This window comes from Chlorocebus sabaeus, chromosome 13, assembly GCF_047675955.1.
Source record: "Chlorocebus sabaeus isolate Y175 chromosome 13, mChlSab1.0.hap1, whole genome shotgun sequence".
In the NCBI taxonomy this organism is placed as follows: domain Eukaryota; kingdom Metazoa; phylum Chordata; class Mammalia; order Primates; family Cercopithecidae; genus Chlorocebus; species Chlorocebus sabaeus.
This window is the reverse complement of record NC_132916.1, coordinates 98874727-98946815: the sequence shown is the minus strand read 5'-3', so window position 1 is coordinate 98946815 and position 72089 is coordinate 98874727. Positions and strand designations below refer to the sequence as shown.

Genomic DNA, 72089 nt, shown 5'->3' with positions numbered 1-72089 from the left:
GACTATGCTCTCAGTATTTTTACCTCTAGCTACTGATTTAATGTTCTAGTAGTCTAAAAGTTTTTAGTTGCTGACCTCCTCTTGCTTTAAACAGGCCTTCCACAGGCAAACACAGGCTCAGATCCCAAATCCAGTGTACTTTTGATGACTCTGGGCACAAAAGTACTCAAAGTGTCAGTCTCCTCAGCTAGATTATATTTTCATTTCTCTGTCTAGTACTGCTGTTTCCCACTGAGTGTTGGTGAACACCTACACCTTCTTGTCTTGTTTATTTACGTTTGTTTTCTTGTTTATTTCATTTTTTGAGACAGGGTCTCGCCCTGTCACTCAGGCTGGAATGCAGTGGCACCATCTCAGCTCACTGCAATCTCCACCTCCTGGGCTCAAGGGACTCTCCTGCTTCAGCCTCTGGAATAGCTGGGACTACAGGAGCACACCATGACACCTGGCTAACTTTTGTATTTTTTGTGAGGTAGGGTTTTGCCATGTTGCCCAGACTGGTCTCAAACTCCTGCATTCAGGTGATCTTCCAGTCTTGGCCTCCCAAAGTGCTACAATTACAGGCATGATCCAGCATGCCTGGCCCACCTACACCATTTTAATGTTAATTCTATCTCTAGAACCCCTTTTTTTCCCCAGTGAGTATGGCTCTTTACACCCTGCTAATTGCTGGCCAGATATCTGCTCTTCATATACTAATGGCCTGGAAATATTAAACTACCATTGTACCTTCAAGTATATCCCCTCATTCTGTCTTGTTTTAATCCACTTGGAATTTCCCTAATCAGCTGTTGTCAACAGGTCTAAGTCCACACTGATGTCACCTACTTTATTACCATGTGTTAATGTAGCTATTGTCCCTCAGGAACAGTCCTGCTGCTGGGTTGGTTTTCCTTTACCTGTCCTGGTCCTGGGTCTTCTTCCTTCTCTCTTTATTGTTGGTTGTGCTGAGGCCCCAGGATACCTTAATCAAAGCCCATCAAAACTTTGGCAATGACTATCAAAACAGAAGTACAAAAGTGCTTAAGTAAGTGGGGACTACCTGCGCTGAAGTTGTTAATGAAAATTTGGTGTGTTGTCTCTCTGAGTCCCAGAACATGGAGGGCATGAGGAGTGGAGTCATGCCTACTCTTCCCTGACTCAGGAAAAGGGAAGCTTTGGGTTATGGGGAAGAGGGCTAAAGTCTGGTGGTGATGGGAGTACTACTTTAGATTCCCCCTTTTGTTCTCAAGTGAGATATTCCTCTTCTGAGTGTGCTGTGAAACCTCACACTGTTCTTTGTTATACAGGGGCCACCAGGGATCAGCCATAAATAGAGAGTGGTGCCACATGATGTTAGTTCACCATCTGCTTGTTTCCTTCCTTCTTTCATGCCAAGAAAGAAGCCATGAAAATAGCTTATGTCAATCGCTCGTGCTAGTTCACTTGATTATACACAATTTGAATTAGATATAAATATAATAGCAGTAAGCGTAATCTAATTTCAACATCTAATTGCTTGCAGCAATATTGTGCTTTTAACATACTATCCCAACATGTACATGTAACACTCTATTTTCAGCTAATCTCAATGCCATCAATTGGATGCTCAAGATTTTCAGTGTTGCCTGAGGCTCTGCTTCCCACTTCTTACTCCTGCTGTACCTGGTCTTGCATTTCACTGTTACCATAAAATTTGTGGAATGCGATGTCATTATTCCCACTCACTTCCCCCATTCTCCAAGAGTTCTTCTCTCCACCCTTTCTTACTTATTGGTTTTCCCAATAGATTTTTTTATTAACTCTTTGATGATTTCTGGAGGAAGCTCATGTTCTTTCTTTTTTCTTTTGTTATTGTCATTTCCCTGGGATCCTGTCTCCACAGGCAACTCATCACATTCTCTAACAGAAGGCACTGATGGAGAATGTAGCACTGGAACTTGGACTCCAAAGTTAGATAAGATTTCTGCAAATGAAGTTTAAAATGAAGACATTCTAGATGAAAGAAGTGGCAGAAGTACTGTGTTTACTAGCAAAACAGTCTCTTACTAAGAGGCACATTTTTTATTGTGGTAAAAACCACATAAACCTAAGACACCTTATTGAAAAAGTTTTAAATGTACGGTACAGTGCAGTGTTGTTAAGTATAAGCCACAATATCGTACACTAGATATCTAGAACTTTTCATCTTGTATGACTGGATCTCTATATCTATATCCATTGAACAGTACCCAATTTCTGCTTCTCCTCAGCCCCTGGCAACCACCATTTTACTTTCTGTTTCTATGAGTTTGACTACATTAGATACCTCATATAAATGGAATCATGCAGTATTTGTCTTTCTGTAACTGGCTTATTTGACTTAACATAATGTCCTTAAGGTTCACAAATGTAGCATATGATAGGATTAGCTTTGTATAGCTGAATAATATTCCCTTTTATGTATACATAACATTTTCTTTATTCATCAGTGGACATTTAGGTTACTCTGGATAAGAGCTGCTCTGCCTAAATCCTATTCAAAATTATTGTATACTAAATTGTCATTTTTATAGGTCAAAGCATTCAAATATCCAGTAATTTAATATGACTCAATATATTATATTTACAGCAACTCAAATGACGAAAAATTAGTATGAACTTAAAAGTGAAGTGCAAACCTAAAGCACATTGTTCTCTGGCAAAGTTGATATTGCTTCCTCATTAGGTCAACAATCTTTTAGCAAGCAAAGGCAGTAGTTCCCAAACTTTACTGCATATTAGATTTATCAAAGGGGTTTTATAAAACCAATGCAAGGTTTGCACCCCAGAAAAAGTAAATCAGAATGCTTGGAAATGGGTATTTTTTAGTGTTCCGGGCTAATCCCAAAATGCATTAGTGTTTGCAAACCATGTGACAAGGGAGTTTCTTTCTTTAAGGCATTCTTTATATTCTGTTCATGGATGTAGGATGAATAGTCATGTCATCACATAGGATTATCTTATCATAAATTACATTATTCTTTGATTTCACTGTTCTAGAAGGTGAATAGCTGGACATTTATTCACTTATTGTCAGAGAGGATGTATTCAGAAGACATATTCGCAATTTGGCTCTGCGTCATCTTTTCCTGCCTGTGTAGCCCCTCACTTTCGTCCTGGGAAACAAGAACACCTGTAATAATAGTAGATAATATGTTTTGAGTCCATGCTATATAATGCACCCAAATTAACCACTTTATATTCACAAATACTATGACATAGATATGATTATTGTACTCATTTTACAGATAAGACTGGTCAAAGAGTCAAGGGGCAATTAAGGTGGCAAAGCAATGATTATGACATGGCAATATGGCCTTAGAGCATGAACTGGTAACCACTATACTGTCCTGTCTTTCCATCGAATGAAGATTTCTCCTCCTTCTCTTTCTTTTTCCCTCTTCCTCCTTCTCCTTTTCTTCCTCCACTTTCTCCTCCTCCTACTTTCTGGCCCCCACCTAGCACAACATAAGATCTGCAACTGATGTCAACATCATATAACCTTAGAAAGTTTCCAAATCCAACCTTCTAATTACCACTCATTGGCGTACATCATGGCATGAATTTCCTTAACCCAACAGATCATAATATTCATATTCGTCTTTTATAAATTAATTACACTTTTGCATTATTATACAATCATTTTAAGAAGCATTCAATATAGCATGTTAGAACAAGGTCCTAGTACTTTTCCTTACTTCATTTGACCATTTGTGTTGACACAATGACTTCAAATCACAAGTCACAGGGCTCCTACAATTATGACTTCTCCACAGTAAATTGTTTTTTACAGTACAGTTCATTCTTCATCTTCTCATTTATGTTTCCACAGTCTGGAATCCTTTTCATATTCTTACAAAAACACACGTTTTCCAAACTTTGTTCTACATGTCAACACAGAAGAGGTGAAAGACCAGACTGCAAAGCAATAAGACAAGGCATTTATTGGGATTTTAGGAATTGCAATTTGGGAGACACAGATTTGGCCAAAGGTCAAATTGAGTTCCAAATAGAGGGAAGGGTGTAAGGATTTATAAAAGAATGTTGAGGGTGATTACATAAGTTGTTTTGAAATAATTATTATTAATGGAGGTGTCCGTCTTAGTACATGACTCCACAGTTCACTGGTTGTCACTGTTCAGAAGTTGTAGCACTGGTGGAATTCAGCTGTTTTCTAGGATATTGTCGTCATTGCAGTTTGGCTAAGTTTGAAAGGTTCAAGGCAAGTTCCTATTTTTCTCAGGTTTTTTTTTTTTGGTTGATATGATTTGGCTCTGTGTCCCACCAAAATCTCATCTTGTAGCTCCCATAATTCCCATGTGTTGTGAGAGGGACCCCGTGGGAGATGATTGTATCATGAAGATCTGTCTTTTCCATGCTGTTCTCATGAAAGTGAATGGGTTTCACAAGATGTGATGGTTTAAAAATGGGAGTTTCTCTGCACAAGCTCCTTTGTTTATTGCCTGCCACCATCCACATAAGGTGTTATTTGCTCCTCCTGCCTTCTGCCATGATTGTGAGGCTTCCCCAGCCACATGGCACTGTGAGTCCAATTAAACCTCTTTCTTTCATAAATTGCCCCGTCTTGGGTATGTCTTTACCAGTAGCATGAAAATGGACTAATACACAGGTCATGCAGGTAGTTCTTTTTCACATGGCTTCCTGAGTCCATTTTAGAGTTCTGGACCAAAGTGATGTCATTTTGTATATCACATCTCATGTACAAAACACTATTTGGCAAGATTGTAAAGAAGGTTCCATGAAAAAGAGAACTCCATGGCTGTGGTTGGCCTCCCTAAAACGGCCACATCTTTACCTCCCAGAATCTGTGAATATGTTCTTACATGACTATAGGGACTTTGCATATGTGATTAAAAGATGGGTAAGATTAATGCAGATTATTTGCGTGGGCCCAGTGCAATTTACTAGGGTCCTTATAAGAGAGAAACAAAAGGATCTGGGTAAGAGGTATGACAATGGAAGCAGAGGGACAGGAAAGAGATTGGAAGATCCTGCTGGCTTGAAGATGGAGGATGAAGTCATGCTTCGAGCAATGCAGAAAGCCTGTGGAAGATAGAAAAGCCTTCTAGATTTTTCCCTAGAACCTCCAGAGGGAATGTAGCCTTGACATGAAAAGAGTCCTCTTTTTCATGGAACCTTTTTTACAATCTTTCCAAATAGTGTTTTGTATATGAGACAACCCTTTTCAGACTTTGGAACTGTAAAAGAATAAATCTGTATTGCTTCAAGCCACTAAGTCTGCAGTAATTTGTTATAGCAGCCATGGGGAACTAATGCACTGGCCAAATAAATTTCAGAAATGCTACATGCTTTCTTCTCTTTTAGAAAATGTACAGTGTATATTAGCATAAAAATAATGCTTAATACTAAAATACTTAATAGAATTGCAATAATTTTCCCCTAGGAAGGGAGCTTTCATGGACAGAGAGCTTTGGTTGTGAATGACCTTAATTACTTGGCTATATTTTTGTTTGTAACCTACTCCACACTCAATAAATCCAAGGTGTTGTAAACTAGACTGAGTTATGAACAGTATCTTGACCATTGTTCTGGAAGGATACAGACTTACTTCATGACTCCTTTATTCAGTTGATGCATTTTAGTTACTGTATCTTCTCTGTGTTTTCTGCTCATACAGTATGGTAGCCCTGTAGATAATAGGTTTATGCTTGTATCAGTAATTGTTTGGAATGGCTGCTGGTTTACAGATTAATGTTTTTTGCTAACAAGCTTGAGTAATATTTCATTTTATGACAGCATTTTAAAATAATAATGCATCTTTTTAAAAATCACTATGTTCCTAGAAATATTTTATAATGAACTGTATATTTTAGGATAAAACATGTTCTGATTCATCAATTATTAGAAACATTGAGATTTTTTTTCAGTGCATTATCAATGTAGTTTAGAATAACTGGCCTTTTTTCTTTTTGCATGGGTTTGGCACACGTTGATTAGAGAGAAAACCAACATAAAGGTCAAGTGACTTTTAATTAAATTAACTAACTGATTATTTTTTAAGTGATGGGGATCCGCTCAAGTGATCCTTGCACTTCGGCCTCTTGAGTGTCTGTTTCTACCCAAATTCAGTGACACAAACCTGTCAGGTGGCTTTTTAAATTTTTTTTTGGAATAAATTTCTGGGTAGATAAGTATACATACCAGAAATTTAAGTGTATATTAGCATAATAATGTCAGTAATTAATGCCAAAACATCTAATAGAATTGCAATAATTTTCCCCCAGGAAAGCTGTTTATGAGGACAAAGAGCTTTGGTTTGAATGAACTTAATTATTTGTAAAATTACAAGTATGGTAAAATGACTTTTCTATAGTCATTATAGGGACATTGTAGTATACTGTGCTATATAGCAGAATAGTACAATAAATAGCATCTTTACTTACATTTGCAGTAAAATTTTTGAAATATCTGAAATCATGCTATGCTATTTTAGCAAAAGCAAAAAAAGTAAAAATATAGAAAAATATAACACAAAAGTAAAATCTACCAATAATTAAATAAGGACAGTATAGTATACTGTACTATCCCTAAAATATATAGTAAAATGACTTGTATAGTACAATATATTTTGAGTTATTAAAATTCATTTTTCCTAATTTGTTGTTGGCTTCCCTTAAGGGACATACTAGAATTAAATTTGTTTCTCTGGCATTCCAAATGTGTCTCACATTGAAGTATCACATTATAGAACTGGAGATAGCACAAAAATAAAGGGGATTTCAATAATCTAGAGCAAGTAAGTGCTTATCCTATTTATTTTTAAAAATATTAAATTTCTAATTTAAGCCAGGCATGCAACTAAGTGCTTCCTAGAAATAAATTTTGTCCCTGCTTTCAGTGTGCTTACAATTTTTCAAAATCTCCATTTTTTCCATCTCCTTGACTTACATATAAAACTCAGAGATTTGTGTTAATAAATTTTCACTATTAAAATGGTGGATGGGTACACTATGGAATTTTTAGTCTTAAAGGGCTCAGGTGCCCAGGATGATTCTCTTGATCCAGGTCAAGGTTCTAACAGTGATATTAAGTGTGCATTTTGAGATGGATCACCTGACTTTCTCATGTGAAAAACAGAGATAGTAACTACTACCTGTCTGAGAATTTCATGGAAATGTGATGAGAAAAAATATGTGATTCATGATAAACCTTGACTACTGTAAATAGTTGTCTCAGGGAATGGCTTGACTGATGGAAGCTCTAATTTATCAATAGCAGTAATTCTCTAAGTGTGATCATTGAACCAGCAATGTCCATATGTCCTAGAACCTCGTTAGAAATGCAAATTATTTTCCCTCAACCAAGACTTGCTGAATTAGAACCACTAGGCTTTAATGAGCCCTCCAGGTGATTCTGATACAAGATGAAGTATGAGAAGCACAGCTCTAATAGATTGCTAAATGTACTAGTCTCTGCTCTGAGCTCAGAAGATGCTCTGTTAATGATTCTCAACCCTGAAATCTTCAACAGGAGTCTTCATCTTCAAAAGTATCTATGGAGGCATTGTCACCTGCCAAGAAGTCTACATTTTCATTTTTGATGCTCGAGTTATTTTCTAGTTGTTTTTAGCACTTAGTTGAGAAAAAGTCCTTATTTAATTATTGGTAGATTTTATTTTTGTGTTATATTTTTCTACATTTTTACTTTTTTTGCTCTTGCTAAAATAGCATAGCATCATCTTAAAGACTTCAAAAATTTTACTGCAAGTGAAGTAAAGTTGCTATTTATTGTACTATTCTGCTACTATTTTACACATAGTATCTTATTTAATCATTATTAGTTTATTTTACATGTGACTCAAATAAATTATATAGTCAGTAAATAGTATACTTAGAATCCAAAAATGGAGTTATTTAATTCCAGGGTAAGAGATTTCATCATTTCGTCATGCTGCCTTCCAAACGGAACGACCTATGGCACTCCTCCCAGTATCCAAAACCAACCTTTATTTTTTATCTTAAACTTTGAACCTAAAGTTTCAAGACTATTTTGTAAATAAAGGGTTGAAATAATTGTTCTGATCCAGAATTTTATGAGATATGCTTTGTGATAGTAAAGCTAGAACTTTGGCTAGGAGGAAAAACTTCCCAATTCTTTTTAAGGCAATTTCTCAGGCAAATACGTTTCTTGCACCAAATCTTTAGAAGGGAGCTTACAAAATATAACTGTAAACTAAACACATTTACAAATAAATATTCAAAATTCCAAAATTTAAAAATAACTAGAATCAAATTATTTTTGTTTTATTATTTTTTTAAACAAAAATACCCTTTTATTATGAATATTTGCAAACATATATAAAAGTAGAGAGAATAGAATAATGAACCCTAAGTTACACATGACCCAGCTTCAACAATATCAAAATATGGCCAATTTTGTTTCTTCTGTACTCCCTCATTTTCTGTGGATCTCCCCTATTATTTTAAAGCAAATCCCAATTATCATATAATTTCCATCTGTAAATATTTCCAAATAGAGACAATAACTCTATTTTTAAAAACAGAACCATAATACCATTATCATATCTTTAAAAATTAACAGTAATTTATTAATGTCATCTAATATCCAGCCAATGTCCAAATTTCCCTATTGTCTATACATAGCCATTTTCCCCCCAGTTGATATGTTTGAATCAGAATCAAAACCAAATCTGTATACCTTAATTTGTTGGTAGGTCTTTTAAGTCTCTTTTAATTTCTAAATTTCTGCTCCCTCCATTCTTCTTGCAACTTGATTATTATAGAAAATAAGTCCTTTATTTTGTAGAATTTCCCAGATTCTGGCTTTGGCTGATTGCATTCCTGTGGCATCATTTAGCATGTTCTTTTCTTTTCTTCTTTTAAACTGATAGTTGGGTCTAGAAACTCGATTAGATTAAGTTGGTTATTTGACAAGACTACTTCAAAGGCAGCACTGTGAGCTTCCTATTGTTAATATATCATATCATAATGCATATACTGTCTGGTTATCTGTTTTTTGTGTGTGTTGTAAGATTGATCTGTGAGTTCAAGTGATAGTATCGTCACCCATTTATTATAAAGTTGTAAGACTGTGGAGAATATGTTTCCACAGTTAGGGCTTTCTGAATAAATTTTACAAAAATGTGTTTCTTGGCCTGAGAGCAAGCTTAGAAGGCAATTTATGACTGATCAGATAATGAAAATATTCCAAAGAGATTGACCTAACTCTGGCAGTAAGAGGCTCAGGGCCTTGTAGACATCTCTGAGTTGTCAAAATGGAGACACTAGGCTCATCTTTTTCCTCAGAGGTTTACTTTCATACCAAAGGGTTAGGGTAAGGATCCTTCCATCTGCTCTCCAAGGATACTTAGAAGGCGAGGAGGGAGAGTGATGTCTTCGCTTTTTAGAAACAAAAGGAATCCATTTTGTTGTATGTCACTTATAGAGTGACCCACCACTTGTGTAGGACATTTATTCCATCTGGCACTCACGTGGCACTCTGAAGGCATGCTGGGTGTGAGGACCAATGCTGCAGTGTAACTTCACGTGTTGATCTTTTTGTGAGTGTAAAAAGAAATCTGCCTCTGATCTTAAAACCTTGTGTGTGTATTCAGAAAACATTAATAAAAACAAATATTAACCTAACAATCGCAAAGGAAACAATCAACAGATTGAAAAGGCAACCTATGGAATGGGAGAAACTATTTCCAAATGATATGTCTGATAAGAGGTTAACATCTAAAATATATGAGAAACTGCAAATAACTCAATAGCAAAAAAAAAAAAAAAAATTCCAAAAATGGGCTAAAAACCTAAACAAATATTTCCTATAAGAAGACATGCAAATGGTCAACAGTTATGTAGAAAAGGTGTTCAGTATCACTAATAATCAGGGAAATGCAAATCAAAACCATGGAGATATCACCTCACACCTGTCAGAATGCCCACTATCAAAAAGATAAAGTATCGGTAAAGCTGTAGAGGAAAGGGAACCCTTGTAAGCTGTTGGTGGGTTTGTAAACTGGTGAAGTTGCCATGGAAAACACTATGGAAGTTCCTAAAAAAGCCAAAAATACCATACTACCATATGGATCCAACAATCCCACTTCTGGGTATATATCCAAAGGAAATTATTATTATTATTTATTTTTTATTTCCATAGGTTTTTTGGGGGAACAGGTGGATTTAGTTACATGAGTAACTTCTTTAGTGATGATTTGTGAGATTTTGGTGCACCCATCACCCGAGCAGCATACCCTGAATCCAATTTGTAGTCTTTTATCCCTCATGCCCTTCCCACACTTTCCCCTTGAGTCCCCAAAGTCCATTATGTTGCTTTACGACTTTGCATCCTCATAGCTTAGCTCCCACTTATGAGTGAGAACATACAATGTTTGGTTTTCCATTCCTGAGTTACTTTACAGTAGAAATCAACAAGAGGAATTTCAGTAACTATACAAACACATGGAAATGAAACAATATACTTCTAAATGACCAGGAGTCAATGAAGAAATTAAGAGGGAAATTGGAAAAATTATTGAAACAAATGAAAATGGAGACACAATATACCAAAACCTACGGAATACAGCAAAAGAAATACTAAGAGAAAAGTTTATCACCTACAACAAAAAAAGTAGAAAAACTTCAGATAAACAACCAAATGATGCATCTTAAAGAACTAGAAAAGCAAAAGCAAAACAAACCTCAAATTGATAAAGGACATAATAAAAATCAGAGCAGAAAGAAATAAAACGTAAACAACAACGACAAAAAAAAAAAAACCCACAAAAAAATCAATGAAATAAACAGTTGTTTTTAAAAAATCAACAAATTTGACAAACCTTTAGCTGGACTAACAAGAGAAAAGGCCCAAATGAATAACATTAGAGTTGAAAAAGGAGACATTATAACTTATAACATAGAAATTCAAAGGATTATTAGAGACTACTATAAGAAATTTTATGCCAGTAAATTGGAAAACCTACAAGAAATGGATAAATTCCTAGACAAATACAATCTGTGAAGATTGAGCCATGAAGAAATTCAAAACCTGAATAGACCAATAACAAGTAATAAGCTAAACCCGATGGCTTCATTGCTAAATTTTACCAAATAATTACAGACTAATACCAATCCTACTCAAACTATTCTGAAAAATAGAGGAGGAGAGAATACAAACTTATTCTATGAGGTCATTATTGCCCTCATACCAAAACCAAAGACATATATAATAAAGAAAACTAAGACCAATATCCCTGATAAATGTTTATGAAAATTCTCAAGAAAATACTAGAAAACCAAATTCAACAACACATTTAAAAGATAATTCATCCTGGCCAAGAGGGATTAATCTCAGGGATTTGGAGAAAAGGAAAACCTTGTACACTGTTGGTGGGAATTTAAATTAGTACAGACACTATGAAAAGTGGTATGGTGGTTCCTCAGAAAACTGAAAATAAAGTTACTACATGATCCAGCAAGCCCACTGCTGGGTATATAGCTAAACAAAAGGCAATCTGTACTCCTATTTTTATCACAGCACTATTCACAATGGCAAAATTTTGAAGCAACGTAAGTATCCATCAACAGATGAATGGATAAAGAAAATGTGATACATTACTCAATGGAGTACGATTCAGCCATAAAAAAAAAGATCCTGACATTTGTAACAACCTATCCTTTGCAACAACATGTATGGAACTGGAGCATATAACGTTAAGTGAAATAAGCTAGGCACAGAAAGACAAGCTTCACATGTTTTCACACATTTGTGGAAACTTAAAACAATTGAACTGAAGGAGTCAGAGAGTAGAATAATGGCTACCAGAGGTTGGTACAGGTAGTGAAGAGTAGAGGAAGTGGTGATGGTTAAAGGGTACAAAAATATAGTTAGACTGAATGAATAAAATCTAGTATTTGATAGCACAACAGGGTGACTACAGTACAGTATTTGATAGCACAATAGTAATTTATTTCACATTTAAAAATAACTAAAAGAGTATAATTGGAAAGTTTGTATCACAAATAATAAATGCTTGAGGTGATGAATATTTCATTTACCATGATTATTACATATTGCACACCTGTATCAAAATATCTCATATACCCTATTCATATACCCACCATGTACCCATAAAAGTTAAAAATAAAAAATGATTAAAAAAACCAGAATGGGGATACTTGCAGGATACTTACGAAGAATCAAAGAATAAGATTTAGAAATCAAAAATGTAATAGTCAAAATAAAATATTATAAACAAGAGTTGAAATATATAGCCTGGGAAATCTTCCAAGAAGAGGTAAGAAAAGAAAAGATAAAAAAGGCAAGAAAATATTAACTTAAAGTATAAAATTTGATGAGCAACAACTAACAGAAATTACAAAAAAGTAGTTAAAAGAAAATAAAGAGTAGGTAATTATCAGCAACATAATATAATAAAAATGTCCAAAGCTAAGGCACGCATGCCTCTTAATTTACAGAGCCAATGTATGTCCAGCTTGGTGAAAGAAGAAAGATACTCCCTGAGGCATGTCAGCAAAAAAAAAAGTCAGAATCCTGAGTGCAGCACTGGCTACATAATTGTCAGGCTTAGTGCAAACTGAAAATAAAGGTCCCTTATTCAAAAACCAGGCAAAAAGTGTCATGAAAGTAACTAAAATATCAAACAGTATTCTTTATTCTGCAGTGTCTCTCAACCTATTGTGATACATTTTATTTGCTATTAATGGTGCACTCCCTTGAGCGTGATGATACTGACAGCATGATTGTAGGCCCTCAGAGGGCTGGGGACTCCCTCGCTTGATTGAGTGAGCTCCCTGTCCTCCCAGCTACCAAATTCAGGTTCTGTGCTCCAGCCAGGGATGGATATGTCAAGCCAGGCAATTCCCTGCCTAACAAACTTTTACCCCAACCCACTACAGATGGGCAAACCCAAAGTATTGCAACTCTGCACTGCAAAGTGCTTGCTACCCAGATACCTAATGTCTGTGTCCCTTAGCCCATACCCAGGCCCCACTGTGGGTAGGGGGCTGCAAGGATCACTGGACAGAGTCCAGGGAGAGGAGAAAGCTGGGTAGGGCTTGGTGTGCCAGGGGTCTGGGGAATGAACAGCTGAAGGAATACAGTGAGATGGCAGGAGGTGCTACCATGTGTGAGCACTTAACACATGTTCCCTTTTTCCATCAGTCTTCTTGTAACACACGCATTCAGAAACAATTATTAACAATCTTGTGACATTAAACCAAGCTTGGCACCCTTCAGAACATAGGACCCTGTGTAACTGCACTGTTTACATGCACATGCAGTTGGCCCTGCCTGTGTGTAAAGATTTTAAAATCTTCCATGGTTCACATAAAAAGGACTAAGAATATAATTAATATTTAACTTCAATAATAATAATAGATGCTACAAGGAAATAAAGCATTTTTTCAAACTTTTCAGTGAAAATAATTTTAATTTAGAATTTAATGATAAGACAAATTATCAATCAAGTGTGAAGATTGTCTTAGTTATTTTTCTGCTGCTCTAACAGACTGCCACAGACGGAATAATTTATAAACAATAGAAGTTTATTTGACTCATGATTCTGGAGGCCCAAGAGCATGGTGCTGGAATCTTGTGAGGGCCTTCATGCTGCCTTATCTCATGGCAGAAGGTTGAAGGGCAAGAAAGCAAGAGGGGGCAGAACTCATTTTTTTTGTTGTTGTTGTTATAAGCCCACTTTCTAGGTAACTAACCCTCTCCCATGATAATGACATTCATCCATTCTTGAAAGCAGGGCCCTCATGACCCTTTTACCTTGTATTAGGCTCCACTTCCTAACACTGTTGCACTGGGGATTAAGTTTCCAACACATGAACTTCAGGGGTGAGTAAAAAAAAAGTCAGTTTTTCCTGCTATACACTCAAAACACATATCTGACACCAGATGTCTGGGATTTTCTCCCTACTGGCAAGGAAGCAGTTAGTTCTGCAGTGGGTACCAGTTGGGTGTCCTCTAATTCAATTCAATTCTGATGCTTTGTGCCTGAAGACAGCATTATATCCCCCTGGTTGAAAGTTCAGTTTCACAGAGCCCGGCTTCCAATGCTGATTGCACAGCTCAGGTTCTATGTGCTGATCCACTGGCTATAAATTGGGGTTCTAACAACCCCCTTTATGGGTTTGATTAATTTGCTGGAGCAGCTCACGGAAGTCAGGGAAACACTTTACTTACATTTACTGGCTTATTATAAATGATATTACAAATGATGCAGATGAAGAGATGCATAGGGCAAGAGATGTGAGAAATGATGTGGAGCCACCCTTCCTAAATCTCTACATGTTCAGCTATCTGGAAGCTCTCTGAACCCAGTCCTTTTGTTTTTTTATGGAGGCTTCATTACATAGGCATGACTAATGAAATCATTGGCCATTAGTTATTGGTGATCAATTCAACCTTCAGTACCTGTCTCCTCCTTAGAGGTTGTGGTGGAGCTGAAAATAACAACTCTGCAATCATGTCTGGTCTTTTTGGAGACCAGGTCCCATCCTAAAGCTATTGGGGGATGCCAGGCATCAGTCAACTCATTAGCATACACAAAGATATTTATTACTTTAGAGATTTCAGGGATTTTAGGAGGTGTAGGACAAGAAATAAAATAAAGATCAAATAAATATTTTACATTATCAGAGAAGGGCACATTCAAACCACAGCAAAAGTAGCAAAAAAAATGTGAAGTGTGCAAGACAGAAAATTTTTCCTGTTCACCCTTCGTATGAAGGTTTAGAGAGTATGCTTCAGCAACACAAGCAGATGAAGCAGGAAAGAGACTGATATAGAACTAGGAAACAGAAATTCCAATTAAAGAAAGCAGTAAAAAGAGGTTGAAGGGTAACATCATTATCAGGCTGTATTAGTCCATTCTCACGCTGCTATAAGGACTGGGTAATTTATAAAATTACCACCTGTAACTGGGTAATTTATAAAGGAAAGAGTTTTAATTGACTTACGGTTCTGCAGTGCTGCGTAGGCCTCAGAAAACTTACAATCATGGTGGAAGGGAAGCAAACACATCCTTCTCCTCATGGTGGCAGTAAGGGGAAGAATGAGTGCCCCTTGAAGGGAGAAGCCTCTTATAAAATTATCAGATCTCATGAGAACTAACTCACTATCACAAGAATAGGATGGGGGAAACTGCCCCCATGATTCAGTTATCTCCACCTGTTCCCTCCCACGACATATAGGAATTATGGGAACTACAATTCAAGATAAGATTTGGGTGGGGACACAGCCAAACCATATCATTCTGACCCTGGCCCCTCCCAAATCTCATGTCCTCACAATTCAAAACACAGTCGTGCCCTGCCAACAGTCCCCCAAAGTCTTAACTCATTCCAGCACTAACTCAAAAGTCCAATTCCTAAGTCTTATTGAGACAAGGCAAGTTCCTTCTGCCTAAAAGCCTATAAAATCAAAAGCAAGTTAGTTACTCCCTAGATACAGGGTATAGGCATTAGGTAAATACACCCATTCCAAATGGGAGAAATTGGCCAAAATAAAGGAGTTATAGGCCCCATACAGGTCTGAAATCCAGCAGGACAGTCAAATCTTAAAGCTCCAAAATGATCTCCTTTTGACTCCATGACTCACATCCAGATCACGTTGATGCAAGAGGTGGGCTCCCGTGGCCTTGCGCAGCTCCGCCCCTGTGATTTTGCAAAGTACAGCTGCACTCCTGGTACCAATGTACTGTATTAGTCCATTCTCACACTGCTATACGGGCATGCTCAAGACTGGGTAATTTATAAAGGAAAGAGATTTAATTGACTCACATTTCCACAGGGCTGGGGCGGACCCAGGAAACTTGCAATCATGGTGGAAGAGGAGGAAAATATGTCTTTCTTCTCATGGCAGCAGGAAGGGGAAGAATGTGTGCCCAGCGAAGGGGAAAGCCCTTTATAAAACCATCAGATCTCGTGAGAACTCACTCTCTTGAGAACAGGATGGGGAAACCATCCCCATGATTCAATTATCTCTACCTGGTCCATACCACACCATGGGATTATGGGAACTACAATTCAAGATGAGATTTGGGTGGGAACACAGCCAAAGCATATTGGAGGCCAAAGAGCTTCTAGTCCAGATTAGAGCAGAAGGACAGAGGGCCCCGGTAAGAAATGCTCCAGGGAAAAAGTTGAGCTGATGTTACATAATGTTACGTGATCATTTTGGATATAAATGTTAACAGATATGTAACTGATAGGGTGGAGTGTGTGGGAAAAAATTGCTAGATATTATGCCAGGTAAAGTGTCTTTGTAATATGTAGTTAGGTATTTTTAAATTAATGTATAAAGTAATTATTCTCTATTGTATTTCTGGTGACTAAAATTTCAAGTCTCCCCATCCCACATCCTTTTGCTTCTAGGTTGGGCTATATGAATCAAAAAAATATGTCACTTTTGGGCCTAGATGATTAAAAGGCAGGTATGCCTTTCCTACCTTCTTCTTTTTCCCTTCCTGTCTGAATTCAGAGGTCACAAACCCAAGGGAATGATGAAGTTATCAAATAGAAGAAATTATATGTGGAAAAGTCATCTGCCAGCTAATAACCTCTTCATTGTACTGTTAAATAAAAGAAAAATGAACTGCTGTTGTCATCAGCTATTACTGTGCTCTGTTGTTACAGCAGCTATCTTAGTTAATACCAAATGCAGTTTAGAGATTTTGTGTTAAATTGGGTTTGGTCTGTGATAAGGCTTGGCTCCGTATCCCCACCCAAATATCTTGAATTGTAATCCCCACATGTCAAGGGAGGGACCTGGTGGGAGGTGATTGGATCACGGGGGCAGACTCCGCCTCACTACTCTTTAATATATAGAGAGGAAAGCCTCTCAATTTTCATGTGAAAATAAACATTTGGATAAACATTTCTAAAGTATTTGATGATAAAAATAATAAACCCAGATCGAAACATTATGAAAAGATTGGAAGCATCTTGAATTCTACTTTGGGGTGTCTCAGTGGGGATTTGATAGAATTTTTATGAAAGCCGAGCATTCTCAGGAGCCAGAGGAGCAGGTGGAAAGGAATTGGGAATCCCGACTAGTGATGCAATAGCCATATTAATTTAAATGTGGATGACTGTCTCTTAAACTTTAAAATGTGGATATATTATTGCAAATATTTAAAAATTGATCGATAAATCCATCTCTGAGATTCTCCCCTCGCAAGCTTTAATTCTTGAATATCTTTCATGTCATGCTCTCTAGAAAAGTGTCAGAATATTATCCCCTACTGAGGTGACTTTGGGTATATGCTAGGGTTCAGTTTTATACTACATTTAGGTTACTAACAAAGTCTTAGTCAAATATACATGTGTGAAACATACTGTAAATGGCTAGAGTAAAAGCACTCAAATATTTTAAGCAAGTGTAATTATTTTACATTTTGAGGATGCTTTATATTATTGAAAAAAGAAGGAATTTCTTGCAGCAATATGTTCACATTTTTAATTACCTAATATTGGATAATAGAATGTATCTTGTTTTTATGCCTCTGGCAAACCTTCCCTCATAATCTATTTTATGTTGTAGGACAATGACAAGACATGTTATGTGAGAGATAGAGTACAAGGTACACTTAAATGAATAGCTTATCATGGATGTTACAGTCAAGATGTAGCTACAGAAACAAAAGTGGAGTTATAGATAGCACACTAGGAAAGTGAAAATTCTCATGAAGAACTCTTACTACTTTTTCTAAAATATTAAAATAACAATATCTTTCAGACATTTATATTATTTAGTATCTAGTTTGTTTTGAACCTATGCCAAGATTTTTAGAGACATAATCTGCCTTATTTCTTGTTCTTTGCAACGTTTGACACTCTATTGTTCCTGAGAAGTAATGTTAGGTTTTATTTTTATTGCCTTATTTGTTCCTTTGGAAGTATAACTCACTTTCTTATGGCATATTGGATATTGAAACAACACTAAGAATGTACCTTACAAAATTTTATAATTTTTTTCTAAATCTAAAAGCAATTTAATACTAAGTCTACATCTTCACATATTGTACAGGTACACATTGTTATCATTTTCTCAGATTTTTCTGTTCATTCTGCTTTGGAAAAATCTCGTTGGTTCATTAATTTTAAAATCCTTGACCATTATGTCATTAGTAGGATAAAATTAGTAGAATAAAAAACTTACTGTCACATTTTAAAAACAAAACACAAGTATATCTGTGATAATATCAAAAGAAACAAATGTAAGATCTGGGACATCTAATGTGTCAATATGAAAATTATTAGAAATGGAGGCAGTAAAATATGTGTGACAGGGCAGACTAGTCAGGACTTTTTGTTGCTTTTAGATGACGGAAATCCAGCTTGATCAGTCTAGGGAAGACAGTTAATTTATTTACTTACCTAATTAACACTTGAAGGAGGCAGGGATGCAGCTGGTCCTCAGGAAAGCCACACCAGTGACTCCAACTCTGGCAAGCCTCTCTTTCCATCTTGCTTGTCAAACTCTTTATTCATACCAACTACTTTATCTCAGATGAGTTCCTTCTATGAGGATGGAAGAAAGTCTGCTGATAGCTCTCAACTTCTTCACCAGAAAGTGATGGATTAAGATGAAGTGTCACTATTCTCAAATTAAAAAGAAAAATTCTAAGGAAGCTTCCATACAGATTCAACTTGAATCAGGTACACTTTCCCAAACCACTTATATCTGACCCTAGGTATGGGTAAAATGATGTAACTCAGCATGGAATAGGAGCTTACTCCTGGGCCACCAAACAAGGATCAATGGATCTTCTATTGCAAACACAAATGTATAGTAGGGGAAAAGACATTTTTTCTGAGAAAGGGGGTTGAAGTCATGGCTAGGGAGCTACAGTTATGTCTAGGAAAAAACCCTTCAAAAAAATGAAGAACAAAGCAAGATGATAATGTAAAAATATTTATACTAACACCAAAAATATATGTCTTTTGGAAACAGGTATTCCTTAAGATTATAGAAGATATTAAATATTTGAATTTGTGGGAAAATAAGTCCATAGCAGATCATGACATATTTATCAAAAATTTTAAAATGTTTCCATTTTATTATTCAGACATGTGTATAGGTGTATATTTCTGTTTCAGAAAGATTTAGTGACAATAGATTTTTTGAGAAAGGGAACCAAGTTGATGTTACATTAAAAAAATAAGAACAACCTCATGTTTAAAGCACTCTGCAAATGTTACAGAATATTTTAAGATCTTATCTGAATTATTTCTGTCAGTAAATGAAGGAAGCATGTACTTCAAATTCTCCCTGACATTTCATTTCTTTCATCAAACATATCTTCATACATGTGCCCTAACATATATTAAACATTGGCAAATAGAAACTTGCAGTCACAAACTCATTTTGATTTTTTATGGTTATATTTTCAAAATGTTTGTATACAAGAACATCACTATACACTGCTGAGATAAATGCATGCAAGAAAAAAATACATAAAAATACTTAAAATCTTAACATAAACTGGAAGAAGATGGATTTGTATAGGATAAGGAGGTCACTATATTAGGTAATACTCTATGAGTGCCTGAGACTGCATTATTGAGTGGTTAAAACTGATGGTTTTATCTTTGTTCTACGTGAATGAGATATAAATTATGAATGTCATTGATGTTTATGCTATCTAAGCAGCTGCTGTCTTGTCTTGTGTTGGTTCTTAGCTCTGTATTTTGAGAGGTCTCATAGAACTGGAGCAATTCTCTAAATCTGCTTTCCATGGGGCTGTGCTTCGCTGAGACGGTTTGGTGCTTTTATATGAGCTTTATATGCCTGATGGCAGTAAGCTGAAGAATCTTTGGATGTGATCTGGACAATCTTGCTATCAACATTGGGCTGAATAGTTGATGTGAGGTCAGTTTTCCTTCAGTATGACTGAGGGTTCATGCCACTTTGGTGAATCCAGACCATGTATTTTAGGGTAAAGGCCTAAGGTGTGGTTCGAAGTGCTCTCGCCTAGCATGCAGTTTATACATCCAAGGAGGGTGAAGCTTTATTTTGTAATATTGAACCAAGAGGAATGCCTTGATTTGGCAAGCCATTGGTTATGGTCACTCCTTATACTAAGAAGAAAAAGTTTAGCCTTCTTTCTGGTAAAAGCCAGAATGTCCTACAGACATTCAAAATCTGAATAGCTGAAGAAGACAAGGCCAGAAAGTAACACAATATTAAGACGGTGATGATATTCTGTTGTATTTTACTTTTCAGAATATGGTAGGACCTTATGTGACTGAAGCTATGTCTCTTGATGAAACTAACATGCAAAAGACATTGGGTACATTTTTCATTATACCTTGCCAATCAAATTTCCCACCCTGATTTTTTTTTTTGGTTAAAAATTCATTAATCAAAGTATATCATATTTCTCAGAAGGTGAATATTTTACATTTCTGAGCTTAAAGCCAATAGAAAGCTGGCACTAATAACTTAAAAGTCAGTCAACTCCTTATGTCAGTGACTATTCAGATATTAAAGTCACATAATATATAGAGGACTTTGAATAACTCTTTTTCTTCAGCAGGAATACTGGTCCCATAGAGAATCTTCATTTATAACTAGTATCTCAAATCTTGCAGTTGTAAAAATATTACCTGTCCAATTTTAAAATCAGGCCAGATTTATAGTTGCTCCAGTAGCAAGGCTGGATTTTTCTGGCATAAAAAATTTTATCAAATAATTGTTCCATATCTTTTACAAAAATTATTACACTAGTTAACATTAGAATTTCTTAGGCATGCTTGAGGTTATGTTTAGTCACATTTAACCTAATTTGGGAAGGCAGTTCTACATTTAAATACATTCTATACAACATAAAAAAATCCCACATTAGATTATATAAGATTTGAGATGTCTATAACCCAATACTGATCTAAATTCTCAAGCAAGAATATACTAAATATACACTTAATTGCTTGTAATTATTTGAGCATATTGAAAACATAAAAAAATTGTGAATGTCCACGAACACTTGGAAAAATTTCTGTATACATGTATGTATGAAAATACATATATTTTCACATTTAAGTGGGCCTATATGTCTAGAAAATCTTTATGAAAAAGGAGGACATATACATTGGTTACATAGAAAATAGGTGCGTACTAGCTAGATACGTAAGTCCACTGTGAATTCTGCATAGGCCGAAGTAACCACAGAGCACATTATATGTATCATGTACTTAAGCATTATTAATTTTTAAAACTTTCTTGGAAAACGTTTGGGCAATAAAACTAAAAGTTAATAACTTCTAAAATTATGCATTATTAAGATGTCCATTTCTTGCTACATCATAGTAGCTTTTATCAAATCAACTATCACAGTCAGACAACAAGAAAGGCTAGATTAAAAAACAAAGAAAGAAAACCAGGACCTGAAAAGCCAAGGCCACAGAGAGAGCGTAGACTGACCTTCTCTACTGTGCTTTCCCCTCTGTGTGTTTCCTGAGTGTGTCAGAGAGTCCAAGCAGAAAGTAGAGACTGAGCGGTTTGAAAAGTCTCCTGGGAAAAATTATAATCAAGGGATAAAAAAGTCAGCTAGGCCAAGGCCCTGGAAAAAGGGTACCACAGAGAAGTGAACTCAACATTGTATAGACATTTGGTGCTGCAGGTCGGTTGTCTGGGTGGCCTTGGAGTGACCTAGTTCTCTCCCTTTTCTTGCTTGGAGTTCTCAGGAACAGCTGTAGATTGTGACGGGAATGCAACATCTTGAGTTAGGGAGGAACTACTCTGGTACAGCCTTGGCTTTACTCCTCTTTTCCCTGGAAACCAGAGGTCTTTCAGAGCTTTGCCCAGTGAGTTATGTGCCCCTGACGTATGTAATCCAGGGTGGGCTGCCTGTTGGTCTTCCTCAGCTGCAATGCAAGTGGAGCAGTGCCCCTGACGTATGTAATCCAGGTGAGCTGCCTGTTGGTCTTCCTCAGCTGCAATGCACCTGACGTATGTAATCCAGGTGGGCTGCCTGTTGGTCTTCCTCAGCTGCAATGCACCTGACGTATGTAATCCAGGTGGGCTGCCTGTTGGTCTTCCTCAGCTGCAATGCACCTGACGTATGTAATCCGGGTGGGCTGCCTGTTGGTCTTCCTCAGCTGCAATGTACCTGACGTATGTAATCCGGGTGGGCTGCCTGTTGGTCTTCCTCAGCTGCAATGCACCTGACGTATGTAATCCGGGTGGGCTGCCTGTTGGTCTTCCTCAGCTGCAATGCACCTGACGTATGTAATCCGGGTGGGCTGCCTGTTGGTCTTCCTCAGCTGCAATGCACCTGACGTATGTAATCCGGGTGGGCTGCCTGTTGGTCTTCCTCAGCTGCAATGCACCTGACGTATGTAATCCGGGTGGGCTGCCTGTTGGTCTTCCTCAGCTGCAATGCACCTGACGTATGTAATCCGGGTGGGCTGCCTGTTGGTCTTCCTCAGCTGCAATGCACCTGACGTATGTAATCCGGGTGGGCTGCCTGTTGGTCTTCCTCAGCTGCAATGCACCTGACGTATGTAATCCAGGTGGGCTGCCTGTTGGTCCTTCCTCAGCTGCAATGCAAATGGAGCATGCTCAGCTGAGACTTCACTTGCCCTGGGCAGCTTTGTTGAGGTGTGGAGGGATCGGCTCACAACAGATCCTAAGCTGCTTTTGTCTCTTGCTGCCTCTCTGTGAGTAATAAATCTGTTCCACATAACTTGTGTGTGTATGTTTTGTCTTACCAGACTCAGGCAAATGGTAATTAGTAAACCTGCTTTACAAAATTGACAGTGAGTAGAGGCTGGTCTGAAAGAACCATGGCTTATGGGCAAAGTAAGGGAAGCAAATAACCCCCAGGCCAGTACTGGGGGTTACTGCTGTACCCACTTTGCCAATAAGCATCAGCCTGGGCAAGCAGGCACTGGATGTGCAGCTGGATGTTTGATCAGGAAAGAAGGGTGATAAGGTAGGCATAGGTAACCTCCCCCACCCACATGTGTGAGCTGGTTGCTGACTGAGGCAGAGAGAAAGGAATGCAGAAACGGGAGCACTGCGCAGGATCCCCTGGCTATTGGACACTATGTGACTGATCATTCCTGGCTAGAGAGCTGGGAAAGCGGGTTCTCAGAAGAACCCTGAGAGGGAACTAATACATATGCTATGTGGACTTCACAGAAAGAGAGACTCATTATCTAAAGGATGAATATAGAGAAAGACCAGAGGAATCTCATGCAGCCTGGTTGATGTTTTTTTAGTGTTTGTTTTTGTTTTTGTTTTTGGTTTTGTTTTCTTGATCAAGGGACATTGCAAATCCAAATGTCTCAGGCAGAATGGCACAGTTAGAAATGGGGCCATTCAGCCTGAGAAATTAGGTCCTCAACTGGAGGTCAATGCCAATGTCCCTATAATCCTGTTAAAACAAGAGGAGAAAAGAAAGGAACTGAGACTTTTCTGGGGTTCTTGGATATTAGAGCCCACAGGACAATATTTCCAGGTCCCCTTAGGGGAAAAATTAAACTCATGACCTCAGGAGATTTGGGGACAAATATGTGACTCACAGTACTTATTTGCTTATGATTGGGGTCCTTTGAGCAATTTCAGGTGCCAGTGACTGCGGTTCCCATAGCTGAGTACATGATAGTTGTGAGACAAAGCCGCATACATCATGCACCCCTTAAATATATACACCTACCATGTGCCCACAAAAATAAAAAATAAAAAGAAGCCTTGTGTATTAGTCAGGGTGCTCTAGAGGGACAGAACTAATAGGTGATATATATATATGTAATATATATAATTTATACATATATATATGTTTATTAAAGAGTATTAAACTAATATGATCACAAGGTCCCACAACAGGCTATCTGCAAACTGAGGAGCGAGGAAGCCAGTCCAAGTCCCAGAACTGAAGAACTTGAAGTCCAATGTTCGAGGGCAGGAAGCATCCAGCACAGGAGAAAGATGTAGGCTGGGAGGCTAAGCCAGTCTAGTCTTTTCATGTTCTTCTGCCTGCTTTTATCCTAGCCATACTGGCAGCTGATTAGATTGTGCCCACCCAGATTAAGGCTGAGTTCACTGACTCTAACGTTAGTCTCCCTTGGCAACACCCTCACAGATACAACAAGAATCAATACTTTGCAACCTTCAGTCCAATCAAGTGGACACTCAGTAGTAACCATCACACCATGTTTGCTCATTTCTGCTTGCCAGCATGATTTCACAAATCCCCTGACTGTGTGATGATGTGCAGCTCTCAGAAAGATGCTTTAAAGACAAAACAGGATAGACCACTCCCACCCCCATGTCTCTTGCCCTAGTCACTGTATTCCTTAGAAGATAAATAATCCTAGTCCTTTCTTTTTCTTTTTCTACACATAAGATAATGTCTAACAGAGTTAGTGATTATGTCTCTGTAATCTATAACCAGATATACTCTTACACCCAAAGAGTATATGATCCGATTCTGCTTTCATACAACTTCTGAACAAGTTTAATACAATTTTACATGTACTAAATCCTCACCATCTCTATAAGCGTTGGGCTAAAATACTGTGCCAAACAGTCTAATAAAAGCCCTCTACAGGGCTGCCCCCGGCTATAGGCCTTGGTCTATAGTCCTCAATAAAACTTATAAATAAAACCCACTGCAACTCTTTAAAACCTTTTTTTTTTTCTTTAGTTGACATATGCATTGACACATTGCTTGTGGAACAGAATGTCACCACATTATAGCCAAGAATTCGAGCCTAACAGTGGAACATGTCCACTTCAGCCTGCCACCCAAGCTACCCAAGTCCCAAAAGTTTATTCCACAAAAGCAGTACTGCAAGCTAAGTGGAAAATAGGATATTATTTTGCTAATTCAGGCCTTGCTACACAGTACACTATCACAGTGTAACAGCCCCTTTTGGCTGGTCAAAAAGGCCTTTGGGGCATGGAGACTAACAATGGACTGTCCAGGCTTAATGCCAGAGTCACTTGGGCAGGAGGCCAAAAAGGTATTCCAGAGACAGTGAAATAAGTATTTTTAACCCTGGAGGTACTCACTAATAAAAAGGAGGCCCAATCGCTGGCAGGCCTCTTTGGGTAGTAGAGACAGTATGTACCCCACCCGGGTGTTCTGTTGCTCCCCTTAGTCAGGTGACAACAAAGCTACCAACTTTAAGTGGAACGCTTTGCAGCATCAGGCTTTGGAAGCCATTCAGTGAGCTGTGGTTCAGACACTGACTTTAAAAGCTTTAAAGCCTGCTACCCTGATGAAATGACATGTGTGCATAACCACTTTGCATGCAGATTGGTGGCATGTGGCAACAGAAAACTGCCACTGGGGTGCACCAGCCTCTTGGAGTTTGGACATGTAAGTTGCCTGAGGCCGCCCCCAGATACACCTCTTTTGAATGACAACCCCTTGCTTGCCATTGGGCACTAAAGGAGACTGAGCATCTTGTGATTGAACTGCCGCAAACGACACTGCAAATTGAACTGCCCATTCTCACCTGGGCGCTCACAAACCTTGCCAATGAAATTGGACAGGCTTAATACAGCTCAATGATCAAATGGATAGGATACATTCAAAAGATTGCGCCTAGCAGCCAAGGGACCAGTAGGCTCCATGAGCATGTGACTAACTTGCCAGAAGGGACTAAGCAACATGTAGGGGATGTTTTAGATCCTCCTATGGATACTTGGGGCCCAAGACTCAGACATGTGCCTACTGACAGTATGACATGGCTTGTTTACTGATGGCTCTGCCAAATGGCAAACAGGCAGGGTTCCCCGGGCTGTGGCAGCCATCTAGCCAGTGGATAGCTATCTCATGACTGAGACTGGACATGGGCATTTTGAACAATGGGCCAAACTACATGCAGTGGTGATAGCCACATAGACTTCCTCTACCACCCTATCTCGCTACATTTTCACTGACTCATTGGTTGTTGCCAACCACCTAGACATCTCGTCAGGAGAAAGGCAACTAAGTGGCTGGATTATTAAAGGACAAGTACTATTACAATAACTTGCTGTCTGCAATGGGAAAGTATATATGTCACTCAGGTAGAGGCTGGGACTAACATAACTTATCTTAAAAGGAACACATGCAATGTTTTTGATTACCCCATGGAACTTCACTCTGACCAAGGAATGGTCACTACCCAAGTAACACAACAATGTGTGCATTCTCCTACAATACAACAGACTTTCCATACACTTTATCATCCTTGGGCCAATAGAGCTGTGGAATGGTGGCAGAGCCAACTCACAAGACAACTGAAAAAATGACATCAAGATGGCCTGCTAATGTAGTGACAACCCCTTCTGACTAGAGCAATGTGGTCACTAAACACTGCACTCTAATATAAGGGAAGCGTGGTGTTGCAGCTCAAGTTGACAGATGTAGAGCTTGGTGGAGGTGGAGGTGGAGGTGGACTAAGTAGCTGCCTGATTAGGCTGTGCCTGCAAAATCCCAATTCCAGTGTTCCCAACTATGATTTTTCTTCTCTTCCTTTAGAGTGCACATCCTGGAGGATGGTTTGCAGTTTAGGCCACCCTAGTACCCCAGGCAAGGCTCCCTAACTTCAATCTGAAAGTGATACCTCTCCTGGGTTCCTCCCCTCTATGGGATTCCACAGAGGTAGAGAACAAGACCAAGGAATACCAGGTTGCTAGGGTTCCTCTGGAGGCAGGGAATGTTTAATCCTTCCAGTATAGTGGATGTTATCAGACATGTCAAGTTAATAAAAGATATAACCTCCCTTCCTAGGCTGGACGACAGAGGCCCAAAGTCTGGGTCAAGCAACAAGAATAACGAGTGATCGCTGAGGTATTAGCCTGGGGACTGGGGCAGACAGATGGGTTCACTACACCAACTCAACCCAACCCTTATGCAATAGGTAGGGGATACCTGAGACCCTAGGAGGGTAGAGGGGTGGGGAACTAACTTGTTAATCTGCTTTTTCCACAAGGACAGGGTAGTACACGCCTAGAAATATAATATCATTTTTAGGCTCTCCCAGACTGTGGCAATGTGGATAATCTGATAAAGTATTGGATCTTTTCTCTGGGCCTCATTCTGTCATAGACCACAGTTACCTGCCAGTGATAAAACCACACCAGCATTCCTTAATGCCACAGTGGGCACTAATAAATCCTGAGCAGCCCTGGCTTATTGAATGAGGATCTGGTACCTGTTGCATGGAAGAGAGCCGAAAGTTCTCTGTTTTAACTTATAATTGACCATGTGAAAAACATCACAACTATAACTAAACAGAATCTTGGTGCGCTTGTGCTTTGATGCACTAAGCTCCTCTGATTACATAGATCAGAAATGTTCCAGTGGTAATGAAGAAAACAAGAGCTGGACCAGTGCTAGTCCTCTGGGTAGGAGTTTCATGAACAATATTTTATGAAGGAAATTGGGCTCATGCAACTATGCCATCAATGAGACTTGGCTAGGAAATGTCAATGCCTCTTTACCAATGAGTGGCTCACTGAACAAAGAAATAAAGAAAGGGGTGCTGTGTATGCCAAGGGTTGCATCTCTCTCTACAGGTGGCTGGGGATGGCCTAGATACAGGATGGACAGTGCCATGCCTGTAAAGCTGGTAACTGGTGAGATCCTGCACGTTGGGTGTACTAGGGTTGCCCCGAGATATCACCCTAGAAAGGAGATGCTCCGTTGGGCCAGTGGCCTAAAGCTTTCCACAGGCTTACTAGGAACCCACCAGGAGGTGGAACTGACTTTGGGTTTATGTCCTTTATTAGATCTTTGATGTCACACATGAGTTGGTATTCATGAAAAAGCAGTAAGAACCCTGCCTCTGACCATGCAGATATTGCCTCTTCCACTGCCACTGTCTTGGAAGCCCTAGACATCCCCCAGATTCCTCAGGAAAGTTGTTTTAGACAACAGAATTGCTCTAGACTTTCTTTTAGCCTAATTGAGAGGAGTGTGTGTGATTGGCAGTACCTACTGCTGTAGCTAGATAAACACCTCAGGTATAGCAGAGACATAAGTAGAGGAGATCTGAAAGCAGGGCCACTGGCTACAAACAGTGGGGCTATGTGATAATCCTTCTTTACCTTTTTTTTTTTTTTTTTTTTTTTTTTTTTTAGCAACTTCTTACCTGAGACACTGGGATTCTGGATTAGGTCACTGCCTTAAGCAGGTCTGGCTGTCCTGCTAGTGGTGTAGTCCTTTGGGACCCAGTAAAGGATTTTCTATCTGTTACGCAACAGTGTTGCACTGAGTTTGGGTCAGTCAAGGTGCTACATCAGTCTGGCTGAATAAACCTCTTCCTCCAGATCCAGGGAGGTTGGTGGGCATATGAAATGGACTGACTTTGCTATGAGAGATGTCTGGGTAGAGGGGTAGACCTCAGGACAATTCTCCAGGTGGCCTTGGACATACCTAGTTATCCCCATTTCTTGCTTGTAGTCTCACAAATAACTGTAGAATGTGCTGGGAATGAAACATCTTGAGTTAGGGAGGAACTGCTCTGGTACAGCCTGGGCTTTACTCCTCCTTCCTGTGGAAGCGAGATATCCTTCCAAGCTTTGCCCAGTGATCATGCGGCCCCTGGGTTATATAACCCAGAACAGGCTGCCAGCTGTGTTTCCTCAGCTGCAGTGCAAGTGGGGCATGCTCCGTTGAGACTTGATTCACTCTGGGCAGCTTTGTTGGGGCTTAGGTGGTCAGCTCACAATGAATCATAAGCTTCTTTTGTCCCTTCCTGCCTATCTGTAAGTAAAAATCTGCTTCATATATTGTGTGTGTGAGTGCGTTCTGTCTCAACAGACTCAGGCAAATAGTAATTAGTGAACCTGCTTCACAGATGCTAAGAAGCTAAAAGGTTAAGCAGCGATGTCAGCGTTGTCAGGGAGCTGCAGAGACTGGAATTGAAGTCCAGAGTCTTTCGTAGGAGACAGCTCAGGTAAACATCCAAGCAAAGAGATAAAGGAAGAAAACACTGCGAAACTCACTACTCACTGTGGGCTGCTTTCAAGCTTTAACTTCAGATCCTCCTGCGAGTTTTTATTTTTCAGAGTGTTTAAGTGTTTTTTTTTTTTTTTTTTTTTGTAGTCTGTTCAGTTTTAGTTGCAAAGAGTGCATTAGATAGACTGTAGTTGGCTTACTTCATCTTAGCAATCATCGAAAACTTAGATATTTTATCCTTAAAATTACAAACCAATATGGACTACTACAAACATTGATTAGAGCATCACTATCTTTAAATATGATTCCCTGCACCAGGTGTGATACTTCTGTATTTTAGAAAGTTCCCTTACCCCAATAAATCTAAAATGTCAGATTAAAAACCCTCATTTCTTCTTTATTTGCCTAGTTCAGCCAGTTTGACTCTCAGTTGGATTTTGAGAATCTCAGTGATGTTTCAGTTTGGAGGTTGGTTCAGAATAGCTTTTTATTCTAATTTTAATACCTCTATTATCCTGGTAAAAGTGTTGCTGATGAAATAATTTTAAATATTTATTTAAAATATATTTCATAAAAGATATAATTTTGAATATCTCAATAAAAATCTCCAGTGCCAACCAAATATTCTTTAAGCTTTCAACTTATATATTTTATACATCATGTAGTCTTTGAATGTGAAAAAAAAATCAGTTAAAAACATCAGTTGTATTTACAACAAATACATGAGCCCCACCAGGATCCTCTTAATCCCTGATTCCAAGTTCTCAGTGCAATGACTAATAGACAAGACAAATTAAAGAAGACCTACATCATGTCTGGGGGACAATGTCTGGTGGACAAGTATACCTTCCACATACCAAATCGTTGAGAATTTGTGCTTGAGATAATATTGAAAGCAACTCAGTACACTGAGTCAACCTGCAACTCTTTCTCCTAACAGATGTCATCACAACTGGCCCTTATTAGCAGAGGAAACCCTTTATATTTTGTAAGAAAATGTTGAGCAACAGGGCAGTTGGTGGAGAGTATGGAAACATACAAATACAGTTAACAGGAAAAAATATTTTAAAATAATATCAGGATCTAATTCTGCATCTCAAAAGCATCCCCTGAGTATATGGAAAGTTAATAGAATGATACTAGCTTCTGAGTATTTTCTTCTGAGGTGTATCATATTATTCTTTATATTATTTATAAAGAAGGTGACAAGTACTCAGTGTAAACAACAAAACAAGAAAACCAGACTGTCCTCAGACTTCCCAATACTAAAAATCTGAGGGTGGTAAAACAACTGCTTCAGAATTTTGAGGAAAAAAAAGAATTTGTTACCTTAGCTTTTAATATAGCTAAGTAGTCTTTCACTTTGAAGGCAATAGACATATATTCTTAGATGTTAAAAGATTCAGAACATATACCAACCTCCAACAAAATGGTTGTAAAAAGATTAAGTAGTTTCTTAGTTATAGAAATAAACTCTCCTTTGTCTTCAATCTTTAATCAGGGTTTTAGCGCAGTGGTGGAACACATAAAAAGTAAAAGTACTTTCATATCCCAGTGAAATCCATAGACTTTGGTAAAGTTTGTTTTCCATTTGGTTTAAATATCACAACTTACATTTTTTGGTCCCTCAATAACATCTTGGTTATGGTTGACTGTCTCTGCAATACAGTAGGTAAGTATCGCTCCTGGTTCATATCTATCTTGGGAGATTAAATGAATCACAAGGAGAAGACTTATTTTTAAGTGTTGACTTAAAAATGACTGTGTCAGGGAACTAACAGGTGCATTTGCATTTTGATGTGGAAATCATTTCTGTTCTTTGTTTCCACTCATTGTTTCCAAGTTGTTTTTCTGTCATACTGAGGAGAGTTCTCCTGAGGAAAAACAAAAGTCTTCTGATTGGGTCAGGTTTACATGATGACTTATCATTTACATCTCTTGAAACTCAACAGGGAGAAAACAATTTTGTGTGTAGTGAGGTGGTGGCAGGCAAGAGAAGGAGTGTATACAGAGAGAGCATTCATTTTAATTCTGGTGCAGTGCACAGATGAGGAATATCCCACATGGAGTCTCTTCTAGCTTCTGCTTAAAAATAGAATGATTTTATTTTCTTGTATGCTTGTTCTCTCTGCCTGTGGGAATAGGGAGAATGAAGAAAGATAATTGAGCTTATTCTTTCATTTGCAGCAAAACCCAAATATATACTTGAAGGGAAACAGGAATAGGTATTGTCATCCTGTATATAACTACTCTCGTTCTCAGTACTTAGAAAAGGCATGGCTGCTTTTGCCATGAATATTTTAAAGTTTCAGTGAGGCTCAGGGAGAGGCAGCCTTCCCTGGCATGCAAGTAGCAGTATTTGTTTGAAGGACAAAACTGCATCATGCTTTTCTTGTGTGTGATGTGTGTGCATGTGAATAATTTCAAGTGATTTCAATAGTACAGTATATCTCATGTTTATGGTTTCCCCAGTAAAAGGCTGACAATACCCTTAAGATATTTTCTTCAGCCTTCTTCACTGCAATTTCATTTTGTAAATAATTAACATACTTTCACATTAAATAATTTTTTAATATATGAAGTTTCCAAACATCTAACATGAGTTAAGAAAAGTATAGCATTTTTATCACAAATAAATATAGCTAAATATGTCATTGATACTCTACTTAATGGGATATGAAGGTAGTGTGTGTAGTATAAAGAGAGTAACTACAAACTATTTTGTGGTAAGTAAAATCTGAGGCATGCTAAATATTTAAATTCCTGAGAAGATCCAGACCAAACAACCAGGAAGATAATGAAAAAGTATAAAGCTTGTCACATGGAAAATGCCTCAAAAATAATATGAAGTAATATTCTACCAAAGTCATGAAATTATTTTGGTCCCCACACCTTCCAGCTCTGGAATACATGGCATAAATAAAATTCTGATAACAATTATCATAGTGAAGTACATAACTCTGATTTAAAATAAGTGATCCATTAAATTAAGTTTATGTAACTGGAACTATTTTAGGATATATAGGGGTATAAGATAATGTTCCTGGCCGGGCGCAGTGGCTCAAGCCTGTAATCCCAGCACTTTGGGGGGCTGAGACGGGCGGATCACGAGGTCAGGAGATCGAGACCATCCTGGCTAACACGGTGAAACCCCGTCTCTACTAAAAAATACAAAAAACTAGCAGGGCGAGGTGGCGGCGCCTGTAGTCCCAGTTACTCGGGAGGCTGAGGCAGGAGAATGGCGTGAACCCGGGAGGCGGAGCTTGCAGTGAGCTGAGATCCGGCCACTGCACTCCAGCCTGGGCGATAGAGCGAGACTCCATCTCAAAAAAAAAAAAAAAAAAAAAAGATAATGTTCCTGTCTTTAAAATAATTATAATTTTGATGGATAAATTGTAAATACACATGTCAAAAGTTACACAATATTAGCTTCAAATAAGAGTTTAGGTAATCCCTGGAATAGATGACATTTTAGTAAAATAAATTACAAATATGATAGCTATTATAGGAGAGTTCAGAAGATGAAAGAATATCTTCTATTTAAGCAAGATTATCCTGAGGAGGTGAAATGAAAAATAAACCTTATAATATCTCCTTGAAGATGAGAACAGAGAAACGTTCTAAGTAGAATATTAAAAATGAATCCATGGGGATGATGTCAGAGTGAGGACCTCCAAAAATTTTTCCTTTCATTAAAACAATAAAAACACTGGCAAAAAATGTTCAGTCAACTTTTTTTTTAAAAGTCACTCAAATTAACAAAGACTTGCAACAACCCAGGGAGTGTTTATTCAAGAAAAATGGCTGAATCTAAGTAAAAACAGTGAGCTTTGTATCATTTTAACTTACTCTATCCTATTTCCTTGTACAGCTCTACAGTAGCTTTGAAAACAAACAGCCCACAATCATGGTGACAGCCAGCAGTCTGGCAGACACTGGGATAGAAATATAATGTTGGATATTCTACACAGCCTCATTCCTAGAAAATTGTGATTATTTAAACTGTCTCTCAGTTCCTGGAAAACTCCACTTACAAGACTGCCTTTATCTGACCTGATTCGGAGCTTGGGTACTATTAACAGCTTTATCCTCAGGGGCGTTGGTTAAAAAAAGAAAAAGAAAAAAAATCCTAGGGCCAAGTTTAACATTATGGCTCTGCGAGACAGTAGCTAACATTAAAGGCAAACTATAGAATTTGGCAATGATAAAATTAGGCAAAGTAAGACGTTTACAAGGTAAATCTTAAGAATGAGATGTTCATGAGGAGTTTGGAAAAGCTTTGACTTATTTCTAAAAATCTACATGGCTTGTGGCATATGTGTACAGCTCTAGATATGTCCAGAGTTATGTGATTGCTCTGGGAAGATCTGAGAAAGTCCTAAGCTCTCACTTCTAATTAACTTTGAGGTTTTGGGCAAGCAAGAAGTAAAGGTGAAGTCAGAGTTGTAAACAACTGACTGAGTGTTTAAGATGTATCTGAATACACATGCTAAGCGCCTTGGCAAAGATTAGTTCCACACATTTTAAAAACACCTTTTTCTAACCATTAGCTGACCAAAACACCAACCAAGCAGAAATTTCAGTGGCCATACTTTGTACCATATTTTAAAAATTAACTCAAAGTGGAACTAACTAAAAAAGGATTGGAGGCTGTAATGTTGCAGCTAAAACTATACAACTCTTAGAAGAAAATAAGCAGAAATCATTTTGACATTGGTTAAAACAATAATTTCTTAGATATGACACCAAAAGCACAAGCAGCCAAGAAATATATATCTCAAATTGTTCTTTATAAAAATTAGAGCTTTTGTACTTCAAAGAACATTATCAGGAAAGTGGTAAAATCATTCAGAGAATAGAACTAAATATTTGCAATCATAACCGGTAAGAGCTAAGTTTTAGAATATATATATAACTCTTAGAATGCAATAATAAGACAAATACCTTGATGAAAAATGAGCAAAAGATTTCAATAGACATATCTTCAAAGAGATATACAAATATCTAATAAAAGCATTAAAAGATACTAAACGTTATTAATCATTAGGGAAATGCAAATCCAAACCACAATGAGATACCACTTCAAACACACTAGAAATGTTATCATCAAAAGAGACAGATAATAGTAAGTGTGGGCATGGATTTGGGAGAAATTGGAATCCTCATGTATTACTGGTGGAACTGTAAAATGTTGCAGCTATGTATACTGAAGAGAATCATAAACACATGTCCACTCAAAAACTTGTTCACAAATGTTTACAGCATCATTATTCATGATAGCAATATAGTGGAAATAACACATATTTATTAGCTGTTGAGTGAATAAACCAAATTATATTCATATATCGATAGAATGGGATATTATTCAGCCAAAAAAGTAATAAAATATTAATACATGCTACGACATTGATGAACTTGAAAACATTACGTTAAGTGAAATAGGCCACAAACAAAAGGCCATATATTATATGAATCCATGTATATGAAATGCCTAGAAAAGACAAATGTGTAGGTATAGAAAATTGCTTCCTGGGGCTCAGAATAGGTTAAATGGGAAATAGCTCGATGGCCATTGGGCTCCTTTTTGGGATTATAAAAATACATTGGTATTTAATAGTGTTGATGTTTGCAAAATATTGTGATCCTACTAAAACTCCACTGAGTTCTACACTTTAAATAGATGAATTTTATGGTATGTAAATTATAGCTCGAAAAATAATAAAATGAATGAACAGAGATCAAGATTTGAAATGACTGTATACAGAGCTCAGCAGAGTCTGTCCCAGATAAATAAGAACTTAATAAAAAATAATAAAAGTTAACCATTTAAAGTCACTAGAGTGTCACTATAGGAGAAGTGGTACATTATACTTGCTTACATCTCCAGGGCAGTGGGGCAGAGATTCTGCTGAGGGTGGAGGAAGGAAGTGAGAACAGAAGGTGCTAAAGCTCTGTGTAAGAGGGCTGACTTCATCTGGAACACAATGTTAGGACGTTTATCGAGGAGATATTCGTGGGGAACACATAGAGGAGGCAGGTAATTCCATGGTATTAATAGCAACAAGTGAAAATGTAGATCAACTAGAAGTTTATCAGAGTGAACTAGAGAAAGAGCATAAAAAAGCCCTCCTACTGTTGGAGAATCCTCAAAGACTGAGAAAACCTAGCTTTTCAAAGAAGCCTGACTTTAATCAGATCACATTTTGGAGCAATTTATGTCTCAGTATTGTCAAAAACAATACAGCAATCAGCTAGCAATTAGTGGATACTAATAGCTGGGCATGAAATCCATAGTGCTAGATCAGCCAGAAATGTAACAGGAAGATCACAGAAAAAGACAAAGTGAATGCTGATGAAAACCACAATCATCTCAGAAAGGTTCTGTCTGTGTATTCCCAATGTGTGTTTTCTGAGGAGCAACATCAGAAGCTATATACTGTAGGGGAAATAGATGTCCATAAAATAGTTTTGTCAAGTCACCAACCAGTAAAAAAGCAAATAGGCAAACAACACAAATCTCACAAACATTTACAAAGTTATAGGAAAGTTTCTCGAATTTAGCAGCTTTGTGGCATGTTGTGATATCCCATCTCAAGTGAAAACAAGATGCTTCATTTTAAGCTACTAGAATGGAAGCAAGTCTAGTTGGCATTTTTTTATTTTTTTAGGTTTATGGACGTACAGTACACATTAGGGTATGTGTTACCTTCTTAACTAGTAGTTCATGGGCTTTGAGAGGACTACAGAGAAAGATAAGTCCCTTTAGTTTGTTCCAGCTTAGGTATAAGTTGTGCCACTTGGCTCGTATGAAACAGGAGAGTCAATGTTATTTTAAGTGTCTGTGATAAAACAGGATACTGCATGGAGTCTGTGGAAAACTCTGATAAGAGAATCAGAGTACAGTTCCCCAGAATTTGCTGTAAAGCTATGCAGTTTTCTATAAATCACTTATTTTAAGAAAATTCCTGGTTTGCAAATGGACCCTGATTGAGACTAAATGCTTAAAGATGAAACACAATGTGACCAGATGACTTGAGATGCTCATTACAAATTGGATATTATATGATCCATCAAGCTATAAAATTGGTGTCCCAAGTGGCATTCCATCATCAAATGGAGATAGTACACATGAGGTTGGACTGGAGGACATAATATGATCAGTTGGTTCACATCACAGCGTACTTTCTTCTGCTGCACTGACACATTCACTTCCACTTATACCTATAGACAGCTAAGGACACTCCCATAATCAATTGAATAAGAAAGAAAAAATTAGAGTCTAGTTTACAGGTGATTTTATATTACATGTTGACTTTTGCCATAAGGGAATTGTTATAATACTACAACTCCATTAAAGGGTGGTTATGAAAGACAGAGTAATTACCCCATAGGTAGAACTGGCTATCTACTTTATCTAGTTCAGATTATCTGATGTTCGGGTTTATGCTGCTTCACCAGTGGTATGACCAAATGGTCAGGGACTTGAAAAGAACAGGATTGGAAGATTGATGGCAAGGAATGAACAAGAGGGAAGAGGTATGTGGATGGCTGTCTCCAAATGTGAGAATATTTTTTTCCGTAAAAGTAATTTATAAATTACATTCACTACAGAGAAGGCACTAAATGATCAGGTGAACAAATACTTTGTGCATATCAGTATCTTTTTCTACAACTCTATGCTTTCCCAATGGACTCGTGAAAGAGGGTGGCTGTGGTGACAGAGAATCAAGCCATGCATGGATTTTACAACTTGGACTTCCTCTAAAACACTCATCTGACCACCGTCATTGCTGAAACAGTACTTGTCAACAGCAGAGAATAATGCCGAGCTCCAGATATAGAATCTGGAGGGACTAGTCAGCCACCTTGGAGCAGGGTGATTACCTGGAGCCCCTTCTATCATGGAGGAAAAACCAATTTATCTTTAATGTAATAAATGTTTATAATTCTGCCCATCATGCTTCTACCGAGAACACCATTTTCAGGTTTGCTGAATGCTTTATTCTATGTTATGTATCCTATCTATTATTGCTTCTGATCAAATAATTTATTTTACAGTAACACAAATGAAGTAGTAAGTTAGCTCTCAAGAGATTTAGTAATTTTATATGCAGAAGCAGTTGGTCTTTAATATAGACAAAAGAATAATTGAAGACATCTGTATGCTAATGATTCTAAAATTTTTATCTCCAAATACCTGAATAGACATTTCTTAAAAGAAAATATACAAATGGCCAATAAATATATATAAAAAATGATCAACATCACTAATCATCAGGGAAATGCAAATTGAAACCATAATGAGATAGCATTTTAGCCCAGTTAAAACAGCTATTATCAAAAAGATAAAAAATAACAGATGCCAGTGACAACGCCGAGAAAGCGGAATGCCTGTACACTGTGGTGAGAATGTAAAGTAGTACATCCACTATAGTAAACAGTATGTAGGTTCCTCAGAAAACTAAAAAATAGAATTACCTTATGATTCAGCAATCCCACTGCTGGATATGTCTAAAATGAAGGAAATTGGTATATCAAAGAGATATCTGTACTCCAATGTTTATTGCAGCACCATTCACAATAGCCAAGATATGGAATCAATTTAAGTGTCCGTGAATGGATAAATAGGTAAAGAAAAGGTGGTATAGATACACAATGGAAAATTATTCAGCCAGATAAATGACATCCTGTCATTTGCAGTGGCATGGATGGAACTGAAGATCATTACGTTAAGTGAAATAATCCAGGCACACAAAAAACAAATATTACATGTTTGCATTCATATATGGGTGCAAAAAAAAGTGGATTTCACGAGGTCAAGAGTGGAATGGTGGTTACCAGGGACTGGAAATGGTAAGGGTGGGAATGAAGAGAAGTTTGGTAGCGGTACAAAAATACAGTAAAATAGAACAAATCCATTCTAGTATTCGATAGTACCGTAGGGAGATTATAGTTAGTAATAATTTATTGAATATTTCAAAATAGCTAGAAGAGAGGAATTTGAATGTTCCCAGCACAGAAAAAGATAAATATTTGAAGTGATGGAAATCTAAATTGCCATAATTTGCTCATTGCACATTGCATACATGTATAAAAATATACGTACCTGCAAAATATATATGACCACCATATTTCAATAAAAGTAGAAAAAATATGTATCTCCAGCCCAGATCATCTCCTTGATTCCAGACTCACATATTGAATTGCCTAGCTGATATCTAGATATCTAATGGTTTCCTCTATAGTTTGAATATCATTTTTTTAATCCCTATCAAGTGTCATATTGAAATTTGATCCCCAGTATGATGGTGCTGGGTGTTGGGGCCCAGTGGGAGGTATTTGAGTCATGGGGGCAGATCCCTTATGAATAGATTAATGTCCTTCCTTGGAAGAGTGAATGATTTCTCACTTTATTAGTTCCTATAAAAGCTGGATGTTAAAAGACCTTGGCACTTCCCTGCTTCCACCGCCCTTTTCCTTTTCTTTCTTCATGCAATCTCTACACGTGCTGCTCCCCTTCACCTTCTTCCGTGAGTGGAAGCTGCCTGATGTGGCCCTCAGCTTACGTCGATGTCAAATATTAAACTTTGCAGCCATCTAGAACCTGAGTCAAACACACCTTTCAGTTTATTTGAGGAATACCCAGCCGCGGATATTCCTTTGTAGCAACACAAAACAGAAAACTTCTTAAAATTAGCAAGTTCAAAACCAGGCACTTGATTTTATACTCCCTTCCTCTTACAGTCTTTTCCATCTTAACTGATGGAAACTCTATTCTTGCAGTAGAGTCAACCCAAAATCTTGGAGTCGTCCTTGACTTCCTTCTTGCTCTCATATACCACATCTAAATCATCCTCAAAGTCTGTCAACTGTACCTTCAATAAATACCTTAATGCAGTCATTTACTGCTATTTCCTGTTGCCTAAGTTATTGAATAGCCTCCTAAATATTTTCTCTATTTTGATCTATGAAAGCCATCCCTCTGTCTCTAAATCTAATTGACATAGAGCAACCAGATGAACCTTTAAAAATATGCCAGATCATGTAATTTCCATTTTAAAAATTTAATGGCTCCCCATTTCCACTAGGTCCACATAACATAACATATTGTGCTTCTTTCTTTCTTGACGCTTTTCTGACCTTCTTATGTCACTGGTCTTGGTGTTTTTCAACAAGTCAAACTGCACACTTCAGAGTATTTGCGTTTGCTTTTTCTCTGCCTGGTATACTTTCCTACTACTTATATATCTATTTATCTTCACTCTTTTAGGTTTCTGTTCAAATGCCTTCTAAAGAAGTATTCTCTAGCCACTGCACCCTCCACCCAATCACTTTGTAATTTCATTTTTCTGTATCTTTTTTATTCTTAAGTACTATAACCACAACCAGCTGACATGGCTGCTGCCTTCTTCTCCTCCCTCTTATTCATCTCCTCTTCCTTCCCCTTTTTTCTCTTCTTTCTTCTCTATTGTTGTTGTTATTTCGTTTATCTCTCTCCACTAGAATGTAGGTTTTCCAAATATAGATATCTTGTCTGTTTCATTCATTGTTGTATGCATAGTGCCTAGAATGGGGTCCTAGCACAGGGATAGGTAGTCAGTGAGTATTTGGGAAGTAAAATTAATTTTTCATTAGCGATGTGCTAAAACCTTGGATATATATCAGTTGATATAAGGGTACTAAGAAAGGTTCTCTTTTTATAGGAGTTAAATGCCTAGGTGCAATGGGTCACACCTGTAATCCCAACACTTTGGGAGGCCAAGGCAGGAGGATTGCTTGAGCTCAGGGGTTCAAGACCAACCTGGGAAACATAGCAAGACCTCGTCTCCATAAAAATTACTTTTAAAGACTAAAATTTATTGATCTAAAAATTGACTTCTGCCTGTTCCTTCCTCTGGAAACTTCGTCTCAGAGGGACACCTGCCAGATACCAGCCGGAGTTCTCAAAAACAAGCAATGGGGAAAGGATTCCTTATTTTAAAATGTTGTTGGGAAAACTGGCTAGCCATATTCAGTAAACTAAAACTGAACCCCTTCCTTACACCTTATACAAAAATTAAAGATGGATTAAAGACTTAAATTGAAGACCTAAAATCATAAAAACCCTAGAAGAAAACCTAGGAAATACGAGTCAGCACATAGGCATGGGCAAAGACTTTTTGACTAAACCACCAAAAGCAGTGGTAACAGAAGCCAAAATTGACAAATGGGATCTAATTAAAAAGCTTCTTCACAGCAAAAGAAACTGTCATCAGAGTGAACAGGCAACCTGCAGAATGGGATAAAATTTTTACAATCTGTCCATCTGACAGAGGACTAATAGCTAATATCCAGAATCTACAAGCAACTTAAACAAATTTACAAGAAAAAACAACCCATCAAAAAGTAGTCAAAGGATATGAACAGACACTTCTCAAAAGAAGACATTTATACAGCCAACAAACGTAATGAAAAAACGCTCATCATCACTGGTCATTAGAGAAATGCAAATCACAACCATAATCAGATATCATCTCACGCCAGTTAGAATGGCAATCATTAAAAAGTCAGGAAACAATAGATGCTGATGAGGATGTGGAGAAATAGGAATGCTTTTACACTGTTGGTGGGAGTGTAAATTAGTTCAACCATTGAGGAAGACAGTGTAGCAATTCCTCAAGGATCTAGAACCAGAAATACCATTTGACCCAGCAATCCCATTATAGGGTATATACCCAAAGGATTATAAATCATTCTACTATAAAGACACATGCACATGTATGTTTATTGCTGCCCTATTTGCAATAGCAAAGATTTGGAACCAACCCAAATGCCCACAAATGATAGACTAAAGAAAATGTGGCACATATACACCATGGTATACTATGCAGCCATAAAAAAGGATGAGTTCATGTTCTTTGCAGGGACATGGATGAATCTGGAAACCATGATTCTCAGCAAACTAACAGGAACAGAAAACCAAACACCACATGTTCTCACTCATAAGTGGGGGTTGAACAATGAGAACACACGGACACAGGAAGGGAAGCATCACACACCAGGGCCTGTTGGGGGATGCGGGGCAAGGGGAGGGATAGCATTAGGGGAAATACCTAATGTAGATGATGGGTTGATGAGTGCGGCAAAACACCATGGCATGCGTATACCTGTGTAACAAAATTGCACATTCTGCACATGTATTCCAGGACTTAAAGTATAATTTTTAAAAATGACTTCTAAAATTAATGCTTTCTCTAGCTGACATTTCTTATTCTCTGAAAGTCATATAATTTCTAGCAATTTATATTTCAGAAATCTGCCCAGTGCCCCCCCATGTTTTATCTGCTGCTTTTATATTTGTAAGCCTTAAAGATCCTCTAATCTCTTATCTCACTTTACTCTTTTCCCCACTATTTCGATTTTCTCAGCCTCACTGGATTTTTTAAAATCTTAAAGTTCTACCCATTTTATTGGTTTCATAATTTCACTAATCTTTTAAATTTATTGTTGTTATTTCTTATTTTCATTGCTTCTTTTGGTAAGAAATATTCCCTAGTGCTCCAGGAAACTTGAATATCTTTTTTCCCTACATAAGAAAAATTTGAAGAGTTCTCATATATACCCCATGTAAGCTGAAAGTTAGTAAAATATACCAGATGTCATGTTTCATTTTGTCGAATATATGTAAGGGATTTATTTTAAATTGAATAAATTTAGTGAGAACTAGTCTGCAAAGGCATTGTTTCTCCAAAGTTATGATATAATCTTATATATGAAAATATGTTATGGAAAGCTTAGAATAATATGCTAGGCTAAAATCCATTTCATACTGGATCAGAGAATATACAAGATAATCCTGGGTCATCTTTTAGTGCCAGAAAGTAATAATCCAAAAACAACACAATGGGTATTTGTCAAAGGGAAACAGAAGCCAATTGAAAGAGCTCCTAATGGCCAAAACTGGAGCAATTAGAGCAACAAAATAAATATCGTAGTACTAGATTGTAATACAAAGTAAAATAAATATCCATTAGTTCATACTATTATAAATAAATGAAGGAATAAAAAACAAATGGGAGACAAGAGACAAATCTCTTTTATAGAAGAATTCCATATAGTCTGTGAACAGACTCTCCCTTCAAGAAAGTGAGCATTACCCCCTACTTCTTAAGTGGGAGCTGTGCTTAGTGACTTGCTTCCAAAGAGAATAACATGAAAAATTGGAAAGGACAACTTTTCATTGGAGAAATCTGGCAAACAGTGCCTCACTTAACAAAGGTTAACATAATCAATAATAAGTCCATTTGATAATATGTACTCTTAATATGATATGATATGAGGCGAAGGACAATTCTCTTTTATCTCACTCCTCAAAATTCAAAACTCAGTCTAATCATGAGGAAAACACCAAACAAATTCTTATTGAGGAGATATTCTACAGAGTATCCAGCTAGTACTCCATAAAATGTCAAAGTCATCAAAAAACAACAAAAATGAGAAGCTGACACAGCTGTGAGAAGCCTAAGGAGACATGATGACTAAATATAATATGTGCTGTATGAATTACTGGAACAGAAAAAGGACATTAGTAAACAAGATAATGAAAGTATAGACTTTAGTTAACAATAATGCTGCATTATTGGTTCATTAGCTGTGACACAGATATTGTAGTAGCGTAAGATGTTAATAATCAAAACTGTGTGTACTGTATATGAGTATCTTTGCAACTTATCTGTAAATCTAAATTTATTTCTGTAAATCTAACTATGTACATCTATTATAACAATTTTATTTAAAATGTTGTGCATAAGGAGGTGATAGAAATTATGTCCTCTGTCTTTGAGATACTTTATTTATTTTTTTTCTAATAGGTCTCCTAAAGACTTCAGTTAGATTTAAATTCTTTTCAGAGTAAAAATAAAATATATAAGAGTCTATCACTTTGCTAAACCTCATGAATATCTGTTGGTTTTGCTCATGATTTTGTTTCATAGAATCTTTCTAAGTGGTATGTTAAAGGATAGTGTGAGATGATGTATTAGTCTGCTCTCACACTGCTATAAAGAAATACCTAAGACTGGGTATTTATAAAGAAAAGAGGATTAATTGGCTCACAGTTCTGCAAGCTGTACAGGAATCATGACATGATTTGCTTTCGGGGAAGCCTCTGGAAACTCGAAGTCATGGCAGAAGGCAAAGTGGGAGCAAGCACATCTTACATGACAGGAGCAGGAACAAGATGTGGGGAAGTTACTACACCCTTAAACAACCAGATCTCACGAGAACACTATGATGAGAACAGCACCAAAGGGGCAATCTGCCCCCATGATCCAATCACCTCCTACCAGGTCCCACCTCCAACATTGGTGATTACAATTCAACATGAGATTTGAGTGGAGACACAAATTCAAACCTTATCATTCTGTTCCTGGTTCATACCAAATCTCATGTCCTTCTCACATTGCAAAATACAATTGTGTCTTCTCAACAGTCCCACAAGTCTTAACTCATTTCAACATTAAAAGTCCAAAGTTTCATCCGAAAAAACACCAGTCCTTTCTGCCTATGAGTCCATAAAATTAAAAAGAAATTAGTTACTTCCATAATTCAATGGGGATACAGGCATTGGGTAAGTACTCCCATTTCGAAAGGGAGAAATTGGCCAAAAGAAAGAGGCCAGAGGCCCCATGGAAGTCCAAAATTCAGCAGGGCTCTTGTTAGAAAAGCCTCAAAATATTCACCTTTGACTTTATGTCTCACATCCAGAGCACGCTGATGCAAGGGGCGCACTTCAAAGACCTTGGAAAGCTCCCCTTCTCTGTGGCTGCTCTCATGGGCTAGTGTTGAGTGCCTGTGGTTTTTCCAGGCACATTGTGCAAACTGTCAGTGCCCCTACCATTGCAGAATGTGAAGAATGGTGGCCCTCTTCCCACAGCTCCACTAGGGAGTGCCCCAGTGAGGACTCTGTGTGGGTGCTCCAACCCCACATTTCCCCTCTGCACTGCCCTAGTAGAGATTCTCCATGGGGACTCCACCCCTGCAGCAGACTTCTGCCTGGGCATCCAGGCTTTTCCATTCACCCTCTGAAAACTAGGCAGAGGCTCTCAAGCTTCAGCTCTTGCACTCTGAGCACCCTCAGGCTTAACAGCAAGCAGAAATTGCCCACCCTTATGGCTTGCACCCTCTGAAGCACTAGCCTGAGCTCCACCTGGGTACCTTTTAATCAGGGCTGGAGCTGGAGCAGCTAGGATGTGAGGAGCAGTGTCTGAGGATGCACAGGGAAGTAGGGCCCTGGTCCTGGCCCATGAAACCATTTCTTCCCCCTAGGCCTCTGGGCCTGTAATGGGAGGGGCTACCTCAAAGGTCTCTGAAGTGCCTTGGAGGCCTTTTTCCCATTGTCTTGGCTATCAGCATCATGGTCCTATTTACTTACGCAAACTACTTCAGCCAGCTTGAATTCCCCTCCCCAGTAAACATGGCCTTTCATTTTCTACCACATGGCCAGGCTACAAATGTTCTATACTTTTATATTCTGCTTCCCTTTTAAATATAAGTTTCAGGTCATTTCTTTGTTCCTGCATATGAGAATAAGTTGCTAGAAACAACCAGGAAACATCTTGAGTACTTGGCTGCTTAGAAACTTCTTCTACCAGATACCCTAAATTATCACTCTCAAGTTCAAAGTTGACAGATCTGTAGAGTAGGAGCACAATGCTGCCAAGTTCTTGTCTAATGAATAACAAAAGTGACCTTTGCTCTGGTTCTCAATAACTTCTTCATTTTCATCTGATACCTTCTCGGCTTGCTTCTCACTCTCCATATCACTGTCAGCATTTTGGTCACAACAACTTAATGAGTCTCTAGGAAGTTTCAAATTTTTCCTCATCTTCCTGTCTTCTTCTGAGTCCTCCACACACTTTCAACCTATGCCTGTTACCCACTTCCAAAGTTGCTGCCACATTTTCAGACACCTTTATAGGAATGACCCACTCCTTGATTCCAATTTTCTCTATGAGTCCATTCTCACACTGCTATAAGAAATACCTGCAACTGTGTAATTTATAAAGAAAAGAGGATTAATTAGCTCACAGTTCCACAGGTTGAACAGGAAACATGGCAGGATCTGCTCTTGGGGAGGCCTCAGGAAACTCAATATCATGGCAGAGGGCAAAGGGAGAGTGAGCACGTCTTAGGTGACCAGAGAAGGAGCAAGAGGGGAGATTACTACACACTTTTAAACAACTAGATTTCATGAGAACTGTATCATGAGAACAGCAACAAAGGAGGAAATCTGCTCTCATGATCCAATCACCTCCTACCAGGCCCCACCTCCAATATTGAGGATTATAACTTAACATGAGATTTGGGTGGGGTCACGGACCCAAACCATATCAGATGGCACATTGACACCAGGTTGTCAAGGGAAGGCACCTTCTCTCTCTACTCCTCAATGCCATCAGGTTACCTTCTGTTAATTCTGGCTGTGGATCCTTGAAGAAGATATCGAAACACATAGGATTTAGGAAAAGATGACCTATCTGTATTCTTTTTCTTAAAGTAATTCCCTCCGATTCTTTGTGGTACATCAAATATGTATAAACCTTTTCCTAGCTTTCATAAGCTGAAATCTGAGGAATAATATCAATGTACCTATATGCACCATTCACCATATCTAAGATGGTCTGGAGTTAGTTCTAAACACTGTTTACTGCTTACTCTACTCACGAGAGAATTACCACTTTTACCCATCCCATGTGTATTAAACTGTTTTTGCATTGGTATAAAGAAATACCTTAGACTGGATAATTTATAAGAGAGAGAGAACATGGGGGAGGAGGTGGAACACATTTATAAATGACCAGATCTCATGAGAACTCATTCGCTATTACAAGACTAGCACCAAGGGGATTGTGCTAAACCATTCATGAGGAATCCTCCACGAGCCCATCACCTCCTGCCAGACACCACCTCCAACACTGGAGATTGCATTTCAACTTGTGATTTGGGAAGGGACAAAAATACAAACTTTATTGCCGTGTTTCTTCAGTACAGGCTTCCAGTAATTTTTGATGTCCATCATGCCTTTGAAACCTTTAACCTCACCAGTGTATATGCATTGTCAGAATTTATGTGGGTTGGACTAAATAACTTTGCTAAGCAGATGCTGGTGTACTTGTAAATTTAGGTTTCCACATCTGAATATGGAGATAAATCCCCAGAAGTTACTCTGCTCTGTGGCCAGAGATGTGTTCAGTTGAACATTTAAACCACTGATTTACATCAATTACAGATATGATTTGAAGAAGGGTACACTCACAAGCAGGTTTGCAATTCTGACGCAAATCTCTTCCTGTGCTGGAGCAGTGCATTAACTTACAGTTTCCACAGTGCTGCTCTGTTCGATTGACTGCTTCACTCAGGGTCTCTGCATGGGTTCCTAAAACCGAGTTTAATGTCAGTATGAGTTCATTACTTGTGATCCATTTTCTAATCTTCCTGACTACTAACCCATTTCCTCAGGTTAACTTCTTAAAGATTATGTCTCTCCCTGTGTAGGAGTATATCTCTCTGTGGGCAACCATACAACACTCTGTGTGGTTTCTGAAATGGGAGGGTGGTTGCGAAGAGTTCAGCTTCTCTGCCTGAAGGCATCCCTGTGGAATTACATCTTGCAAAAAACATGACTTTCTGAGGGTCTAGAATATACTTATGTGACACACATCAAAAGAATGATAGCAAGCACTGCATAACAACAGATAGGCATTCACACTGAGACTGTTAGATTGCTGAGGACACTGATTCATTTTTCACATCGTCCTTTCAGAAATAATAGTATGAATATTCATAATCGCCAAAATGATGTTATTTAGGAGTTGAAATAAACAACTAATATTTATTGTTAGCACCAGTACAGTTAGTGTTATAGCAAAGCTATTTTACTTAATCCTCACTACAATTAACAAGTGTTAACATTCCTCATTTATAGATAGGAATCAATCTCAGGAAAGTTTGATAGTGTGTCTGTGATCTCACTATTACAGGCAAATATGGGGATTGAACCTGGATACATTTTGACTCCACCCTTACTCTTTAGCTTTGCTTTATTAAAACAAAGTAGCCAGTAACAAATGAACAAACAAAAAACAAAATAGGAGGGTTACACCAGGTGTATTCAGATACCTTATTTGTTTGCAAATATTTCTTTTTCTATATGATTGTCAGATTAGGGGGTCATGAGTAAAATCTTTGATAGAGAGGAAGGAGGGCAGAGAAAGAAATGAGAAAAGAAATTCTAGACTAAATTCAGATTTAAAAAATAGTTGTTTGCCTAACTCACACATTATAGTATTAAAGGCAGTATTTTATTAATAAAATATAAATTCACAAAGAAAACTGATGCTGAGAGAAAAGAGTCCAGGAAAACAAAGACATTTAATGCTGAGAATCTAGGTTTAGAGTTCTAATACAAATCAAGAGCACTTTTAGGAAAATACCAAGATATCAACACAACCCAGAAAATGGGCCAGTTACAATAACTACTTAGGTACCTGCTATAGGATAAAACCTGGGAAAAATAACCGAAACTAATATTGTTGGATAGTTCAAATTGAAAACAAAGAACAGCTGTGAATGTTTAGTGAAGAAAATACTTTGCAGCATAAGCAACAGAAGTTTCTGTTTAGCTGCCTGCAAATAACTGATTTGAAATAACTTGTTTTTCATGGGCCACTGAGACTGAGATGGTTCTGAAAGACGTCTTCTCTGAGGGAGTCCTAATTTGATTTATTCACAGAACATTTTAAATGGTTTTTGGACATGGATTGTGCATGCAATCACCCCACCCTTATAAACAATATCTAGAATTACCTTGGCACTATGTCTGTCATTGAAAGTGTCTCATTTTTTTTCTCTTTTGCTATTTTAGGATGAGATTACAATATGGTATGAGGTAGGGATATAAAATTTTCTTTCTTAAATTTTTGCCCATTAACTTAATTATCACTTGTTGAGTAATCTGTCTTTTCTCTACTGACATTTATCATACTTATCAAATACCATACATTGTACATGTGTAGACATATTTCTATGTTTGGTGCCTTTGCCACATCTATATTTATGAGGTCAATGAAACACAGTTTTAATTATGACATTTTACAGTGCATTTTACTGTCCCATAGCGAAGGCATCTTTTCACAATTGTATTTGTCTATTCCTAATAGTTTATTCTTTTTGATAAATTTCAAAATCATTTATCATTATGTGAATATATATTTTTTAAACATTCATTGTATTCAAAGCCAAAGATACTAAAAGGTATACAGTGAGAATGCCCACTCCAGACTTGTTTGCCTGGTTTCCATGCCACCTGCCTCCTACAAACAAGTAAGCGCTAATATTTGTTTCATATGTATCCTTCCAGAATTTCATTTCTATGAAAAAAGGAACTACTTATCAAGATATTTTTATCATTTAATAATATACTTAAGAACTTGATTTTAATGTATTGACAGCATCTTCATTCTTTTTTATTATTTGATTGCGTATTATGGATGTACTATAATTTATGTAACCAGCCTACTGTTAGTGGACAGTTAATGTTTTGCCGAATTTCTGCTCTTACAAACAATACTATAGTGAGAAAACTTGTACCTGCACAAATTAGCATAAGAACAAGTGTGTCAGTAGAACAGTTTATCAGAAGTAGTTGCTGGGTCAAAAAGTACAAGCGTTTATAATTTTGATAGATCTCACCAAATTGCCACATAGGGTCACACAAATTTATAATCTTCACAGCAGAGTATGAAGATAGCTGTGCCCTAACAGCATGGTGTACTATCAAACTTCTGAATTTTTTCTAACCTGAACATGAAAAATGACATCACATTTATGTTTTTCCTACTATGAGTGATACTAGTCATCTATTCACATGTCTAAGAGTCATTATATTTCTTTTTTTTTTAAGCAAACTATTTATAGTCTATGATCTTTTAAAATCTAGTTCTTTGATTTTTAATGGAAAATTTTCTAGGAACTCTGTATAAATATAGAAAAAACAAAATACTCTGTGATATGAGTTAAAGATATCTTCCCCCAATTTGTTATTTGGTTTTTGACTTGACTATTTTCAGATTTTAAAATGTAATTAAATTATAGCCAATTTTATGGATTCTGAGTTTGACTCATTGCTAGAGAGGCCTTATTTTCTTTAGTTATAAAGAAATTTTATGATTATTTTTTATGTTTTTATTATTTCATTTTAAAGTATATATTATTGATTCTTTTAGAATTATCTCCCTTTATGACTTGAAGTATAAGTTCAACTTCTTTGCTTAATTTTCTATGAAATTATGAAACTCTCAATTCCTTTTTTTTAACTGATTTTATATGCTACCTTGATTATATATTAAATTCCCACTTAAAGTCTATTTCTGGGCTTTCTATTCTAATTTCATCAGTGCAGCTACTTATATGCATTCCTACTGCTTTTGCCGTTGAGACACTGGTAGTGTCTGTCCCCCATTGCTCTTTTTCCAGAGACTTTTCTATGCTTTTTGCTTATTTTTCTATACTTTTATGATTAATTATTTACTTCTAAAAATCCTCTTTAATAAGCTTGCATCATAATAAAGTTATCATTTAGGAAAAATGACATAATGTTGCTGTTGCAAGTTTCAAACAAGAGCTTGTTATATTCTTCCACTGGTTCAGGTATTCTACTGTATCTTTTAGTCGTATTTTAAACTTTTTTTCATAAGGGTTTTATGCATTTATAGTTAAGTTCCTTTCTTGGTAATTTATATTTTTATGGCTATTGGAAATTGAATGTTTTTTCTACTTTAGACTCTAACTGATTATATAAAGGACACTAATCTCTGTATGTTAATTTCATGCCTCACTATCTTACTGAATTCTCTTACAGTTTGTCATATTATCTGCAAGTAGTGTTAGTTCTATCTCTTGTTCATTTTTTATAGCTTTAGTTTCTTTCATTTTACTTCCTGTAAATGTCAGATAATAGCAGTGTCATCTGGCATCTCTTTATTTAATTAGAACATTTTCTAGTGTTTCTCCATAAAGAATAATCCTGGAAATTGGGCTAAATCAAATACATATTTTCATATTGGGAAACAATATAACTTTTCACTGAGTTTAAAAAATAACAACTGCAATATTGAGTGAAACTGAACTAATTTGACTATTAGTCTCTGGAAATTAAATATTTGCATCATGAAATACAGCATACCTTCCTATTGGCTAAGTATTTTGTGTTCTTCAGTAAAATTTTCTCGTTTATTTATTTAGAGGTTTCATTAGGATACCAGTAACCTCTTTGTCTTGATATCCAATGTCCATACTTAAGTCTTCATTTTACTTGAATTTTAACCAGCTTTTGATATTCTACTAAATTCTCTTTCTTAAAACATTATTTTCTCTGATCTAAAGATGGTTTACTATATTGATTTTCTTCTAATGCCTCTGAGTAGTACCATGAGTTTTTGCTTAGTTTTTTATATTTATTTTCACTATGGTAAGTAGGATCTTTTCCATTATACTTTTTCAAGTGGTTCTAGTAGACAGGTGCTAAAAGAACTGTGATCCTACTAAAAGATTTTTCTGACAGTTTTTTGTTTGTTTCATTTTTAGTCTTTCAATTGCAAATAATGTTAAACAGTGCTCGAGACAATAAGCACATTATTCTTAGTTCTTACTTTAAAGTGAGTAATTGCAGTGCTTTACCATCAAACATAATGATGTTGCTGGCCTGTCATTATTATTCTCCTATTTTTGAAAAATAGAATTTATTTAATAATGGGATCTATTTCTAGACTTTCTGATATGGAAGATAATTACATCTTTTCTAATGGTGAGATAATCATATTTCTGTTCTTTTTTTGGTATACTGCGTATTTTCTTATGTTAATTTTTTATTTTTTTGTTTCAATAGTTTTTTGGAGAACAAGCGATGTTTGTTTACATGAATAAGTTCTTTAGTGGTGATTTCTGAGATTTGGGTGCATCCATCATCAGAGCAGTGTACACAGTACCCAACATGTAGTCATTTGTCCCTCTCCACCTACCACCCTTTACCCCAAGTCCCCAAAGTCCAATCATATCATTCTTATGCCTTAGCATCCTAATAGCTTAGCTATGACATATGAATGAGAACATACAATGTTTGATTTTCCATTCCTGGGTTACTTAGCTTAGAATAATAGTATCCAATTCCATCCAGGTTGCTGTGAATACCAGTATTTCATTCCCGTTTTATGGCTGAGTAGTATTCCATGATGTGTGTGTGTGTGTCTGTGTGTGTGTGTGTGTATCACATTTGCTTTATCCACTCGTTGATTTATAGGCATTTGGATTGGTTACATATTTTTGCAATTTCAAATTGTGCTGCTAAAAACAGGCATGTGCAAGTATCTTTTTTATATAATGACTTCTTTTCTTCTGGGTAACACCCAGGAGTGGGATTGCAAGATCAAATGGAAGATCTAGTTTTAGGAATCTCCACACTGTTTTTCATAGTGGTTATACTAGTTTACATTCCCACCAACAGTGTTCCCTGATCACTGCATCCACACCAACATTTATTATTTTTTGGTTTATTAAATTATGGCCATTCTTGCAGGAGTGAGGTGATATTGCATTGTGGTTTTGACTTGCATTTTCCTGATAATTAGATTGAGCATTTATCCATATGCTTGTTGGCCCTTTGTATGTCTTCTTTTGAGAATTGTCTATTCATGTCCTTAATGCACTTTTTGATAGGATTGTTTGTTTTTTTCTTGCTGGTTTGAATTCTTTATAGATTCCGGATATTAGTCCTTTTTTGGATATATAGATTGTGAAGACTTTCTCCCACTCTGTGGGTTATCTGTTAACTGCTGATTATTTCTTTTGCTGTGCAGAAGTTTTTAGATTAATTAAGTTCCATCTACTTATCTTTGTTTTTGTTGCATTTGCGTTTGGGTTGTTGGTCATGAAGTCTTTGCCTAGGCCCATGTCTAGAAGGGTTTTTCCAACGTTATCTTTTAAAATCTTTATAGTTTCAGGTCTTACATTTAAGTCTTTGATCCATCTTGAGTTGATTTTTGTATAAGGTGAGAGATGAGGATTCAGTTTCATTCTTCTAGATGTGGCTTGCCATTTACCCAGCACTACTCGCTGAATAGGATGTCTTTTTCTTCCCCCCCCCCCCTTTATGTTTTAATTGACTTGGTTGAAGGTCAGTTTGACACAAGTATTTGGCTTTATTTCTGGGTTCTCTATTCTGTTCCATTGGTATATTTGCCTATTTTTATACCAGTACTATGCTGTTTGGGTGGGTATGGCCTTATAGTACAGTTTGATGTTGGGTAATGCGATGCCTCCAGATGTATTCTTTTTGCTTAGTCTTGCTTTAGCTAGGTGGGATTTTTTTTCTTTTTTTTTTTTTGGTTCCATATAAATTTTAGAATTATTTTTCTAGTTCTGTGATGAGTAATAGTAGTATTTTGATGGGAATTGCATTGAATCTGTAGATTGCTTTTGTAGTATGGTCATTTTTACAATATTGATTCTACCCATCCATGAGCATGGGATGTGTTTCCATTTGTTTGTCTCATCTATGATTTCTTTTAGCAGTGTTTTGTAGTTTTGCTTGTAGAGGTCTTTCACCTTTTTGGTTAAGTATATTTCTGGTTTTTTTTTTGGCAGCTATTGTGAAAAGAGTTGAGCTCTTGATTTGATTCTCAGCTTGGTGACTGTTGGTGTATAGCACAGCTACTGATTTCTGTACATTAATTTTTTATCCTGAAACTTTGCTGAATTTATTTACCAGTTCTAGGAGCTTTTTGGAGGAGTCTTTAGGGTTTTCTATGTAAACTATCATACCATCAGCCAACAGCAACAGTTTGACTTCTTCTTTACCAATTTGGATGCCCTCATTATTTTTTCTCTTGTCTGATTGCTCTGGTGAGGACTTCCAGTACCACGGTGAAAGTGAGCATCCTTGTCTTGTTCCAGCTCTCAGGGGGAATGTTTTCGACTTTTCTTCATTTAATATAATGTTGGCTGTGGGTTTGTCATAGATGGCTTTTATTGCATTAAGTTATGTCTCTTCTATGCTGATTTTACTGAGGGTTTTAATCATAAAGGGATACTTGATTTTTATCAAATGTTTTTTCTGCATCTACTAAGATAATCGTGTGATTTTTGTTTTTAATTCTGTTTATATGGTATATCACATTCATTTTGTTAAACCATCCCTGCATCCCTGTCATGAAACCCACTTGATCATGGTGGATTATCTTTTCGATATTCTGTTGGATTCAGTTGGCTAGTACTTTGTTGAGGATTTTTGCATCTATGTTAATCTGGGATATTGGTGTGTAATTTTATTTTTTTGTTATGTCCTTCCCCGGTTTTGGTGTTAGGGTGATATTGGCTTCATAGAATGATTTAGGGAGGATTCCCTCTTTCTCTTTTTGGATAGTGTCAATAGTATTGGTACTGATTCTTCTTTGAATGTCTGATGGAATTCAGCTATGAATCTGTCTGGTCCTGGACTTTTTTTTGTTGGCATTTTTAAAATTACCATTTCAATTTCACTGTTATTGGTCTACTGAGAGATTCTATATCTTCCTGGTTTAATCTAGAAGGATTGTATATTTCCAGGAATTTATCCATCTCCTCCAAGTTTTCTAGTTTATGCACATAAAGGTTCATAGTAGCCTTGAATAGTATTTTGTGTTTCTGTAGTATCAGTAGTAATAGCTCCCATTTTGTTTCTAATTGAACTTATTTGGACCTTCCCTCTTCTTTTCTTGGTTAATCTCATTAATGGTTTATCAATTTTATCTATCTTTTCAAAGAACCAACTTTTTGTTTCATTTATCGTTTGTATTTTTTTGTTTCAATTTCATTTAGTTCTGCTCTGATTGTTTTTTCTTTTCTTCTGCTAGGTTTGGGTTTGGATTGTTCTTGTTTCTCCAGTTCCCCAAAGTGTGTCCTTAGATTGTCTATTTGTGCTCTTTCAGACTTTCCAATGTCGGCATTTAATGCTATGAACTTTCCTCTTAGCTTTTGCTGTATCCCAGAAGTTTTGATAGGTTGCATCACTATTAGCTTTCAGTTGAAATAATTTTTTCAATTCCCATCTTGATTGCATTGTTGACCCAATGATCATTCAGGAGCAGGTTATTTAATTTTCATGTATTTTCATGGTTTTGAGGGTTCCTTTTGGAGTTGAATTCCAATTTGATTCCACTGTGGTCTGAGAGAGTACTTGATATAATTTCGGTTTTCTTAAAATGTTTGAGACTTATTTTGTGGCCTTATCATATGGTCTATCTCGAAGAATGTTTCATGTGCTGACGAATAGAATGTATATTCTTTAGTTGTTGGGTAGAATGTTTTGTAAATATCTGTTAAGTCCATTTGTTGTAGGGTGTAGTTTAGGTCCATTGTTTCTTTGTTGACTTTCTGAATTGATGACCCTTCCAGTGTTGTCACTGGAGTATTTAACTTCCCCCCTATTATTGTGCTGCCATCTATCTCATTTCTTAGTCCTAGTAGTCATGGTTTATAAGTTTGGGACCTTCAACGTTAGGTCCATATATATTTAGAATTGTGACATTTTCTTGTTCGACTAGCCCTTTTATCAGTATATAATATCCCTCTTTGTCTTTTTTTCTTTCTTTTTTTTTTTTTTTAGGTGGAGTCTCGCTCTGTTGCCCAGGCTGGAGTGCAGTGGCATGATCTCAGCTCACTGCAACCTCTGCCTCCCAGGTTCACGCCATTCTCCTGCCTCAGCCCCAAGTAGCTGGGACTACAGGCATCCACCACACGCCTGGCTGACTTTTTTGTATTTTTAGTAGAGACAGGGTTTCACCGTGTTAGCTATGTTCGTCTTCATCTCCTAACCTCGTGATCTGCCCGCGTCAGCCTCCCAAAGTGCTGGGATTACAAGCATGAGCCACCGTTCCTGGCCCCCTCTTTGTCTTTTTAAATTGCTGTTGCTTTAAAATTTGTTTGGTCTGATGTAAGAATAGCTACTCCTGCTTGCTTTTTGTGTCCATTTGCATGGGATATCTTTTTCTACCTCTTTTTTTTTTTTTTCAGATAGAGTCTTGCTCTGTCACCAAGCTGGAGTGCAGTGGTGTGATCTCGGCTCACTGAAAACTCCACCTCCCAGCTTCAAGTGATTTTCATGCCTCAGCCTCCTGAATAGCTGGGATTACAGGCATGCACCATCACACCCAACTAATTTTTGTATTTTTAGTAGATATGAGGTTTCACTATGTTGGCCAGGATGGTCTCAATCTCCTGACCTTGTGATCTGCCCATCTTGGCCTCCCAAGTGTTGGGATTACAGGTGTGAGCCACCATGCCCAGCCTCCACCTCTTTACCTTAAGTTTTTGTGAGTCCTTGTGGGTTAAGTCTCCTGAAGACAGCAGAAACTTGGCTGTTGAATTCTTATCCATTCTGCCATTCTGTATCTTTTAAGTGGAACATTTAGGTCTTTTACATTCAATGTTAGTATTGAAATGTGAGGTACTATTGTATTCATCATGCTATTTGTTGCTTGAATACCTTGGTTTTTTTTTTCATTGTGTTATTATTATATAGGTCCTGTGAGATTATGCCTTAAGGAGGTTCTATTTTGGCATATTTTAAGGATTTGTTTCAAGGTTTAGAGCTCCGTTTAGCAGTTCTTGTAGTGCTGGCTTGGTAGTGGCAAATTTTCTCAGCATTTTGTCTGGAAAATACTGTATCTTTCCTTCATTTATGAAGCTTAGTTTCACTGGGCATGAAATTCTTGGCTGATAATTGTTTTGTTTAAGGAGGCTGAAGATAGGGCCCCAATCCCTTCTAGCTTGTAGGGTTTCTGCTGAGAAATCTGTTGCTAATCTGACAAGTTTTTCTTTATAGGTTATCTAGTGCTTTTGCCTCACAGCTCTTAAGATTCTTTCCATTTTCTTGACTTTAGATAACCTGATGACTATGTGCCTAGGTGATGATCTTTTTGTGATGAATTTCCCAGGTGTTCTTTGAGCTTCTTGTGTGTTGATATTTGGATCTCTACCAAGGCTGGGAAAGTTTTCCTTGATTATTCCCTCAAATATATTTTTCAAACTTTTAGAGTTTCTCTTCTTTCTTGGAAACACCAGTTATTCTTAGGTTGACGTTTAACATAGTCAAAATCTTCTTAGAGACTTTGCTCAGTTTTAAAAATTCTTCTTTCTTTGTCTTTGATGGATTGGGTTAATTTGAAAACCTTGTCTTTGGGCCCTGAGGTTCTTTTATCTGTTTGTTCAGTGCAATTGTTGAGACTTTCCAGTGCATTTTGCATTTCTCTAAGTATGACCTTGATTTCCAGAAGTTGTGATTGTTTTTATTTATGCTATCCATTTCACCGAAGAATTTTTTTTTTTATATTCGGTAGTATGTTTTTGATTTCTTTAAGTTGGACTTCACCTTTCTCTTTTGCCTCGATTAGCTAAATAATCAAACTTCTGGATTATTTTTCTGACAACTCAGAGATTTTGTTTTGGTTTGGATCCATCGCTGGTGAGCTGATATGATCTTTTGTGCATGTTAAGGAACATTGTTTCATCATATTACCAGAATTGTTTTTCGAGTTCTTTCTCATTTGGGTTGACTATGTCAGAGGGAAGATCTGGGATTCAAGGGCTGCTAGTCAGATTCTTTTCTCCCATGGGGTGCTCCCTTGATGTGGTGTCCTCTCCTTACCCCTAGGAATGGGGCTTCCTGAAAGCCAATGGTAGTGATTGTCTTTGCTCTTCTGGGTCTAGCTACCCAGTGAATCTACTGGGCCCTGAGCTGGTACTGGGGAGTGTCTGCAAAGAGTCCTTTGATATGATCCATCTTCAGTTCTTGAGGCCATAGATACCAGCACCTGCTCTGGTGGAGGAAGCAGGGGAGTGAAGTGGACTCTGTGGGGATCTTTGGTTGTGTTTTTGTTTAGTGCACTGGTTTTATGTTGGTTGACCCCCAGCCAGGAGGTAGCACTTTCAAGAGTGCCTCAGCTGTGGCCCTATAATGAGGATGCGAACTTGCCATAGGAATACCTGGTTAAGCATTCAGGTTTATCAGGTGTTGGGCAGGGCCATAGAGCTCCCAAGAGATTATGACCTTTGTCTTCAGCTACCAGGGCAGGTAGAGAAAGAGCACCATGTGGGGACAGGGATGGGTGTGTTTAAGCTCCACGTCTCCTTGGGCAGGGCTTGCTGTGGGTGTTGTGGGGGATAGGGATGTGGTTCCCAGGCCAATGGAGTTATATTCCCCAGGGCATTTTTCTGCTACTGCTGAGTCATACAGGTCTCCAGGGAAGTGGGGAAAAGTTGGCAGTCACAGGACTCACCACACTCCCATGCAGCCCATAGTCCTAAAGGCCCCAGTCTCACTCCCATCGTGCCCCACCCCCCACAGGACCGAGTCTATATTTCCAGGCAGCCGGTGACCAGGGCTGAGAACTTGCCCCAGACCACAAGCCTCCTAACTGAGAAAGCAAGCAGACTCATAGGTTTTTGGCATCTCGGGGAGCCTTCAGCAGTGATCTAATTCTTTCCTTTGAAGGGTCTGTGGATTCTCTTGGTTTTCTTGGTATGTTCCTGCAGTAGTTCTTGTAACAAAAGTTCATGATAGGAGTCTCCACATGCTGCTCTGTCTATCCGAGCAGGAACAGCAAGCTAATCCTGCCCTCTCTCTGCCATTTTAATCCCTGTCTTCATATTTCTTTTTAAATTTCTCATGTGAATTAGATTCTCTTAACAGATGCATTGCAGAAAACAATGTTACTGAATTGTGGTGAATTTGTTCTTTAATATATAGCTAAATATTATTTGTAAATATATTATTTAGAATTTTAAAATTCATAACCTTTAAGGTAGACTTATAATTTGTATTTTTGTGCTAATTAGTTGTAGTATTTAATTTTGTTATTTCACGAATAATTGGCACCCACTTTGCTGCAGTCATTATGCTGTATATCAAGAGTATAACGGATATCAAAACGAATGTGGTTTCTGAGCTCACAGGGTAAGGTACAATTGGAACCATGATACATTTTACAAAATAGTTTACAATATCATAAGAGGACACAATAAGAGAATTTGACCTAGTATGGAGTTTCTAAATGTTTAAGATATCTTTTCTAAGGAAGTGACAATTGAGTGAAAGCTAAAAATTGAGTAGATGTTAATGTGTAAAAGGATTGAAGGGTCAGAAGGAACCCCATGATTACAGATTCTGTGGCAGGAGATACTAGGGCACATAGAATAAGAGAGAAGGTAGTGTATCTATAGTGCAAGTGCAAGCTCTGGCAATTCTTTCAGCCGTTACTTTTGATGTTTGCCTCCATATGTGTAAGTCATGCATTTATCTGGCTGCTTCATTATATTTTTGTTATCTATTAACTTTCCACTCTTCAAGATGAGTATTATTATATTCTCTACTGCTCTATTACTCACATGCGTAAATCCTGTCTCATGACTCCAAGTTGATTATATCATAACACTGCATTATTTTTATTTTTACATATTTTGACTATGTAGAATGAATTCACAGAAGACCCATGTTGCACAATATGATATAGTATAGTTTGAAAACTATACTTTTCTCCTGAAATTAATAATTATCCTCATCTATATCTATGTAGTGTGTCCTTTAAATCTCTTCCACTTGCTTAAATTGCCTCTCAATATCTTTAAACACAGCAGTATTTTATTAATTTCACTTTCTTCGAGACATCTTTCCCGGGGACTCATGGCCTGATCTAATCAAGACCAGCAGTTTCCTATGATACCTGCAAGACTATTTATTATCTTCTTTTGCCATTATCCATTTTGTTTGTCTCTTTTAAAGCATAGCGGATCTCTTGTTTTCTGAATTCCATGTCTTCCTCTTTCTTGATCTCTCTCAGTTTCTTCCTTAGAAAGGTTGCATGGAAGATAAGATTTTGGAGGAATTGTGTATCTGAAAGTGTTTTCTATTCTTCTCTGCCATTTTTGTATTAGTTGGGCTGTGATAGACTGCTAGGTTCGAAATATTCATCCCTCTAGATTTTTAAAGGCAATATCATGTTGTCTTTAAGCTTCCAGTGCTGCTGTCGACATTCTGATTCATTATTCTTTGTATTGTACTTTTTTATTTTTCTTCTGTCCCTTAAATTTTAAAATTTTATGAGGATGTACCTTACATTTTAAATTATTCTGAGAGTGTGTGAGTTTATTTTTTCCATTGTGCTGAGTACTCAATGGATCATTTCAAAGTAAAAATTCATAATCCTACTTCTGGGAAATTTCTTTGATGATTCCCTTTCCCAAATTTCTTTATAGAACTCTGATTTGCATATTGGATCTACTGACGTGAGCTTCAAAAATATTTTTACTACCTTTCTTCATTTTTAAAATTTTTATCTGCTTCCCAGCATATCATCTTAATTTATCTTCCAATCATTCTATTGTTTTCTCATTTCTGCCAACATGTTTATGATTTCTAAACATTCTTTTTTCTCTAATATTCATTTATTAAGGCACCTTGCTTTTGTTCAATGAGTGCAATATTTTAGAAATATTGTGTAGTCTGTTTTACTAAGTACTGTTTTCCTCTTTGCATATTTGCTTGTTTGTTTGTCTTGGTCTCCATTTCTTACATTGGAGGACTACATTCTTGTGTGTGTCTGAGGTAGCTTACTTTTTTTACATTGAGAGGACATGGAGCTGATTGACACATTCTATGCATAAATGGGCTTTGTAGACTTCATGGTAGGTTCTATCTATCTCATTAGGTTTCTAGTAGAGAAATAAGTGCTACAGAATATTATTTGAGTGACTTTTTTTTTTAATTCTTTCAAAGGAAGCTATGCAGCTAGTATCATTCTAAATGGAGAGAAGATAGGCTAATTATTTGTGTATGACAGAAACCCTAGAGAATTAATGATTAATTCTCCTATGGAACATACTTTGAGAAGGATTACTTTGACCCCGATGTATCTTTATTAATAGAATGTTTTTCATAGGCTGGTTAGATTTTCTGAAAAATAATTTTTCAGTGAGCTATCTAGAGGTATACAATTCCAACATTATGGCAGCTGTATGTGTGGAAGTCATGCCAGATGTTTCAATACTTCAGTGAGTAAAGGTTCACTGAGGCCCCTGTTTGCAGTGAGTGCTGGACTCTTACCCTCAACTGTGCTAGTGGTTCCCAGGCCAGAATTCTGTTATTTTCACTAGACAAAAATCTTCAATCCATAGTAAAAGAGACGAATGGGAGGGACTATTCTGCTCAGAATCAATGTGAGTACTCAAGAGTGTAACTTATTAGTTGCACTTTTAACTGATCCATTAGCCTAAATTTTATCCGCACTTACAGAGCTGCATGATGCCATCCATCTTCAGGCTTCAGAAGTTTCTGCAGTGTAATAGAATTTACTCCAGTGCCTGCTTACAATTCAGTTTTATGGGGTCTTCTAAGTTATTTACCACTCATTTGCTGCTAAACATCTCAGATTTTGTTTCTATTTTCTCCTCTTCCAGTCTCTCTTCTTTCTGGAAGTTTGTGACAAAACAAAACAAAACACAATATATTTTTACTGTTATTTTGAGGAGTTTAGAAAAAGCAGAGGAAAATACATATGCTTGGTTCACTATTTATAACCAGAAGCCTGATTACTTTTTCTTTATATTACACTTTAATATTTTGCAGAGATAAGATTGTCTCATTCTTCACTGTTCCAGGAAAAAAAAAAAGTATTTGCTTTTCTGTTTATTCCTTCCTGATAGACTTCAAAGTAATGAAAAGCATATATCTATAGTAACATTATTTGCAAGTACATTACATGTTTATAAATATTTGTTAAGAATAATTTTTATAATATCATGATTTTATTTTCAAGAAAATAAGCCTCTGTTCCCCACTTTATGTAAGTCTCCTTTTAAGACTTTGTAGTAAATATTTTAGTTTTTTATATATGTTTCTTATATTTCTTGTTAAGATGATTACAGATTATTTTAAATAACTTCATAGATTTTTAAAATACAATATTTGGCTGGGTGCAGTGGCTCATGGCTGTAATACCAGCACTTTGGGAGGCGAAGGCAGCTGGATCACTTGAGCCTAGGAGTTTAAGACCAGCTTGGGCAGCATGGCAAAGCCCTATCTCTACAAAAAATTAAAAAATTATCCAGGCATGGTAGTGCATGCCTGTAGTCCCATCTACTGGGGAGACTGAGATGGGAGGATCACTGAGCCCAGTGGTGGAGACTGCAATGAGCCATGATGGAGCTGCTGCACTCTAGCCTGGGTGACATAGTGAGACCCTGTCTCAAAAAAAAATAAATAAATAAATAACAACAAAACAAAAACAAAAAAATACCACCCCTCCCTTTTACACAATATTTTATTTCCTCCTTAAATTTCCTGAAATTATTCAGTGTATAAATAAATTTTAATTTGTGAACATTTATTTTGTAACCAGGGAGCTACCTGTATTTTTTTCCTTCTAATAAATTTTAGTGAATATTGCTCTTGTACCTTAAAAAGACAAATAGTGGCCGGGTGCGGTGGCTCAAGCCTGTAATCCCAGCACTTTGGGAGGCGGAGTCGGGCGGATCACGAGGTCAGGAGATCGAGACCATCCTGGCTAACACGGTGAAACCCTGTCTCTCCTAAAAAATACAAAAACTAGCCGGGCAAGGTGGCGGGCGCCTGTAGTCCCAGCTACTCGGGAGGCTGAGGCAGGAGAATGGTGTAAACCCGGGAGGCGGAGCTTGCAATGAGCTGAGATCCGGCCACTGCACTCCAGCCTGGGCGACAGAGCGAGACTCCATCTCAAAAAAAAAAAAAAAAAAAAAAAAAAAAAAAAAAAGACAAATATTATTGGGAAATAATTTTTGAAACTCTAAAGCAATCTCATTAATTTCTGCTTTCTTTTGTTTGTCTTTACTGGAAGTATTAACAGCTTCTTTTCTATTGTCCTACAATATTACTTTAGTTTAAAAGTTTTCTTGTGAAGTAATGCATGCAATTTTATATTTGTGTGCAACCTTGACTTTATAAGAAATATTTCTGTGAATAATATAATCATTTTCATAACTTTATACATCATCTGCAATTATTTGTATTAGTTTTTTTTACCCATTATTTATGGGAACAGCATTTGCTTTTTAAGTAACTGAAATTACTTGCTTGAACTTTCATTATTACATTTTTAAATTACTCTGTTCAGTAGGTATCTAACACTGGTGGCCACAAGGCTGCATTCCAACCATGGACATATTTTGTTTAGAAATTTTGTTATGTCTGTGAATAGTCTTTAAGATGCAATGTAACTATATAGAAATTGATTATAACTCTAGAAATTCAGCACTTATTGTTTTATACCTGATCAATTTCACACACCCTATGCAGATAATTGTCCTTTTAAGCTCTAATTTAGGAAATTCAATTTTATTTATGATTATCTCATACTTAGGCTAATGGTTATTTCATATTTAGAGGAAAGAAAAACAAACTTTAAATTTGTTCATGACAATCAAAGAATAATTTTCAAAAATTTTTATAAGCAGTATGATAAAAGACAAATTCTATGTACTAAGGGCAAAATAGTTAACCTGATATTGTTTTTTTTTTTAATATAACTGCATTGGATCATAATTATGATTGTTACTTTCTTTTTCTTTTTTTTAAATTATACTTTAAGTTCTGGGGTACATGTGCAGAACGTGCACATGTTACATAGGTATACCCGTGCCATGGTGGTCTGGTGCACCCATCAACCCGTCACCTACATTAGGTATGTCTCCTAATGTTATCCCTCCCCAGCCCCCCACCCACTGACAGGCCCTGGTGTGTGATGTTCCCCTCCCTGTGTCCATGTATTCTCATTGTTCAACTCCCACTTATCAGTGAGAACATGCGGTGTTTGGTTTTCCATTCTTGTGATAGTTTGCTGAGAATGATGGTTTCCAGCTTCATCCATGCCCCTTCAAAGGACATGAACTTGTCCATTTTCATGGCTGCATAGTATTCCATGGTGGATATGCGCCACATTTTCTTTATCCAGTCTGCCACTGGTGAACATTTTGGTTGGTTCCAAGTCTTCGCTATTGTGAATAGTGCTGCAATAAACATACATGTTCATGTGTCTTTATAGTAGACTCTGTCTCCAAAAAATAAAAATAAAATAAAATAAAATAATAGCCAAATTCTACCAGGGATATTGTTTTGTTTTATTTTATTTTATTTTATTTTATTTTTATTTTTATTTTTATTTTTTGGAGACAGAGTCTTACTCTGTTGTCCAAGCTGGAGTGCAGTGGTGCGATCTCGGCTCACTGCAACCTCCGCCTCCCGGGTTCAAGCGATTCTTGTCCTTCACCCTCCTGAGTAGCTGGGATTACAGGCACGTGCCACTGTGCCTAGGTTTTTTTTTTTGTTTGTTTGTTTGTTTTTGTATTTTTAGTAAAAAAGGGGTTTCACCATGTTGTCCAGGCTGGTCTTGAACTCCTGGCCTCAAGTGATCTGCCTGCCTCAGCCTCCCAAAGTGCTGGGATTATAGGAGTGAGCCACCACGCCTGGCTCTGATATTGTTTTAATACCTCTAAGTTTTGTCTAACTAAGCAAGATGAAAGAATTGAGCTAATAAATTCAGCCGTATTCTAATTAGCAAGCTGTAGATGTAAATATATCAGTAGAAAATATGCCTTGTACTGCAGAGGTAACTAATATAGGGGGACAGAGGAAGAGCTGCCACACTTTTTCTGTAAAGGACTAGATGCTAAATATTTTAAATTTTGCCGCTTGTGTTGTCTATATTGCAGCTACTCAATTGTGTTGTGGTGTAAAAGAAGCCGTAGACAACATGTAAATTAATGTGTGTGGCTGTGTTCCAATATAACCGTTTTTTTTGGTGTTTTTTTTTTTTTTGGAGGGGGGGAGTTGTTGCTTTGTTTTGTTTTAAAACAAGCGTTAAGCTGGATTTGGCCTATGGGCCATATTTTGCCAACTTTTGGGATACAGCAATTTAGCAGGTCTCACTTATACAGACAGAAGTTGGGGAAAACTCTAAGGATGGCCTGGAAATTATATGGGCAGGAGAAAGGGAAATACTGGGTAGAAGAAGGTGGTTCTCCAGCAAAGGCCCCACTCTCAAGCCTGAAGTTCTGTGGCCGTAAATGAGAACAGGCATTTCTGTTTTCACAGAAGTTGCCTTTTGGCCTGCTACACCCCCATCCTTCCCCCATATAAACCTGAGACCTTAGCGGGCACAAACACAAGGGGCTGAACATTGGCACCAGCAGACCAAGCCACTGCGGAACAATGCAGCAGAAAAAGAGAGAAGAGTAGGGACTGGATGTGAGGGGAGTTCAGCAGCGGACAGGCGGAGAAGAGTCCGGCCGCTGGGCTGCCCAACTCAGGGAAAGACCACCTTCCCACTCCATCCTCCAATTCCAGCTCCTCATCCATCTCACAGAGAGCCACCTCCACCACTCAATACAACTTTGCATTCATCCTTGCAGCCCACGTGTGATCTGATTCTTCTGGTACACGGGGGAAGGACTCAGGATATAGTATGCTGTCACACTGGCCCCCTGCCCTTGCGATAAGGCAGAGGGTCCACTGAGCTGATTAACACACAAACCCTCTGCAGACCGCAAGTCTGAAAGAGTTTGGTAACACACACCCACTTGGACTTGGGGAATCGCAGACACCCACTCTTAGACACTGTCTGGGGTTGGAGCCCAAAAGCGCTCCCACGGGCCTCTGCGCCTGCCAGGCCGCATGCTCCCCCCAGGAGTCTGAGCTGCTGCGAGACCAAGCTGGCCACACCCACCCTTGTCGCACTTCCTGCTGGGGAATCAGGGAAGTCTCTCGTTTAAGAACCTGGTCATGGGAGTTGCATGATGGTTTTGTCCTTCAGTTTTCCCACTGACAGAGTAACTGAGAATGGGGAGATCAGTCAAGACATGGTCTTTCATATGTACATGCATTCAGTCTTTTTCTACGTACTACACCAAATTTTTTCTTTATGGTTCTGGTATGACAGTGACACTGATTTTCATGTAGTTCAATAAGTCTAGCTAAATTAGGAGTAAATTGAAATAATTATGGTTAGAGAATGAAGTTCATCTATTTTATTTTCATATTGGAATTTGTTCTTGTGATGCTTGCTCTCTGCTGTTTGACCTGACGGATCAGATGTGCCCACTTTTTTGCATTACATGTCTCACAGGAGGCTAACTTGTATGGCTATAATCTATGGTCCTCTGAGCCCACTGGCTGCTGACTGTCTTTACCCATAGAGGAGCAAGGAGTAAACTCCTCTGGAGATAAAAGAGAGAGAAGAGGACGATTAAGGTATTTATTCCCTTGGCTCCTTCCCTTTTTTGAAGGTTACAACATTTTCTGGTAGTTCTTTCAGGGTTTTGCAGGCTCCCTTCCCTCACATTTTCAGGAATCTGGAACTAGCTCCTGGATGTTGCATCCTCCCTGTGGTTTCTCTATATCTTGACCTTTTCTTTGTAAATAGCCTGTTTTTAAAACTCCTCTCAAATTAACTATCTTTTGTGTGCAATATGTTTCCTGCCAAGACTCTAAATGATAGAGTTCACAAAATATGATCAATACCTTGGTTGCGTAAGGAAATGGAAAAGCTCTATTTATAGAAAAAAAATGTACATTATGTTGATTATTTATGTATTTTTTTTCTGAGACGGAGTCGCTCTCTGTCACCAGGGTGAAGTGCAGTAGCATGATCTTGGCTCACTGCAACCTGAGTCCCAGGTTCAAGCAATTCTCCTGCTTTAGCCTCCTGAATAGCTGGGACTACAGTCGTGTGCCACAACGCCCAATTATTTTTGTATTTTTAATAGAGACAGGGTTTCACCATTTTGGCCAGAAAGGTCTCGATCTGTTGACTTCATGCTCCGCCCTCCTCAACCTCCCAAAGTGCTGGGATTACAAGTGTGAGCCACCATGCCTGGCCTACATTGCTTAATTATTTTACTTAATTAAATTTTGTCTTATTTAAATTTTTATTTTTGTAATCTATAGAGAGTTTTATTAAAGTGTTACCTACAACAAATATATTTCTATAACTTTCTTATATTTTATGTAATTTTATTTAATTGCCCTTAAAATTTGTAGACTTTAGTTTCATTTAAGTAAAATGACTTTCCCTTTTCCATTCAATAATTTTTCATCTTTAATATCGCACTCTTATTTAAATGTAGCTGATCCAGCATTTGCTTACATTAGATTGATAACATTTTGCCTTTAATTTTTATCACATATAAAATATTTATTCTTATTATTTAAGTAATATAATTTCATAACCAAGTGGAGAAAACACCAAATATAACTTAAAAAGAGATCATTAATAATCTCAACTTCATAGCCAGCTACTGTTAGTATTTTCATATTTGGCATATTCAGGATAAGTAAGATGAAATAGTTGGTAAAAGCTAAATGTAATAAAAGTAAAGTATCCATGTCTAAATTTTCTTTTAACTTAAAACTTATAAAAGTGCATTAAAAGGTAGTAGTTTTGTATGTACACTAAATACTTTTCTGTATGGAACCATAAAAATAGGATGATGATGATGATACTCCCTTTTTGAACACTTTTCATTTTCTCCTTTTGCCTATGAAATTAAATGTCAAAAAATGTGCTTTCAGATAGCCTTTGGAATAATCCCCTACCTTCTTTTAAGGGGCCAATTCCCAGGCCCTGTATTTCAGCAATTCTTATTTATTAGGAATGGAGAGGGATTTGGAAGTTTGGTTAGGAATGGAGAGGGATTTGGAGTTTGGATGTTTAAGAAGAACTCAAGGTGCTTTAGGTACATGAGGCCTTTAGACCACTATTTCAGAAAAATTGTCTTGATGTGACCAGCAAGGCCCTCATAGCCACTTCTGACTGTCTCTATCACTCACTCTCAAAGGAACTCTCTCTATTGGCTTCACTTCAGCCATACTTAACTATTTGAAGTCTCTGAATGTTGCCAGGTTTGTTTATGCCCCATAACTTTGTTAGTAGTGCTCTCTTGAGCTTATCTGTCTGTAACACCAGTTTATTTATTGACTCTTATCTCCCATCCTATTCCAGTCATTGTGAGATATACTGTGTCAGGGAAAGGCTGTCTCAGAAGCTGATGCTACCTTATTCTTACTAGTATGAACATCCTGTCCTCTAAGACACTATCAGGACAAACTCCAACATGGCCCATGCTCATTTAATTTAGACATTGGCACATTTTTGAGGTTCCACAGTCACCATTATCAGTGGAACACCTACCTTTATGGTGCACTAATCTGTGCACGCCTCCTGTGCTATCCAAGTCTGTGTTCTCAGAATTGCAAATGAGTCATCAGCCCTGGATCTTCAGCCTCCTTTCTGAATATCTCTTCTACCTTCAAATCTTAACTAAACTTGGCTATCTCATGAAGACTGCATTCTCAAAATGAAGCATTCTAAGATAACAGCTTGGGTCAACAGCTTCTTTGCAAGCTGCATTTTTTGAGAAACTATTATTTTATCTTTCTTTGCTAGAAAGAGCCACTGCTACATTGAGGCTAACACCGTCATAATTCACCATCTTGCTCTTCCCTCACCACTGCCATGTGGTTTTCTCCCCATAATTAACTAAAACATTAGTGTCCTTATCGTAACCCAAAAAGTGACTGAGGCAGATCTCAACCAATTTAGAGGTTTATTTTGCCAATATGAAGGACATGCCCAGGAAAAAGAAACACAAGTCAGTGTAGGATCTGTGTCCTATGCTTTTTTCAAAGAAGGTTATGGGACCTTCTATATTTAAAGGTAAAGAACATGTGAGAAAGAAAAAAAAAAAAAAAGGGAGGGTAGACAGTGAGGCAAGTGGTTATTTTCTTGTGAGGCTCTGATTAGTGCTCACTGAATCTACATTTTACAAGCGAAAAGAAGTGGGTAGAGGGAAAGTCAATTATGCATTAATCTTGTTCTCAGTAAATCTAGATTTTTACCAAATACAAGTAACCATGTAAAATAACAGTCACGGCTTTGGGAACAAAAGGAAGGTACTTTTTGTGTGACTAAGTTACCAAGATTAACTTTTCCCTTTGGCATAGTAACTTTAGCGTCCTGAGACTATTTTCCTTTCACATTATCAATCAAGATATCTATTATGCATTATTCTGGTTTCATGAAACTTGTAGGTCTAATACAAACACTTACATATGGCATTTGTTATTATTAGGCATGGTAGGTAACAATCTCTTCATATTAGTAAGAGTACAAAAATGTTCACCTGCATGTTTGTTTCAATTTATCTCAGTAGGCTTCTGGAGTTTAGTTCTGCCTAGTCATTAATATAATTGCAAATGTATAATTAATATAATTGCAAATGTATAATTAATATAATTGCAAAATGTTTTATATACTGTGGTTACATAGTGTTCATATTCTGTGGTTACGTATTCTCAATATGAAGTATATATATCATATATGCAAATATATAAATGAATATAAAATATCTATGCATATAATCTATTTATATATCAAGTATTATATATAGGCTATTCCCTATCCTACTTTGGATATTAAACTGTTTTCAGAAAAAGGGCCATGATATCTATTAAAACTTGTTCCCAGATTTCTTCTTTTCCCACAGAGCCCTGACAGATGAGAAGCAGGAATTTTTTGTTGAAGAGCTTTTATCCTTTAGTCATAGAATCATGAAATTATTCTGGAGCATTTTTTCCTTTTCTTCCAAGTGTTCAAGTAATAAGAAAGACAGCAGGCTCTTTTATTTCAGAACAAACATGAAGTTATTTAAGATTATGTTATTGAATAGTCAAAAGATTACTACGGAGACTAAAGAGTGCTTTCAACCTAGAAAAATGACTTTGAATTAAGAAAAAAATACCTTAAACCCTTGTCCTAGATAAGAGCCAGTGTGAATTGCCTAAGCACTGACTATGTGATTTTTCAGCGTGTTATTTTGCAAAGTCATCCCACAGCCAGATTTCTAAACATAGACCTTGTAAATCGGAGGGAAAAATTCAGAAGACTTTTTTGTACACTAGGGTCAGATGAAACTTTCCGCTCTATAGTACTTTGTCCTCTAAACAACTTCATCTGCCCTTTATTTTAAATTTTGGAGAATGGGGATAGAGGATTAATTAAGAAAGTCAAATATTTATAGAAATATTAAGTAATCAAATTGTCATTATTTGTCTTGACATCTGGTCTTTCCCATCTTACATCTTCCTAAGATGTACTCTCCTCTCTCTCTCTCTTTTTTTTTTTTTTTAACATTATTGAACATGCTTCATAAAGTCAAGACCATAAAAAGCTTTTCTTCCTTAAGAAAGTGACTATCTAGAAAGCAGCTGAGGTTAGGGGCTGCAGTTAACTATTGCAGTCAATTATGGAATTTTAGGAATAAGAGCAAAAGCATAGAGCATGAGATTAAAGAAAGAATACATTTTTAAAAACATCATAGTATCACTAGCCTATAACCCAAGCTGCTCCCACATTAGCTACTGAAAGGCAACACAAACAATTGCTATTATCCGGCAGAAGGAAAATTACTTGCAGCTACTTTCAACTACAGGCATGTTCTAGCTAGGCACACTACACTGGAAATACACGATGAGTTTTATCAATCCATGTGTAGTAAAAGCTTAAGCGATTATTAAAGTAGCTGAAGCAAAGGAGTGTAGAACTAGCATTTATTGAATTCAGAATTACAGATTTGGGACAGTGGTGAAACAATAATCAGCAAGTTTCCATTCTATAAGAGGGCTCTTGCAGAGTGACACCTAATTCAAAAGAATGCCTCCTACACTGTCCTGCACAGACATAATTATAAAATATTCTTAGTCGTAAAGAACATTTACCAAATACATTTATGTTTAATAACTACTCAGAATGAAATGTTTCTGTGATTTCATAGTTCTAATCTTCTGTGATATGCATTTCTAATGATTACTGCTTAAAAGAGCGTTTGCATTTGGGTGAAAAACTATGAATCAATCTGTTATTCTGTATTTTAAAATAGACTGAATTTCTGTTTTCAGGAAAGGAAACATTTATGTTCTTATGTACTAAGTATGCAGGGATTTAAGTTTATATTTACTTTTTCTTCAGCATCAATAGTCTATGTTTTGCAGTATTATTTGTGTAACACAGTGTAAAAAACATACTGAATTAAATTCTCCCCTGAGTGAGAAACAATTTAGAATTAGTGGTTATGTCATTTGACAAGTGAAGTCTACATGTAAGCAGAAAAAGAAAATGTTAAAGCAGTGTTTAAAAGGATGTTAAAACAACAACAAACTTACAATTTCCAAAAGAGTACTTTTTAATGAAGTAGATATCTTTATCTGAAAAAGAACAATCAGAACCAATTTTGCAGACCAAATAAATTGTTTTTCATTTTTCATCTGCCATGTTTTTGCCATGTACCTAATTTTTGAGGGGAAGGGATTTTTTTATATAAAACAGAAAGAATAATATATACCTACATTTTCATGATGGGTGATATTGTATTTGTTGCTTTTTTATTGCATGTATACCAATTTGGAACAGAAAAGGTTTAATAAGTAACGTCCTCATCAAATGTCAGATACTTTTATGGATAGACTCAGTTTTAGGTTCAAGGTTTGGTTTATATACTGAGCTAATAATCAAGAGGCATTTGCACATCACATTTGGTCAAATCTGTTAAAACAGACTTTCTATAATTTGTGGAAAAACTGATGCTTCTTTGTGTTGTCTAATATGCCTTCTTATAAATGGATCACACTGATCTGACAGAAAGTTGATCAGAACACTCTTTTGAAGACTGTACAAAGCGGCATAAATAAGATGCACGCAACAAGTAGGACACATGGATATATATCCGAAACGTCATTCATGTATCGGGCTCCAATTATATTATGTTACATTCATTGTGTCAAGAATATGCATATGTAGGATTCATAATCACTCAAATGTAGATTATTATGGAATAAAATGTAGATTTATTCAACTGAAAAATAATGAACTATAATAAAAAGCAAAAACAAAACCCAGAATAGGTCAAAGGCAAAAAGGCAATCTTTCCTTCATTATATTTGCAAAGGAAATATCAGTATGACACCTCAACAAATTTTGTCCAGTATTTTTCTCAAGTGATGAGACACTTAGTCCACTTAATATCAGGGGTCTACAAATTAATAGTCTTAAACAGATCTTCAAGAAACTACATGATTTATATATTCCTCAATTATATTAGCAATAAGAAACATCTCTTGTGTCATATTTACTCATTGTAAACATGCAATAAAAAAGTTGATAGTGCCTGTTTGCATCCATATGATCCAAATAATTTGAATATCTTTTTATCTATATGTTCTTCGTTTGGTTAATATATTAGAGCTCCTTGAGGATATAAGAGAAACAATAATAATAATATTGCCCTTGTTGCCCATCCTTCATCCGTATAGTGTTATTTTATTTTAGTGATATAAATTTAAACAGGTTAATAAAAAATATTCTCCTGAATATACTTTGAAACAAATATATAACTTTTATACTTTGTTATTGTGAAATGTAACACACATGCCAAAAATGCAACCCCCAACAAATGGTCACATTTATTATTATAAAATGAGCATCTGTGTAACTACCACTGATGGTATCTATGGCCTGTCTAGGAGCAGGCTGCCATGATGCCGGCTGCAGTCGGGAGACTCTGCCGGGGCTGCATGATCCAGGGAGCCAGCAGGAGCCAGGAACAGGTGGAAGCCCTGCCCTCTTCCAGGTTTTAGAGGCGAGAGCCCCACCCTCCCAGGCACAGCTGCAGCCACCCAGCCATGGCTTCAGACCTAGGCATCTCTGCATTCTTGGGGGCCCAGGAAGCCTCCCTGCCCCTGTAGACACAGACGTACCTGCTGCTGCTCCCTGGCCTCTACCCGCTCCCAGTGCCCACTCCAATTTCAGAGCAAAATTGTGACTGAGCCTAGGCACTGTCACAACCCAGCCAGGTGTGCATATGCTGAGGGCAGTGCTGACACGCCAGTCCCCTCCCACCTTGGTTGCCTCCAGACTTTGGGCATCTATGAGCACAAGAGGGAGCCAATGGGGGGCTTAAGAACGGCTCAGTATGGGGCTGCAGACACCCCTCAACATGGACT

General features: G+C 37.2%; 1 long non-coding RNA gene across 1 annotated transcript; it reads left to right on the top strand.

Annotated features, from left to right (window-relative positions):
* Positions 1–28457: 28457 nt before the first annotated feature.
* On the top strand, positions 28458–69373 carry LOC140713261 (uncharacterized). Its single transcript, XR_012095152.1, has 3 exons — positions 28458–28746; positions 28839–28937; positions 68579–69373. It is a non-coding gene; the product is annotated as an uncharacterized lncRNA (long non-coding RNA).
* Positions 69374–72089: the final 2716 nt, after the last annotated feature.